At 37.6% G+C, this 72,089-nt stretch overlaps 1 protein-coding gene and 1 pseudogene across 1 annotated transcript; both read right to left on the reverse strand.

The window, feature by feature from the left end:
* Positions 1–1,782: 1,782 nt before the first annotated feature.
* Positions 1,783–16,850, reverse strand: TSBP1 (testis expressed basic protein 1; the record flags this gene model as incomplete). The annotated part of the gene is made up of 2 exons (XM_053673416.1): positions 16,832–16,850; positions 1,783–2,213 (listed from the first exon to the last, which is right to left on the reverse strand). Coding segments are annotated over exons 1-2 (450 nt in total), but the record flags the coding sequence as incomplete, so codon positions are not given.
* Positions 16,851–16,918: 68 nt separating this feature from the next.
* LOC128628598 (protein lin-28 homolog A-like) lies at positions 16,919–25,701 on the reverse strand (annotated as a pseudogene).
* Positions 25,702–72,089: the final 46,388 nt, after the last annotated feature.

Here is a 72,089-nt window from a genome sequence, read left to right on the forward strand (position 1 = left end):
TTCTTCTTGAAGTCTTGGCTATCCTCTAATCACCCTTTGTTTTTGACAACTCATTCACTATACAGTTTTTCCTTGTATCTTCTTATCCTAGATAATTTTCTTCAACCTATTTAGTTTTTGCACCTGTACTCTCTCTGCTTTTGCTAGCTCTATACTTGCTCCTTTGGGGAGTTCCTTCCTCTTATGGCTTCGTTTGTTACCTCCATTGGACTGACTCCAGATCTCTCCAAAATAAGTATTATTATTTGTCCCTTCAAGCTCAACAATTTGTTGTTCCTTCCCTGTACCACAAACTAGCTCCTAGTTTGTTATTTGTTTTCTGTCACCTAGTTTCAAAAGTTGAGTCAGCGATTTTTCCTTCCCTTATTGTATGTAGTTGGTCATTACACAGTAGTGATTCTTCGTTGAAAAAATTTATCTAATTCTTCTGTTTATTCCTTTTCCATTACTTACTGTTCCAAGCACCTCCTAACTAGATTTACTACCTATGATGTTTCTCCTTTTCAATCTATTTTGCACACTCACAAAATTAATTTTTGTAGTAATGTAACCATGTTCACTTGATTCTCCTTCACAAATACCCCAGAAAGCTTCCAGTTGCCTGATGAATATAATACAAATTCCAGGTTTGTTTTTCAAATTCTTTCAGAATCTTCTTCTAACTCTCCTTTTCAAAATTATATCCCAGAATACTTCTCATGAGCCTGCTGCACCATTCAGCTGCGCATTTTCCCTAGGGCACAGCACAGCAGTCCTTACTCCCTTTGCCTTTCTTCTGCTCTTTCTACATCATCAGCATAGTGATATCCATCCCCTTCCCCATGAAGGCAACCCCTTTACCTTCTTACTCCAAGAGGTTGCTAACTTTTATTATACTCTGTCCATCTAAATTACATTTTGACACTTAAATTTTAGTTTTTCAAAAATTGTCATATCACTATATACAGGGTCTGGCAGAAGTAACACCACTGAGTGTGGTTGGTAGGGTACATGAATGGCTTGCATGAGATGGACAGCAATTGGAACAATTCACTTAAAATGTCATACGGTGTGCTTGAGTGTGATATTGTTATGTTACATATTGTTATGCTCATGATTTTGTGATAAAATATTTTTATGTAATAAATAAGGACATTATTTGTGCTGGACCCCCGTATGTTACAAACTATCTGACTCCAGGGACTCTGACTTATAATTTTTCTGTATACTTCTATTGCTGGGACACTAGGCCCACCATGAAAAGTTATATATTACAGAGATATAATGTTTGTTAAAATTTATTATACTTCTATTTAATCAAAATGTTTTAGTTCAGAAAGTATTCAGTCATTCTGACTAAGTAATATAAGTATCAATTTATAACACAGATGAAAACTGAGGTTTGGGGCTGAGAGATCTAAAAATGGTGAAATTTCTAAAAAGTAGAAACTCTGCAGATGTATAGATTAAAAGAATTCTATAATTATAATCCATTTAAGCAGTGCCTGGTATATTACTTGTATCTGGAGGATGGGAACCATAATAAACAGTTGTCTTATGGGCTTTTATTTATCTTTACTCTTTCTCTTTTTGTTGTACTTCTTTCTTTTCCTTGCTTTGCCCCTCTTTTGAAGCTTCTGCTTTTTTACCCTTGGCTTGTGGTTCTTTCTTTCCTTTAGCTTTGACCTTTTTTCCACCACCTTTCTTCTTTTTGGCTTCCTTTTCTTTTGCATCTTCATTCTTTCCTGTATCTCCCTCTTCTTTGTCCTGGTTTTCTTTATCTTCAGGATTCTCATTTTTTACTTGAGATTCTTGTCCTTGTGGTATTCCAGCCTCACTGTCATTTCCTTGAGAGTCTTGTCCTTGTGGTATTCTGGACTCACTGTCATTTCCTTGAGGTTCTTGACCTTGTGGTATTCTGGACTCACTGTCATTTCCTTGAGGTTCTTGTCCTTGTGGTATTCTGGACTCACTCTCCTTTACTTGGGCTTCCTGTCTTTTTGGCATTTCTCTGTCACTTTCCTTTATGTTGGGCTCCATCCCCATCTTGTCTTTCTTCAACTCGATGCCTTTTGCTTCACGCATCAAAGACTTATCAGAATCTGTGAATAAGATTTCCTTCTTTAGTGCTTCCTTGTTTTCTTCTTGGCTACTCTTAGACTTTGAAGTGCCTCCACGTTTTAGAATCGGGGCTCTCAGATCTGATTTTTTTGCAAGTTCTCCATCCATGTAACCTGGAAATATAACTGAGCACACAACAAAAGTACATGATTCAGTTAAGTACTTTCCCCCAGTTATTGGTTTCTTTTTTTTGTCTTAGAATGGATAAACTTTAGTTTTTGCTGAAAATATAAAATGGTGGAACACTGCACATAAAATTATATTAAGTGTTGATAACATTCCAGATTTTTTCAATAAATTTGAAGATTAACGAAAGAAAAGGTAAAATGTAGTATAAATGAGCTGACATTTGTTTAGTATGTTATAGCTAATGAATAATGCTTAATAGTTAAAGAAGGATGTATTCTGAAAAGAAATAAAACTTATTTTTAGAAAAAATTGTGGAAAAAAGAAACATTGTTTCTTAAAATAGAAAAAGAGACCTGGCTGGCATAGATCAATGGATTGAGTGCAGGCCTGCAAACCAAAGAATTGCAGTTCAATTCCCAGTAGGGCACATGCCGAGGTTGCAGGCCAGTTCCCAGCAGGGGACACACGAGAGGCAACCACACATTGATATTCTTCTCCCTCTCTCCTTCCCTTCCCCTCTAAAGATAAATAAATAAAAATCTTTGAAAAATAGAAAAAAAGCTCAAAATATATTTTTCATATTGAATAAAAGCACATCTCATTATACAGAAGTAGTAATAGTTCTACCTGACATTTATTAAGTGCTTACCACATATCAGGTACTTGCTATTCTGAGCACTTTATGTGTATTAACTCATTTAATCCTCACAATAACCATATAGGATAAGTACTATTATCCTCCCCATTTTACAGATGAAAAACTGAGGCATAGAAAGTTTAAGTAAATGTGAATATGGTCATAATAGCAGATAGTGAAGCTTGGTTTTGAACCTGATAGTTAGACTCCAGAGTTCAGTTTTAACCACTACTACCAGACTATTTCTTGCAGTATCTGCTAAGTTACTTGATAAAAATTTCAGGTCCCTTTGATCAAATATAGGTAAATCTGCTCTGCTATGTCTTATTTCTGTGTTACCTAATAAATTTGAATTTGTTAGCTAGCGTCTCCTATCTTTATTTTAAAAAGGATTCTATTTATAATTTTAGAGAGAGGGGAAAGGAGGGAGAAAGAGAGGGAGAGAAACATCTATGTGCAAAGAAACATTGATTGGTTGATTTTTTCATGCCTCCAACTGGGGACCTGGCCTGCAACCCAGGCAACTGCCCTGACCAGGAACCGACCCTTTAATTCGCAGTGCTCAAACCACTGAGTCACACAATCCAGGGTTAGTTTCTGCTATTTTCAAATTTTTATTTTATTATTATTATTTTTTAATGATCTTATTCTTTGAAGTAAGAAAAAAAAAGACTATCTGTGCTACCAAGGAGAATTGTGTGGATTTTACTAAGGAGCTGAGTTATGTATTGCTTTAAAAGAAATGTAAGTGGAACCTAATCAACAAAACAAATAAGCAAGTGAAATAGAACCAGAGATATGGAGTAAAAAACAAACTAAAAGTGACTGGAGGGGAGGAGGATAACAAGGGAAAGAAGGGGAAGGGTCAAATCAAGGAACACGTGTAAAGGATACCTGTACAAAGACAATGAGTGGGGAGAGTGGGAGGATTGAATGTGGGAAGAGTGGGGTGGGTAGGGCAGGAGAGAGTGATGGTGGAAAAAATGGGGACAAATGTAACTGAATAACAGTTTAAAAAATTAAAAAATCTAACATTTAATATTAATATAATAGAAAGAATCCTACATTTAAAAGCTGGCTAAGAATGCCTGGGTTTAGTATTCCTGTTAATGGGGTTTATTTGGGTAAATTAGTTAATCTCCAAATGCTCCTCATATGTAGTCTGCTCTGCCTACTTTTTAGAGTTATTTATGTATTCTGGACAAATAGTTTTAGGAGGATGGGCTCTAGAGATGGACTGGTTCAAACCTTGGCTCCACACCTAACTAACTGGATGCCCTTGGGCAAACTTTACTTTCTCATCTGTAAAATGGGAGCAATAGTAGTAGCTACTTCACAGAAGTGTTATGAGGGTTAAATAATATCATATAAGTAAAGCACTTAGTACGGCATATGGAACATAGTAAGCTGTCAATAAATATTGGCTATTACTACAACCAAATGAGATAGTACAGGCAAAAACCGTCTGTAAATGTAAGAAAAATTATTCCATATCAAACAAATAATTTAGAGGAATGATTAATTTGTATTACAAAAATATTTCTTGTATAATAATTAATTACTTGACTTTTTAATATTAAAAACTTTTTGGTACATTCAGAGTTTGTTGTTTGAAATACTGTTATACACATAATTATACTTTATCAGTTGTAAAAAGTAAGACACACCTATAATAGATATGAAGATAACTATAAATCAAAATGGATGTCATAGTTCAGTGTTTTCTCTTTGGTGTTTTAAACTTTTGATACCAAAATAAAAATTACATTAGAAACCCTGCAGGCTGGGAAGGGAGTAAAAGGCAAAAAACTGTACTTGAAAAATAATTAAATAAAAAAAAAGAAAAAAAAGAAACCCTGCATTAATGCTTTTTGCAGCTTTTTGTGTATTTTCCCCACTAGTCTTGTCTAGTAAGATAAGGGTACTGACATTTTATTCTAGGCAAAGTCATTTCCATTTTTCTAATAAAAATTAGTGATAATATATCCCAACCACTTCTGTATTGAGAAAAACAACCCAGAATATCTTGATATCTGTCTGTACTAACAGTGGACTCTTATTTTGTTTGAGGTGTGGCGTGGAGTGGAGGAGTATGTTCTTCCACTGAAGCTTCTAACTTTATGAATTCTATGGAATGTACTTCTAAACAAGCTGATTTTTCTTAATATATGAATATTTTTTAGTTTCACCATCTCATGAGGTAATTTGTTTCATCTTTACTACTGTGTATACTACTGCATGATCCATTTTAACCTAACTTTACCTCCTAAATAATATAGATTTTGTCAATCAAAATGAAGTATTCTAGGATTTGATGAAACAGTTTATTTTAGTTACACATTTGCTAATTCTATAAAATTAAAAACATTTTAATTTTTTTCCTCACCACACTAAAAAAAAAAACCCTCTAGTTACTTCTAATAGTATCCTCATGTCCTTCATTGTCTTAATACTTTTGCCCTATATTTTCTACCTTTAACTTAATCAACAAAAAATTAGATTTGCTGGAATTTATTTTTCAGAAATCTAGCTATCTGATAAAGTGAGATTCACTTTTATTTCAACTTTACATTACAGAAGTGAGGCACAAATCATTATTCTACCAAATCCTAAGTTCTTCTTTTCCTTCTTCCAGATTTCTAAATGGTGCATAAACCTTGTGTTTCTCTTGGGCCTCATATACTGACTAATATATATATTTGTAAACTTTGGCTACATGTACATTTATTGTGGTAACTTATAGAACAGGTGGTATCTTATAGAACAAAATTCTAATAAAATTGAAAGGTTTAATCAAGACCTTGGTGATTGTCATAACGTATTCAGGCTGATTAAAAAGTTTAAATTGGGGATTTCTGCCAAGATGGAGGCATAGGTGGAAGCACTGTGCCTCCTCCCATAACCAAGTTTAAAAACAACAAAGTTTTAGCAACAAAAACTCAGCCAAAACCACAGAAAATTGAACTTCATGAAAGTCTGACAACAACCAACCCTTCAGCCAAACTGGCACGAACAGATCAAAACATGGCTCAAGAAGAACTTAGTGCCCCAGAGCTGATAAATCTAAGTGATGAAGAAATAGCCAAACTTTCAGATGCATAGTTCAAAACACTGGTGATCAGGATGCTCACAGAACTGGTTGATTTTAGTCACAAATTAGAGGAACATATGAAGGCTAAACTAATTGAAATGAATGGAAATGCACAGGAAACCAATAGTGATGGAAAGGAAACTGGGACTCAAATCAAGGGAGTGGACCAGAAGGAAGGAAAAAATGACCAAACAGAAAAGAATGAAGAAACAAGAATTCAAAAAAATGAGGACAGGCTTAGGAACCTCCAGGACATCTTTAAACGTTCCAACATCAGAATTATAGGGGTGCCAGAAAGGGAAGAGGAACAGCCATGAGTGGAAAACTTATCTGAACAAATAATAAAGGAGAACTTCCCCAATCTGGCAAAGGAAATAGACTTCCAGGAAATCCAGGAAGCTCAGAGAGTTCCAAAGTAGTTGGACCCAAGAAGGAACACACCAAGGCACATCATCATTATATTAGCCAAGATTAAAATGAAGGAGAGAATCCTAGAAGCAGCAAGAGATAAGGGGACAGTCACCTACAAAGGAGGTCCCATCAGACTGTCAGCAAATTTCTCAAAAGAGACCTTACAGGCAAGAAGGGGCTGGAAAGGAATATTTAAAGTCATGAAAAGCAAGGTCCTCCATCCAAGATTGCTCTATCCAGCAAAGCTGTCATTTAGAATGGAAGGGCAGCTAAAGTGCTTCTCAGATAAGATCAAATTCATGGAGTTCATCATCACTAAGCCCTTATTATAAGAAATGTTAAAGGGACTTACCTAAGAAAAAGAAGATAAAAAAGATGAACAGTGAAAGGACAGCAAACTCACAGTTATTAACAACCACACCTAAAACAAAAGCAAACTAAGAGGACAGCTAGATCAGAAGCAGAACCATAGAAATGAAGATCACATGGAAGGTTAGCAATAGGGGAGTGGGAGGAGGAGAAGGGGGGAGAAGGTACAGAAAATAAGTAGCATAGATGGTGTGTAGGAAATAGATAGGAGGGGAGGGCAAGAATAGTAGGGGAGATATAGAATCTAAAGAACTTGAGACATGTGGTCATAAACTAAAGGGGGGAATGGTGGGGGAGGGGGTGTGCAGGGTGGAGGGGAATGAAGGGGGAATAGAACAACTGTAATGGCATAATCAATAAAATATATTTTAAAATGTTGCAGAATTTTTAAAAAGTTTAAATTGAAAAGATATTTTTTAATTGGATAAGTTTTGTTAAAGCTGAAAAATATCAAGAAAAAATTATTATATTTAATAATTCTAATTATATAATATTTAACTAATGTAGAAAATAGACCATGAGCTTCATTAGGATTTTAATCATATTATATTCTTAATCTAGTGACTGTCATGGAGAGTACAATCAGATCTACACTCTACAAGATCTGTTAAGCATTAGAATGATAAATCATGATAGCTTTCAGGCCATGAATAAACATTTAAAAAGATCATATACTTATTAGCTGAATGTGGAGGTGAGAAAATAAGGGACTTGACCTAGAGATGATGAAGCCTGACGGGCTGATTTGTTTTAAAATTTTCTTTGAACAATAAATTAAACCTTCCCCTTCTTTTACTAAAAATATTAACTGGGAAGAATATGTTTGAAATATTGTTAACCAAAATATATCTTTCAAAACAAAAAATTAAAAGGTTAAACTGATTTTTTAATAATAAAAAACCCCCATATTTATTAAGAAGTAATCTCCTCCAGGAACGGACTTGGCCTGTGAGCCCTTCTCATTGCTCTTTCTCTTTATGGAAAATGTAGGGAACCTTTGAGGGAGCAGTCATATCATGACTGCTCTGAATGTATGTTGTTTCTTGTTTTGTAAATCAAAAGAAAATAATTCTCTTCCAACTTCACCTCCTCTCCCTCAATCACAAACCCACCCCCATTCTAGTGGAAATTGAAAAAAGAAGAGTGTGGCTTAAAGGTGATTAAATGTACAACATATTCCATGTTTTTGGTTCTATTTTGCTTGTTTGTTTGTTTTATCGACTTGGTTTCACTTATAGTTGAGATCATAAAGTATTTATTTGTCTTACGAGTGGGGCAGGGAAGAGCAACAGGAAAAAATGTGGGACAACTATAATTGAACAACAATTATAGAACAAATATAGAACATATTTTGTGTTTCTCAATGGTCAGAATGTTTGAGATGCTTGAAGTGTATGTCACTACATTTAAGTCCTTTTTCTTCTTATAATTATATGCAGAGTTTTAAAAACTACTATTCTATTTTTTCATATTATTATCCTGAAGAGCTGTACCATGCATTAAATAATATTCATAGAGAGAAATTTGAGTTTAGAAAACAGTTAAAAGCCAGACATCAATTTAAATGTAATGTCTTCTATTTTGAAACTTTTTGTGTACATTTAATTTACAGCTTCACTAGTAGGTATAAAATATTAGATTTATAGATAAGGTTTCAGGAGTAATCACAAAAAAGGCATTTGTGGTTCAGTATCGGTTATAATATGTTGGGGTAGAAGTTGTGTTTACTCCAGAGACAGGAAGCCCTTTGTTTACATCCTGACACTGCTGTTTACCTGCTCTTTAACCTGGGCTAAAAGATCTGAGCCAGTTTTATGATCTATGAGGTAGAGGATAATAATAGCTACCAGGCTGGGCTATTGTAAGAACAAGAGAGAATTGTTCTTGAAAATGCCTAGCACAATGCACAGTACATAGTAGGTGTTCAATACCTACTATCCCTCAAAGATAGTTATTTAAAACACAATAAATAAGACTTTGTTCTTAATTAGTTTTTTCTATAATATGATACAGTAGGCCTTTACTTATAACAAAAAAAAATCTAAATTACCAAGGAGGAACTAATGGAATTTAGAAACCAATACTTCTTTTTTCATTACATTTTGCAGTGAGGAGACTGTTTCAGAGCCCAGAAGAAGGCCAGAGATTATGGCATGCTTTTGTATGAACTCCTTCTCTTCTACAGAAGTCTTCCCCAAAACAGTTATTTAAAGCCTTGCTTGATTCTGGAGAATAGGGACTTTTAATATGACCTTAGAAGAACAAGTATCTATTTTGGGAGTAGAAACAGGCCAGAAAATAACTATCAACAATATCACAGTTTAGAATAGATAAGGAACTCACCCATAGGAGATAATGCTAAAGATAAAAAACCAAAGAAAGATCAGTCAAAGTTTTTTAACTCAAGTAGAACCCAGCCATCAATACTCTTTGTAGGTGAACGCAGAAACAGGACCACCAGGGAATAAAAAGTCCTCTATTTCAGCCTCAGTAGTGCTGATCTGGCCCAAGCTCTACATCCAGCTCCACAGAGAAACTGATCTTTAGGATGCCATTTAATTAACGTGTGGGATTGAATCCTTGAATAAATAATCTGTTTTACCAATTTCGTACTTTGCTATTGCAATGTCCTGTCTTCATTGTTTTTTCACAAATCAGTTTTTTTGACCACTTCTCCTTCAGATGTTTGAAAATGTGTATTTTTTGGTCAGTTATCAAAGTCATTATCTTGTGTGACACCTATTCTTTATACTAGTTTTAGGGGATTTTATTTTTTTTTTAGTAAAAATTATCCATTGCTAGATTATATAGCCCCAGGAAAACAGGCTGTCTTGCAGCAAAGTTACTGGAAATATATGCTACCAGTCTTCTTTGGTAGTAAAAAATGAAAATCGAATACAAGACCATTATATTTTGCTATAAAAGGAAAGTAAGTAAGAGAGAGTCAAAGTATGAGGATATCATTTAAGAAATAATTGACCAAGAAGTTAGAAGAATGTGGAATACAAAAAAGAATGGGTACAAATACTCAAGGGTCCTCAATACAGAAATAGGCAAAGTAAGGAAATGATCCCAACTTACTGATTTTTCCAGAAGTGTTAACTGAAATAGACAAAGACATACATATAATTAGGTATTGGGCTTTCCTTTCTTCTCCAACCCCCAAGACTCTGCACTGGGTGGAATATTCCTGTGTCATGAACAACTAAGTTTCATTTCCTTAAATGTGGGAAACTTCCACTTCTCTTCCCCTTTCTCTCGGCCTGTTGTAATTTAAAAAGAATTTGTGATTAGCTGCTTTGTTTAAATTTTTATTGAAATATAGTTGCAAATTTAAAGTGTATAAAATGTTAACTTGATACATTTACATGTTGTATGGACAATCCAGCATCTCTATCATGTTACATAATGATCCTGTTTTTGTGATTGGAATCATATGTTCTAGTCCCTTAGAAAGTTTGATTATAGTACAATTTTGTCTACATTTACTATACTGTGCATTAAACCTCTAGGGCTTACTTACGACTCACTGCAAGTCTGTACCCTTGAACAACATCTGTCCTATCTCATACCCCCAAGCCCTTGAAACCACCATTTTACTTTCTGTTTTTACAAGTTTGACTTTTTTAGATTCCACATGTAAGTGATACCATACAGTACTTGTCTTCCTGTCTGACTTGTTCACTTAGCATAATATTCTTAATATTATGTCCACTTATATTGTCACAGATTGCAGGTGTTCTCCTTTCTGATGGCTGAATAATATTCATTGTTTATCTATGCCACCAATGATTGAACAATTCATCAGCTAACACTGACATTTAGATTGTTTCCATATTTTGGCTATTGTGAATAATGCTGTAATAAGCAAGGGAGTGCACACATCTTTTTGATATCCTGTTTTCATTTCTTTTGGTATATATTCATAATGAAATCGCTGTAGTAGATTTTTTTGCAGTTTTATAAGTTTAGTTGGCAGTCAGCTATTAGTTCTCATTTGTGTTGCCTGTTTGTAAATTTTTGAAAGTGGTGGCAGATTCATGCGTAGGTAACCAATGTATAGAGCTTGTTTGGTGAATCTTCATCCTCATTACATTTTCTGGACAACTGCACCCAGATAAATACAGGATATTTCTTATTCCTTTGGTGGAGACTATTTATTGAACCTGGTATCAATGCACACATCAGTGGTTCCTATATCCTTCATAGGAAATTTCTTGATCTCTTTAAGTGCCCTAGTGTCACACTTCTTGAAACCCACTCCATGGATGTGCTCGTGAACGTTGGTAATGTATTCTCTGGTCATTACCTCTAGATGGCAGAATGACCCTTCTTCTTAGCACCCTTCTTGATGGCAGCCATTTTGCTGGGTCCAGGTTATAAAGATTCTGGTAGTTCTATTTTTAATTTTTAAGGAACCTCAGTATTGTTTTCCACAGTGGCTGAACCAAAAGTGTACAAGTGTTCCCTATGTCTGCATGTCCTCTCCAACACATGTTATCTCTGTGCTCTTGACAATAGACATTTTAAGTGCTGTGATGTGATCTCTCATTGTGGTTTGATTTGTCTTGTCCTGATAGTAATATTGAGCATCTTTTCATGTACCTGTTGTCCACTTGGATGTTTTTGGGAAAATTTCTCTTCAGTTCCTCTGCCCATATTTTAATTTATTTATTTTTCTTATTGAGTTGTATGAGTTATTTATGTTTTGGATATTAACCCCTTACCTGAAATTAGTTTGTAAAAAAGTTTTCTCATTCTGAAGGTTGCCTTTTCAGTTTCTTAATTGTTTCTTTTGCTGTGTAGAAGCTCAGGTTTGACATAGTCCCACTTATTTATTTTTGCTTTTGATATCATATCCAGAAAATCAATGCCAAGATCAATGTCGAAGAGCTTGTCCCCTACATTTTCTTCTAGGAGCTTTTTGGTATCTGGTCTTTGATCCATTTTGAGTTAACTTCTGTGAGTGGTTTAAGATAGATTTCAAGTTTATGTATTGAAAACTGCATGTATTTATCCAGTTTTCCCAGCACCTTTTTGTTGAGGAGACTATCCTTTTCTCATTGGGTGTTTTTGACTCCCTTCTCCACTGACCATATATGTGGAGGTTTAATTCTGGGCTCTCTACTCTCTTCCATTAGTCTGTATGTCCGATTTTATGTCAGTACAATACTACACTATGTTGATTCTTATAACTTGCAGTACAGTTTGAAATCAGGAAGTGTGATATCTTTGGCTTTGCTCTTTTTCCTCTACATTACTTTGATTATTCAGGTTCTTTGGTGATTCCATACAAATTTTAGGACTGTTTTTTTCTCTTTCTTTGAAATGCCACCATTCTATCTGGTATTTTTATGTTATTGTGTAAAATACATAAATGGCTTTGGGGAGTAGGGACACTTTAACAATGAGAATTCTTCCAATTCATGGACATGGGATGTCTTTTCATTGTGTCTTCTTTGATTTCTTTTAGCAAAGTCTTATAGTTTTCATTGTATAGATCTTTCATATACTTAGTTAAATCCATTCCGAGGTGTTTTACTGTTTTTTGTTGCTATTGTGAATGGGATAATTTTTTCTATTTTTTTCAGATATTTTGTTAAATATATAGAAATGCAAATGATTTTCTTATGTTGATTTTATATTCTGCAACTTACTGAAATTGTTGCTTAGTTCCAATAGGTTTTTTTTTCGTTTGAATCTTTGGGATTTTTTATACACAAAATCATATTATCTGCATATAGCAACAATTTTACTTCTTCCTTTCTGATATGGGTGATTTTTACTTCTTTGTCTTGCATAATTGCTCTAGCTAGGACTTTCAGTACTATTGAGTAAGAGTGGTGAGAGTGGGCAACATCGTCTTGTTCCTGACCTTAGAGGAAAAGCTTCTAATATTTTCTGTTGCGTAAAATCCTACCTGTGGGGTATGTCGTATATAACCTTTATTATGTTCAGGCATATTTTTTTGTGTAACCAAACTGTTCAGTTTTTTTTTTAAATCATTAAATGATGTTGTGTTTTGTCAAATGCTTTTTCTGCATTTATTGAGACGATCATATGATTTTTATCCTATAAAATGATGTATTACACTTATTGAACTGTGTATGTCAAACCAAACTTGCATCCCAGGGATAAATCCTACTTGGTTGTGTTGTGTAATTATTTTAATGTGTTCTTGAATGCAGTATGCTAATATTTTATTTAAAATTTTAACATCTTATTCATCAGGGATATTGGTCTAAAATCAGGGATTTTATATGAAATCCTTTTCTGCTTTGACATCTTTCCACAATTACAGTAGATTCAGCAGGATACTACAGTACGCTATGGTATCTTTCTACAACAAAATACAGTAATGGCAGAACTATCAGCACTGCGTCCTTCATAGTTATGGGGGCACAGTAGCTGAGAACGTCAGTGGATGATGCACTGTTATGGGGAGATCTGTTGCTGGAAGGCCACAGGTTGTGCAACACTCTTGTGTGGGTAGAGCAATTTTGCACAACCTGTGTGGCTCTGTAGCTGTTGCCAAATTACAGCTCTCATCATCCCAACCTGTCCAAGCATGATGGGAGTTGTAGTTTTGTAACAGCTGCAGGCCACATTGACAGGTGACCCTACAGTGGAATTTGCCTATGTTAATGTTAATGGGGACACACCAATCACATGATGGAGGCACCTAGGGGCGCTGCAGGCTTTCTTTTTCTAACGCGCGTGTACCACCTGTACCCTCTGCCACAGCAGTATAGTATGCTGCAGCGGGGACCCGGCTCCTGCTTCTCTTGTTTTTTACTGCCGAGACAGCCCCTCCTCCCAGCCCAGGGCCCACAGCATCGCCCCACTCCTGCCGCTGCCGCTGCTGGCTTCCTGCAGCTGTGAAGCTGCTCCTGCCTCCTGTGACCCCGCTCCACTGCTGCCCCCCCAGCAAGTCTGGTAAGATAGATTCGGAGTATAAGACGCACCCCCATTTCTCACCAAATTTTGGGGAAAAAGTGCATCTTATAGTCCGAAAAATATGGTAACTTGTTTTTGTCCACTTGTGGTGTAGTTACATTGTTTACTTGAGGTTTTTAAAATTTTTTTCATATGTGCATTTTTCACCATAAATTTTTCTCTCAGAGTTGTTCCCACAAGTTTTTAAAATATATTTTATTGGTTATGCTATTCCAGTTGTCCCATTTTTCTCTCTTTGTCCCCCTTCTGCCCCCCAGCATTCCCCCTGCCTTAGTTCATGTCCATGGGTTGTACATATAAGTTCTTTGAATTCTCTGTTTCTGATACCATTCTTAACCTCTCCCTGTCTATTTTATGCCTATCAATTATGCTTCTTATTCTTTGTACCTTTCCCCCCATTCTTCCCCTCCCCTTCCCCACTGAAAACCCTCCACATGATATTCATTTTTCTGATTTCTGTTCCTGTTCTAGTTGTTTGCTTAGTTTGTGTTTTCATTTTTGTAAGATTCAGTTGTTGATAGTTATGAGTTTGTTGTCATTTTACTGTTCATAGTTTTTTTGTATAAATAAGCCTTTATTCTTTTATTTCATTTTCCCAGGGAAATAAGGAAAAGGAAAAAGTCAGCATGTGTTTTACAAAATGATAGATAGCAAGTGGAAGTGCCCGGCATAGCAAAACCAACCATCAAACAGTCCCCAGTAATGGAGGTCACCAAAGCTGAAGGGGGCTCAGTCTCCTGTAGTTCAGAAATGAGAAGGAATCGAGGAAAGAACAGACAGGTACATGCTTTCCTACCCTCCCTCCCTCCATCCCAATCAATTCAAAATTTCATAAAAATGCTTTGGTTTCTAGCATTTCATAAAAATGCTTTGGTTTCAAACATGAGTTATATTTGTCTGTCTCCTATTAAACAATCTTGTGGCTACTTTGACATAAGTTTTTTGCACCTGCATAAAAGTTCCTGAGTGACTTGGATATACATTCATCTTCTCTTTCTTGGTCTCCCAATACCACATTCAAAATGAAAGGCCTCCTCATTGCTTCTCTACCCTAGGATTAGAGATTAAAGTACAGCAATCTAAGGGTTTGACATGAATCAGATATCAAAGAATGATCTGGACTCAGGGTATTGGGAAAAAGGGATGGGATATTTTTAGCCTCCGAATTTTTTCAGAAATCATATAAGAGATGGGATGACACACCACACATTGAATGTGTATGTGTGGGTATATGAGCTTTTGTGGTGGGGTACAGATAAAAAAGAAGACAGGGTAGGAGTCATTTTTAGGACAGAAGATTTGGTCCAAATTGGAAAAGAGGGGAAGAGGAAACAAAAGAAAGGATGATTCAAGACCCCCACTTTAAGAGGGGTCCCCAAGCTTATGTTTCAGATCCTTGTTGCCTGGTGCAGAACCTTTCATTAAAGACACTTTAGCTATTTTTTCTCAATGCAAAAAGAAGTTTGTAAACAATACCCCCCCCCCAAAACATGGAGAAAGACCAACACATTATGCAAACTAGGCCACCTAGCAATCACCAAATCAGCTATTGTGAAGTCTTACAAAGCCTAGACAAATACAATAACTAGAGGAGGCAGCAACTGGGGGAGACAAGAACCCAGGATCAGACACACATAACCCAATGCATCCTATTGCATTTGCCCCATTTCAACACAGTGAGGTAGGTTTTTGGTGATTTCACAGTACGTAAAGGAAACCTGCTTTTCTCCTTCAGCTACTATGACTCGTCACTGCTGCAGCAGGGCAGGACACTAGCTCTAGGTGCCACAAAGAAGTTATCACTTATGGTCTCTCTAGAGGCCAAATGGAAAAACAAAGAATTTTTAAAGGTTGAGGAATTTAGTCATTGCTTCATTTACCCATCCTAGGACAGCTCAAAATGGGTAGAGAGGTATTGTTTTTAAAACCTATCTTTATGAACTTGTTTTTTGTTTTTAACACACACACACACACACACACACACACACACACACACACACACCCCTTCCTGTGCATGATACGCCTAGCCCAGTCTAGTGAGGGATGGATCTGGTGTCTAATGAGAGTCCCGAACCTGGAAGTTAGAGGTTTGGAACAGGAATCCTTGGTCACATATATATAGACAGCCCTCACCTAATCTTGGTTTCCCCTCTGTGCCTTTCATCTAGCCCCACCTCTCCTAACCTCTGCCTCAATCACTTATTCCTGTTCAGACCACTTTGCAATCTTCCAGTAGGAGATCAACTAATGGGGCCACTCAGTTAAAATCTAGTCTTCCACAAAACATTAAAAATGGAAGGGTTTCAACAGGACACTATGGCAGAAAAACCCAGCTCTAACTGGCAAAAATGAGGTAGTTCAATAGGCTATACACTCCAAATAGTTGTTCTCCCCGATGATAAAAACAAAAAGTATTCCTGCCGTACAGACTGAGCTGCTGCCCACTTATCCCTGAGACTGCTCATGTACCTTAGAACAGAGTGTAGGAATGAGGGCCTTAGATTGAAATACACAAAAATACAAAACCAGCATATTTATATTATGAAAAAAAAGTTAAAATGCACAAGATACATCATTCGCACACAGCTAATGCAGTTGTCATCCTGAAGAAAGTGGGACCCAAAGTGCAGCTGTCCAAGGGACCAAATAAAATTGCATTGGCCCAGAAATGGAGTGGGAAGGAGCTTAGGAGCAGCAGGTCTGCAGCTGTTCCCCAACCATTTTTTTTGCCTATAGTCACAGCCCATTGCTTGGGGCAATTCTCAGCACCCTATCCCAAAGTTGGGGGATAAGGAAAAGCCCTGCTGTACCCTTGAGAGATTCCCTCTCACAGAATGTAGTCGTTTGTGGGCTGGGTTCATCAATCTGGTCTCATGGTAATCTTTTCACTTTAGCAGGGGAAATATTATCATTACATATCCTTCTTTAAAATGAAAACAACTTCCCTATCTAGGTCACTTTCAGAAGCTGGAGACTCAGATAAAGCATGCACGGGGGATTTCCCCCAAAGCTCTCACATGCATTTGGATAGAGTGTGGTTGGAGTTCCTTTGCCTCCCCCAACCAAGAAAGAAGAGGGGTTGAACCTATGGAACTCGGCCTGAGATACATGGCAGTGCCAGTTGCCCCTTACCCAACCTGTCCCCACTTTCTCCATTCTGCAGATTGATGCCTGCTCCTTGAAACTTCCTGATCACAAAAGGATGGCCTCTGACCCACTGTAGCTCAGTTCTGGGCATCAGGATGCAGGGCAGGGCCATGGATTTCTTCTTCATCCAGAAAGTAGGCTGGCTTTCCCTGTGAGCTGGGGGCCTGCTGGGCCTTCAATGGACATGAGGCCACCATATGGCTGATGTTCTGGCAGAGTTGGCACTTCTTGGGCTGGGGTGGCAGCTTGCATTCCTTGGCATGATGGTACAGATCCCCACAGTCATAGCACCTGTTTCCTTTTGATCTGCACTTCTGCATGTTCTTCCCTTTTGGCTGCCTCTCACTTCCGATACAGAACACCCCACCAGGACTGGTAACTCAAATAGATTACAGGCCCTTGGTGGAATTCTTAAAGGTGAACTCTACTGCTTCATACTCCTTCAGGCTTCAGAAGTCCTCCATGTGCATCTTACTCTGGTACTCAAAGACATCCACTGGTGGGTCAAGCGTGAACCCAGTGCAGGCAGTCATGGACAGGAAGCCGAACCCCATATGCATGTTGAACCACTTACAGATGCTGGCACTGTGCAGCAGCTACTGCTCCTCTGATACTGGGGCAGCATCTGCTGGCACCTCCTCTGATGCCTTGGAACAGCTGCCTGAAAAGTGCTGGTTTGACACAGAGCCCACGGTAGTCAGCTAAGCCAGTTGCCCCAGGTCCCAGGTTGGGCGGCTGTTGGCCTCAAAGAAGTCTGGAGGTCTGATTCTCTTCTATTTCATAGATAAGTCCCTTTAACATTTCATAAAATAAGGACTTGGTGATGATGAACTCCTTTAGCTCTCCTTACTTGCCCATCCATTTTAAATGAAAGCTTTGCTGGATAGAGTAATCTTGGATGTAGGTCCTTGCCTTTCATGACTTCAAATACTTCTTTCCAGCCCCTTCTTACCTGCAATGTTTCTTTTGAGAAATGAGCCCATAGTCTTATGGGAACTCCTCTGTAGGTAACTCTCTCCTTTTCTCTTGCTGCTTTTAAGATTCTCTCTTTATCTTTAATCTTGGGTAACTTAATGATGATGTGTCTTGGTGTGTTCCTCTTTGGGTCCAATTTCTTTGGGACTCTCTGGGTCCTGGAATTCCTGGAAGTCTATTTCTTTAATCTGATTGGGGAAATTTTCCTTCATTATTTGTTCAAGTAAGTTTTCAACTTCTTGCTCTTGTTCTTCTTCTGGTTCCCCTATGATTCAGATATTGGAATGTTTAAAATTTTCCCAGAGGTTCCTCATATTTTGAATTCTTGTTTCTTCATTCTGTTTCAGTTGGATGTGTATTTCTTACTTTTGTTCCAAATCATTGATTTGAGTCCCTGTTGCCTTCCCATCACTGTTGGTTCCCTAAATATTTTGGTTTATTTCACTTTGGGTAGCCTTCATTTGTTCCTTCATTTTGCAGCCAAGCTCAATCAGTTCTGTAGGCATCCTGATTACCAGTCTTTTGAACTCTGCATCTGAGAGGTTGCCTATCTCCTTGTCCCTCAGTTCTTTTTCCAGAGCTTTGATCTGTTCTTTCATTTGGGCCATATTTTTGTCGCTTACAACTTATGTTGTAAAGGGGTGGGGCCTTAGGTGTTCACCAGGGCAGGGCAACCCTCTTTGCTGTGTTGTGGGGAGGGGAGGGGTCTATCTGTCGGGGAGGGGTCAGGGAGAGAAGAATGCTGCTCATTTACTCTGCTCTATTTCCACTTTCCAACAAACTCTTGTGAGACTGGGAGTTTCTCCCATGGTGCCAACCCCTGATGTAGTTTATGGCTATATTTGAGTCTTACTCAGCCAGTCCTGCTAGATTTGAGTCCTGTTCAGCCAGTCCTGCTTGACTCATGCAGTCTGCCACCTTGCTGTGGGACCTCTCAGCCAGCCCACCTGCATGGTCTGCTTCCTTGCTGTGGGTCTCCTTCCTACAGTTCTGGTTGAATATTTATTTAATTTCTTCCTTGTTGGAGTTCCATGCAGTTTGATTTTTTCTGGCACTTTTGGTTGTTTATCATTTTTAGATTGGTTGTTATCCTCCTTTTGGTTGTACCAGGAAGCAAAGGGTTTCTACCTATGCCTCCATCTTGGCCGGAGCCCACAGGAGAGAATCTTAAAAGCAGCAAGAGCAAAGGAAAGAGTCATCTACAAAGGAGTTCCCATAGGACTATCAGCTGATTTCTCAAAAGAAAACTTATAGGCAAGAAGGGGCTGGGAAGAAGTATTCAAAGTCATGAAAGGCAAGGACCTACATCCAAGATTACTCTATCCAGCAAAGCTATCATTTAGAATGGAAGGGCAGATAAAGTGCTTCTGAGATAGTATCAAGTTAAAGGAGTTCATCATCACCAAGCCCTTATTATATGCTTATTTAAGAAAAAGAGGATAAAAAATATGCACAGTAAAATGACAGCAAACTCACAACTATCAACAACAGCACCTAAAAAACAAAAACAAAAAGTAAGCAAACAGAACAGGAATGGAATCATAGAAATGGAGATCATGTGGAGGGTTATTAGTGGGGAGGGGGAAGGAAAGAATGGGGGAAAAGGTACAAGGAATAAGAAGCATAAATGGCAGGCACAAAATAGACAGGGGGAGGTTAAGAATAGTATAGGAAAAAATGGAGATGCCAAAGAACTTATATGTATAACCCAAGGATATGAACTAAGGGCGGAGGGTAATGCAGGAATGAGTGTGCAGGGTGGAGAGGGGTATGGAGAAAATATATTGGGACAATTGTAATAGCATAATCAGTTTTATTTGGGTAAAGTAATCTTGGTTTTAGGTCCTTGCTTTTCATCACTTAGACTACTTCTTGCCAGCCCTTTCTTGCCTGCAAAGGTTTCTTTTGCTAAATCAGCTGACAATCTTACAGGAACGCCTTTGCAGGTAACTCTCTGCTTTTCTCATGCTGCTTTTAGGATTCTCTTCTTATTTTTAACCTTTGGCATTTTAATTATGATGTGTCTTGGAGTGGGCCTCTTTGCATCCACCTTGTTTGGGACTCTCTGTGCTTACTGGACTTGCACATCTATTTCCCTCACTAAATTAGGAAAGTTTTCTTTCATTGTTTTTTCAAATTGATTTCCAATTTCTTGCTCTTTCTCTTCTATTTCTGGCACCCCTATGATGTGAATATTGGATGCTTGAAGTTGTCCTAGAGGCTTCTTACACTATACTCATTTTTTGGATTCTTTTTTCTTCTTGTTGTTCTTATTGGTTATTATTTGTTTTTTTTTTTTTTTATGTTCCAAATCATTGATCTGATTCTTGGCTTTCATCCACTCTACTGTTGTTTCCCTGTGAATTGTTCTTTATTTCAATTAGTATATCCTTCATTTCTGACTGGATCTTTTTTATGCTGTTTATGTCCTCACTAATTTCCTTGAGCATCCTTATATACAGTGTTTTGAACTTTGCATCTAGTAGATTGCTTATTTAGAGCTATATCAAATATCTCCATTTGATATAGCTCTTTTTCGGGAGTTTTGATCTGTTCTTTCATTTAGGCCATGTTTCTTTGTCTCCTCATTTTGGCAGTCTCCCTGTGTTTGTTTCTAAGTATTGGGTAGAGTTGTTTTGACTCCTTGTCTTGGTAGTATAGCTGAATGTAGTAGGTGTCCTATAAGGTCCAGTGGCACAACCTCCCCTGTCACCCAAGCTGGGTACTCGAGGTTTGCCTTTTGTGTGGGCTGAGTACACCCTCCTTTTGTAGTTGAGTCTTGGTTTTTTTTGGAAGATTTATGAGAGGGATTTACCTAGGCCAGTCATCTGTGAGGATTGGCTATGACCACTTACCACCAACGTCTGCCCTCTGTGGAGGAGCAGTTGTGCAGAGGCAGGGTGGTGATTCTCCAACATGGTCTGTAGTTGTCCTCTGAGTGCACTGGCCCTGAGGTTTCCTCCCACAGTGAAGGCCAAGGTCAGCCCCCACTTGTGTTTTTCCTGGGGCTGCCCTCCCTGAGCTATAAAGCAATCTGAGAAGGCTGCTACTTGTGCTGAGCTTGGAGATACCCAGGCAAGCACACACTATGAAACTAGACTAGCAGCTGCTAGTGCCTGGCTGGAGCTCACTGAGGCCAGCTGTTGCTTGTTTGATGGGATTTAGAAAGTTGTGATACATGAGCCAAGACCAGGCATTCATATGAAAAAGCAGCTTGGGTGGGCCTGTAAGTTGGGTGGGGTAGAGTTTCTAGGAAATCGCCAAGGTGGCTCAAACAATATTAGCCAGGTTGATAAAGTCTCAAATATGGCACCAGCCTGCTGGCTCTGTGGCTCTGAAGGGGTGTGGCTTAGAAGAGGGGCAATGGCCTCTTCTTGCTATGATGCCAGATACTTCAGCCTCTCCTAGTATGCCACTGGTGCTCTTTAAGCTGCCACCCCAGTGCTAGAGCTCAGAAGGAGTGAGTCTAAGTAGGTGAGTCCATATGTGGGTTTTTAAAGAAGATATTCTTGGGGCTCCAGAAGTTTCTTCCACCAACTGAATATCTACTAGTTTTTGCCACCAGAAGTTGTGGGGACTTACTTTCCTGGCACTGGAAACCTGGGCTGAAGGGCTTGGTATGGGGCTGGGACTCCTTGCTCCTGAAATATCCCTCCTGAATTTTTATCCACCACATGTGGGTGAGAGAACAGCCTGGTGCCCCTGCTACCAGTCTGGATGGATGTGGTTTCTTTAACTCTGTAGTTGTCAGACTTACATTCAACTCAATTTCTGATGGTTCTGAGTGATGGTTGTTTTATATTTTAGTTGTAATTTTGATGTGGTTGTGTGAAGAGGCAAGCCATGTGTCCCTATGCCATCATCTTGGCTGGCCACAGTTTTTAATTTTAATGAAGACCAGTTTTTCAATGATTCTTTGATGAATTATGTCCTTGGTATTGTATCTAAAAAGTTATTGTCATACTCAAGTTCTTCAGATTTTCTCTCGTGTTATCTTTTAGGGGTGTTATAATCATGGGTGTCATATTTAGGTCTGTGACCTATTTTGAGTTATTTTTGTGAAGGCTATAAGGTTTGTGTCTAGATCCATTTTTTGCAAGTGGATGTTCAGTTGTTTCAACACCATTTGTCGAAAATATTATCTTTGCTCTATTGTATTGTGTTTGTTCTTTTGTCAAAGAACAGTTGACTGTATTTATGTGGGACTATTTCTGGGCTATCTATTCAGTTCCAGTGATCTACTTGTCTATTCTTTCACCAATACTACACTGTCAAGATTACTGGAGTTTTATAGGTATGTTTTGAAGTTGGGTCACATCAGTCCTCCAACTTTGTTCTTCTTCTTCAATATGTATTGGCTAGTCTGGTTCTTGTGCCATTTCATATACACTTCAGAATCAGTATCGATATCCTTAAGGTACTTTGTTGTAGTTTTGTTGAGAGTACATTGACTCTCTATATTATATTGGGAAGAAGTGATATCATGACAGTGTTGAGTCTTCCTATCCATGAACATGGAATATCTTCATTTATTTAGTTCTTTGATTTTATTAATCAGATTTTTGTTAATTATTGGTTTTTAATTAGTACGTTTAGACCAATAGTTTTTTAAAAAGTGAAAACACAAATAAATTTTGTTGTTTGCCTAAACATTATTAAAGGCAAGTCCCAATTCAATTCATTCAGGAAGAAGGTGTCTGAAAAGTCTTCCAAAATATTGCTATTAACCCTATTTGTCTGAGCAACAGTGGTGGTCCAGGTTTGAATATGATAAACTTTATCAAGGAGAGGACAAAATCAACTCTTTTATTTTCCACTCTATTTTAGTTAGTTTTTTCCTTGTTTACAGTGTGCAGTCTGTTCCTCCTTATACTCTTACTTATATCTTCTCATTTTATTCCCCCTTTTATCTTTTGAAATCATATTTTGTGTCCCTATAACTTCAGATTGAAATATAAATGTCCTACTATGTTATTTCCATGGATTTTCCTGTGATCTGACCCCAACATATATTGCCATCATTGTTTCCCTTTGCCTTTCTTCCATAACCTAATTCTCTAAACAAATGAACAATATTTTTCCCTGTCCTTGCCATGTTGATTCCTCTTTCTGTGGTCCTTTGATTTAAACCCAAACCAAAAGTAACCCACCTCTTCCTCCACTCCCCCAAATTTCAAATTATTGAACTTAAAAAAATTCTGGAAAACATGAAGGAAAAGAGATGTGAAATAATCTGACTCTCCAGGTTTAGTGTTGTCAGATGTCAAAAGTGTCAGTGCCAACAAAGGAACCTAGGTGTAACAGAGGACTAGAGGACACAAAAAATGACAATCGGAACTTACCAGGTGCTGCTGGACCGATTGCTAAATAAGAAAAGAAAACAAATTATTATTTTTCTGAATTATGTACTCAGTTCTCATTGCAAATCTACTTGAAACATCAGAAAAAAGACTTTTGGGAACCACTAAATTCTATATGAAAATGCTATTGCTTATAAATTCAATATTAACTCTACCTTAATAACCTATATATCTAGGGCATTTTGGAAGGCCTGTGTGATTAGGTATATGAGTAAAACTCACTTTTTCTAATGAAATATTTTTTTCTAAACATTCTTAATTAGGGGAAGGGTTACAACCTTTCAGGAGACTGGTTACTGGTTAAAGGTTCATTCAGTTTCATCTCTCTCTTCTCTGTTTTCAATATGTGCTCTCCTTTCAAAACTCTAACACAGTGTCAGCTTTCTGTTTTCTTTTTTTAGTGCAGGAAGTTTACTTATAATAATTATTTGAAGATTTTGTCATAAATTTTCTACATTTTTTCTTTTTGATAATCTCTGGGATTTAACCAGAAATCTAGATTTGGTTTAAAAAACATCAGGTATAAACATGTAACCTGTGTAAGACAAGGATTCCTACTTGCACATCTTTCAGGAGTATAGAATAGGGAAGAGTGGGAATCAGTTATTGACAAATGAGAAATTCTAAGTTTTCAATTTTCTGACCCTCTTTTCTAGTCCTAAGTCTTTCATGGTAGATATTTTTAGAGTCAGCAAAATGGAGTTGCCTGTAGTCCCTCATACTTTTCAACTTTTATGAGAATTAAAACTCTTCGAAGAGCTCTAATGTTTATTTAAAATTAGCTTTTATTTTTCTGCCTATTTCAATCTGTAATCTTATAATGTCTTTGTTTTATTTGTCATCTTCCACTACATCATTTTCCAGGTCCATCACTTAGTTTACTTATTCCTGCCTTATTTCAAAAGCATCTGAGCTTAAGTCTTTGAAATTTATTCCATTTAATTTTTTAAAATTCAAGATGTATAATTTATTTTTTTAAAATTGTTGTTCAAGTATGGTTGTTTCCATTTTCCTGCAACCACTTACCCCCTGCCCCATTCACCCCCACCTCCTGCCCTCAATCCTACCCCTCTTTGGCTTTGTCTATAGGTCCTTGATGACCCTTCCCCTTCTTCCCCCTATTATCTCCTTCCCCCCTTCCCTCGAGTTACTATAAGTTTGTTCTTTATTTCAATGTATCTGGCTATATTTTGCTTGCTCATTTGTTTTGTTGATTAAGTTATTTTTTAAAATTATATTTTACATAGAATATTATTTTGTATTAGTTCAGAGCTAAGTTTTTATTATTTTACAAAGTTTGTTTTTAATAACAAGTTCATATAATGTCTGTACTTTTAAGTCATTGCTTCAATAGAGTTTTTAACTTAAAATAAATCATTTTGGGAAATGCAGAAAAATATGAAAGCAAAATAAAGTTAGAAAATATTCTATTTAGGCTTTATATTAACATAAGTGATTATAGCCATTCAGAGAATTAGACCCAAACCCTGTGGTAGGCCAAAGGACACCAGAAATGCCAACCAAACAGCATGTTGGTGGGTTTGAAAAAGAACTTTAATTGACCTAACACAAAATTGAAGTTTCCAAAAATTCAGTTACTTTAAAATGGGAAAGAAAAAGAATTTCTGAGACCATTGTCCCTTTTAAGAAAAGAGTTACAATTAAATTGGATATATTAACCTCTGTTTGTTCTTGTCTGGTAATGTAAGCCTGAAGAGCAAAGCTGGAGACATCAATAATACCCACAAGTTCACATAAACTGAAGTTAACAGGAGTGGCGGGGATGGCATGTAGTAATTATGACTGTTTTAATATTAAGCATTGATATTTAAATATTAGTTTTCAGTTAGCTTCAAATATTAACTTCACACAATTATTATAGATAAGTATTATTTATGAATTATGAGCTAATATGACTATAAAGGTTGTTATTACATTATGTTGAAGATTTATTTTTGGAAGATCCAAGATGGCTACAGATTAGGTGGAAGCTACACTAATCTCCTCCCAGGGCCAAACTAAAATTACAGAATAATTATTGAAAAGACATCCTGAATAAACAACTGAAGACTAGCTAGAGAGAGGCCTTATAAACATGGACTTACAGAAAAAGCCACACTAAAACTGATAGGAAGTGTGGAGGCAGGAGAGAGCTGTCTGGGCCCGAAAAGATGGCAGATGAAGTTCCAGAGGAATATTTTAGCTGAAGATGGTGTTGCCCCTGAAAAATGTGGGGTTAAAACCCCAAACAAGGATCCCCAGCATACAGTACCAGAACCAGGAAAGGCAGCCATATAACATCCAGCTGTAAAAAGCAATGGGGTTTCTGTTCATCAGGAGAGATGGCTAGAGATGCAGCCCACTGTCTTAAAGGGTCAATGCACAAACTTTTGTTTGTAGCCTCTTACCATGGGCTCCAGCAGAGGGAGGGCAGAGGGAACTAGAGCCTCGTGAGGGGAGAGTCTGGGCTCTGGGGAAAGAGCCAAAGGGTCAGCCACCATATCTGTGCTCAGTCGTACCTCCATACTGCAGAAGCCATATTTCTTGGGAAAATCACTCCCCTTGATGTGGCATCTGTGGAGCTTAAACCCTGCCCCATCTGTGGAGCTTAAACCCTGCTGAAGGGTAAAACTGGTTCAGTGACTAAGCCTAACAGGGAGCCTGCAGAAAAGGCAGATCTCTGGGTGCTTTGAGAATCTTGCCAATCTGCTGCTGGGCTTGGTACTGGTAAAAGCTGGCTTTGGTGCTTGGCTTGGTCCTTTTAACATGCACCCAGGACCAGCAGAGGAAACTACAACCTGTGGATTGCTATTCACTTTAAACAGGTTGCCCAGGGCTGGTCACAGGTAGCCTCTGACAGAGGGCTGCAACAGAGTCTTTGGAGATCTCTCTAATACATAGAGACAAACACAAAGAGACAGCCAAAATAGGAAGACAAAGAAACAGGCTCCAAATGAACAAATAAGAGAATGCTCCAGAAGAAGAGCTGAATGAAATGGATTCAAGCAATTTATCAGAAAAAGAGTCAAAGTAATGATTATAAGGGTCCTCAACAGCATGGAGAAGGACATAGAAACCATAAAAAAAGACCACTTGTAAACAAAGACTGCAATATCTGAAATAAAGAACACATTAAAAGTAATAAATAGGTTAGATGAAGCAGAGGACTGAATAACGGATTTGGAAGACAAGGTAGGGGAAAAAACACTTGATCAGAGAAGAAAAAAGAATTAAAAAAAGAATAAAAAATAAGGAGGGTTAAAAGGACATTTGGGACAACATGAAGCATTATTGGGGCAACACGAAGCAATATCTGCATTATGGAGGTACCAGAAAGAGAAGATAGATATCAAAGGAATGAGAACCTTTCATTTGAAGAAATAATGAGTGAACATTTCCCTAACTGGTGATGGAAAAAACCACAGAAGTCCGGGAAGCCCAGATTCCCAAACAAGATGGACCCAAAGAGGCCCACACCAAGACAATCATAATTAAAATGGCAAAACTTAAAGCTAAGGAGAGAATCTTAAAAGTCCCAAGAGAAAAGCAGGTAGTTACCTACGAGGAATCTCCTATAAGACTGTTATCTGATATCTCAACAGAAACATTTCTGGCCAGAAGGAATTGGCATAAAATATTCAAAGTAATGAAAAGCAAAACCTACAACCAAGGCTACTTTACCTGGCAAGGTTATCATTTAAAATTAAAGGAGAAATAAAAAGCTTCCCAGTTGAGAAGAATTTATAGAGGTTTCTTTTTTTTTTAACCATCAAAAAACAGTACTATTACAAACATTTCTTTGTAAATGAGGGCTGCCTTTAAGAAGATGAAAAAGAAAAAAAAACTAGAGGAATATGGTTAAAGGAAAAATGGCAATAAATGTGTATCTGTTAGTAATTACTTTAAATGTAAATGGCTTAAATGCTCTAATCAAAAGACACAGTATAGCTGAAAGGATAAGAAAACAAGACCCATATATAATTGTATGATGTCTCCAAGAGACCCATCTCAAAATGAAAGAAACACACAGACTAAAAGTAAAGGGATGGAAAAAGATATTTCATGCACATGGAAAGGAAAAAAGCTGAGGAAGCAATCCTTATATCTGAGGAAATAGACTTTAAAACCAAGACTATAGTAAGAGACAAAGAAGGACACTACATAATGATAAAGAGAATAAGTCAACAAGAGGATATAATCTTAGTAAACATTTACATACCCAACATAGGAGCACCAAAATATGGAAATTAAACCTCAATGGAGAGAAAGGGAGACATTAACAATAATACAGTCATAAAAGAGGATTTTAGCACCCCATTGATATCAGTGCATAGAGCTTTCAGATAGAAAATCAATAAGGGGACTACAGTCTTAAATGACACACTAGATTAAGTGGATTTAATTGATATCTACAGAGTATTTCACTCCAAAGCAGCAGAATATATCCTTTTCAAGTGCAGGTGAACATTTTTTAGTGTACATCATGTGTTAGGACACAAAACAAGTCTCAATATGTTTAAGAGATTGTAGTCATATCAAGCATCTTCATACCATAATGGTATGAAACTAGAAATCAATCACAAGATGAAAACTAAGAAATACACAAAGATATAAAGTTAAATAATATGTTACTAAACAATAGGGTAACAATAAGACCAAGAAAGAAATAAAAATATACCTTGAAACAAATAATGTCGAAAACACAACAACCCAAATCTGTGGACATAGCTAATGCAGTAATAACAGGGAAATTCATAGCATTACAGGCGTATCTGAAGAAACAGGAAAACATTCAAGTAAATAATCTAACTTTACACTTAAAGGAACTTGAAAAGGAACAACAAACAAAGCCTGAAGTGAGTAAAAGGAAGAAAAGAATAATAATAGAGTGTGAAAAAAAAAACCCCGCAAAAGGTTAATGAATCCAAGAGGCAGTTCTCTGAAGGAAAAAAAAAAAAGCAAACAAGATTGATGAAACTTTAACCAGCCTTATGAAGAAAAAAAAAAGAAGACCCAAGTAAACAAAAATGGAAATGAAAGAGAAGTAACAAATGACACCACAGAAACATAAAATATTGTAAAAGTATTACAAACAAGTGTATGTCAACCAATTGGGCAATCTGAGTGAAATGGATAAATTCTTAGAAACATACAATCTTCCAAAGCTAAATCAGGAAAAATAATTAAATCTGAATAGACAGATTACACTTAGTGAAATTGAAACAAAAGACTCCTGGCACATAAAAGCCCTGGACTGGATGACTTTCCAGGTAAATTTTACCAAATATTCAGAGAAGATCTAATTTTTCTTTTTCTCAAACATTTCCAAAAATCAAGGTGAGGGAAGACTCCAAAGCTCATTGAATGAGATCAGTATTATCCTAATTAAAATCAGTATTATCCTTTATCAAAACCAGATAAAGACACTATAAGAAAATAAAATTATAGGCCAATATCCTTGATGAAAACTGATGCTAAAATCCTCAACAAAATGTTAGCAAACTGAATACAGCAATACATCAAAAAGATTATACACCATGATCAAGTGGGATTGATTTGTGGAATGCTAGCTTGGTACAACAATCACAACTCAATAACTGTGATACACTACATAAACAAAATAAAGGATAAAGCCCACATGATCTGTCAAATAAATGCAGAGAAAGCATTTGATAAAATCCAGCACCCATTTATGATAAAAATTCTCAGCAAAGTGGGAACAAAAGGAACATCCCTTAATGTAGTAAAGACCTTAAATGAAACCCTCAGGGAACATCATACTCAATGGGCCAAAACTACAATGTTCCCCTTAAGATTGGAAAGAAGACTGGACTGTCTGTTTTTGCCACTCTTATTCAACATAGTACTAAAAGTCCTAGCCATTGCAATCAGACAAGAAGAAATAAAAGACATCTAGATTGGAAAGGAAGATGTAAAACTGTCATTGTTTGCAGATGACATGATATGGTATATAGAGAACCATAAAGATTCCACCAAAAACTGCCAAAAGTGACAAATGTATTCAGTAAAGTACAGGATACAAGATTAATATCTAGAAATCAGTTGCATTTATATATACAATTAATGAACTATAAAAGGAGAAATAAACAATCCCATTAACAATAGCTTCAAGGAGAATAAAATACCTAGGAATAAATCTAATCAGATTGTAAAAGACAAGACTTGTGGCCAAGATGGAAGTGTAGGTAGACACACTGTGCCTCCTTGCACGACCCAAATAAGGACAACAAAAATTTAAAAACAACAATCAGAACCAACAGAATGAGACAGACTGTGCAACACAGGGTCTGAGAGTGGGGAAATAAATCCTCAAAACACCAATTGAAAACACCTGTGAAGACTTCCAGCTAAGATGGGTGTAGGTGGAAACACTGTCCCTGCTCACACAACCAAATTTAAGGACAACAAAGATCTAGAAACAAAAACACAACCAGAACAGAAAGAAAATTGGATTGTATGAAAGTCCGACAATAAACCACTCATCCAGACTGATAAGAGGGGCTGAAACCAAGACCAGTGGAGAGGGGTCACAGCAGGAAAAAGCAGTGGTTGGCAGACCCAGGCGGGCAGGTGGCACGGGGCTAGCAGACCCCAGGTGCAGGGAGGAAATGAGCAGACCTAGTGAGGTGTGCAAGGCGGTTGGCTGAATGTGGACACACATTCATGAGCAGATAAATCTGGCAAAAAGGGGCAGTGAGACAGACCGTGCAACCCACTGCCCCAGCAGTGGGAAAATAAAGCCTAAAAGCAACGATTGAAAACACTTGTGGGTGTTGAGGTGCCAGAATAAACTCCCAGCCTCACAGGAGAGTTTGTTGGAGAGACCCACAGAGTCCTAGAATGTACACAAGCCCACCCACCTGGGAACCAGCACCAGAAGGGCCCAATTGGCTTGTGTGAAGCAGCAGAGGAATCAGAAATCCAAGAGAGCTCTGAACAAATGCCATTGCTCTCTCTGACCCCACCCCCATATACAGCGTCACAACCCAGGGACTGGGTTGCCCCGCCCTGGTTAACACCTAAGGCTTCACACCTAAGGCACAACCAGACAAAAAAATTATGGCTCAAATGAAAAAATAAATCAAAGTCCCAGAGCCAATAATTTTAAGTGACCAAGAGATAGCCAACCTATCAGATACACAGTTCAAAGCACTGGTGATCATGACGCTCACAGAATTAGTTGAATTTGGTCACAAAATAGATGAAAAATGAAGGCTACACTAAGTGAAATAAAAGAAATGGTACAGGGAACCAATAGTGATAAGAAGGAAAATGGGACTCAAATCAATGGTATAGAGCAGAAGGAAGAAAGAAACAACCAAACAGAAAAGAATGAAGAAACAAGAATTCAAAAAAGTGAGGAGAGGCTTAGGAACCTCCAAGACATTTTTAAATGTTCCAACATCTGAATTATAGAGGTACCAGAAGAAGAAGAAGAGGAAGAGCAACAAGTGGAAAACTTATTTGAACAAATAGTAAAAGAGAACTTCCCCAATATGGCAAAGGAAATAGACTTCCAGGAAGTCCAGGAAGCTCAGAGAGTCCCAAAGAAGTTGGACCCAAGGAACACACCAAGGCACATCATAATTACATTAGCCAAAATTAAAATGAAGGAGAGAATTCTAGAAGCAGCAAGAGATAGGAGGCAGTTACCTACAAAGGAGTTCTCATCAGACTCTCAGCTGATTTCTCAAAAGAGACTTTGCAGGCAAGAAGGGTCTGGAAAGAAGTATTTAAAGTCATGAAAAGCAAGGTCCTCCATCCAAGATTGCTCTATCCAGCAAAGCTTTCATTTAGAATGGAAGGGCAGATAAAGCGCTTCTAAGATAAGGTCAAGTTAAAGGAGTTGATCATCACCAAGCCCTTATTATATGAAATGTTAAAGGGACTTATCTAAGAAAAAAAAGAGAAAAAAAACATGTACAGTAAAATGACAGCAAACTCACAATTATTAACAACCATATCTAAAACAAAAACAAACTAAGCAAATAACTAGAGCAGGAAGAGAATCACAGAAATGGAGATCACATGGAGGGTTAGCAACAGGGGAGTGGGAGGGTGTGGGAGGGGGAGAAGGTACAGAGAATAAGTAGCATAGATGGTAGGTAGAAAATAGACAGGGGGAGGGTAAGAATAGTATGGGAAATGTAGAAGCTAAAGAACTTATAAGTATGACACATGGACATGAACTAAAGGGGGAGAATGTGGGTGGGAAGGGGTGTGCAGGGTGGAGGGGAGTGAAGGGGGAAAATGGGACAACTGTAATATAACATAATAAATTATATTTTAAAAAATTACAAAAAAGAAAAAATGTAAAAGACATACTCTCAAAATTATAATACACTAAAGAAAGTTATTGAAGAAGATACAAATCAATTGAAGCACATATCATGTTCTTGGATAGGAAGAATTAACGTTATTAAAATGTCCATACTACCTAAAGCAATGGGCCTACAGACTCAACATAATTCTTATCAAAAGGCCAATGTCTTATTTCATAGAACTAGAACAAATATTAAAAAAATTTACATGGGAGCACAAAAGACTCTAAATAGCAACAGCAATCCTGAGAAAGAAGAAAAAAGTTGGAGGAATCATGCTTCCTGATATCAAACTATAGTATAAGGCCATAGTAATCAAAATAGCATAGTAATAAACCCGTGCCTTTATAGTCAATTAATATTTTACAAAAGGGACAAAAGCATACATTGGGGTAAAGGTAGTTTACTCAATAAATGCTTTGGGAAAATTGGACAGATATGTGCAAAAAAAAAAAAAAGAAAGAAACGAAACCACCTAGTACACCACACACAAGAATAAACTCAAAATGGATTAAAGACTTAAATGTGTGATTTGAACTATAAAAATCGTACAAGAAAACTTAGGCAGTAACATATCAGATATTTTTCATAGCCACATTTTTTTCAGATATATCTTCTTTGGCAAGGGAAACAAAACAAAAAGTAAAGAAATAGGACTATATTAAAATAAAAAGGTTTTGCACAGCAAAGAAAATCATCAGCAAATTGAAAAGACAACCCACTGAATGAGAGAACATATGTCAGTGATGCAACTGATAAGGAGTTAATCTCCAAAATTTATAAAGAACTTAAAGAATCCCCAAAATAAACAATCCAATTTAAAAACGGACAAAGGACCTGCATAGATACTTCTCCAAAGAGGATATACAGATGGCCAATTGACATATGAAAACATGTTCAACATCACTAATCACCAGAAAAATGCAAATCAAGTCAACAATGAGATTTTTGCCTCATACTTGTCAGCATGGCTATCATCAATAAATGAACAAAGAAGTGTTGATGAGGAAGTGGAGAAAGAGAAACCCTCATTCACTATTGGTGAAAATGCAGATTGGTGCAGCCACTGTGGGAAGCAGTATGGAATTACCCTAGAAGATTAGAAATGGAATTACCTTATGACCCAGTGATTTTACTTCTGGCAATATATTCTATGAAACCCAAAACACTAATTTGAAAGAATACATGCACCCCTATATTTATTACAGTGTTATGTACAATAGCCATTTGGAGGCAGCCCAATTGTCCATCAGTAGATGAGTGGATGAAATAGCTGTGGTACATTTACAACATGGAATACTACTTGGCCCTAAAAAAGAAAATTTTACCCTCATGAAATCATAGATGGACCTGGAGAACATGATGCTAAGTGAAACAAGCCAATCAGAGAAAGACACCGTATGATTTCATTCATATGTGGAATCTAATGAACAAACGGAACTATCAAGAAAAATAGAGATAGACTTATATGACAGAGAGTAGACTGACAGCTCTGGGGTTGGGGACTGGGGAAGTGGATGGGGTTGAGCAGAAAAGAAAAAGAGAAAACTTTTGGACAAGGACAACAGTGTGGTGATGGGATTAGGGGAGTGGGTGGAGGTAGAAGCAGGTATAGGGAGAGTGAGATAAAGGGTAATGGATAAAATGGAATAAAATGCTATCAGCTAAGAGTTGAGAGATAAATTGGTTGAATCAAATGAGTTGCCTCTCAAATAAATGATCCAGTATATGTTTGAAGAATATATGACATAAACATGACATAAGAAAATGTTTTAAAAAATTTTGCAACCTTTGAAAGCACGAACTATATAAAACTTAGTCCCACTGAATAAATCAGGACCACTAGTAAATAAAAATGTTATTCTTTGTTCACAGGTCATGTAGGTTCAGTAATATGGAATAAAGAGATTGAGAATATGAGATTTGCAGGGAAATGATTAGAGATATTACCAAATGGAGATTAATCCAAATAAAATTTTTAGAGATTAAATAATTTACAAAGTCGCATATCTGGTAAGTATTTGAGCTGGGATTTGAACCTATGTCTATTTGATTCCTTTTTTAACCACTGCAATATATTACTATTCATTCCATCTTTTTTTAACCAATTAACATCATGCAAATGATTTAATTCCATATTTAAATTATTCTTTAGGGCATACCTCTGGAAATGAAATGATAAATTTAAAGAATATTATATTTTATGTATCTTGCAACACACTGCAAATTGCTCTCTAAAAGGATTAGATTAATTTAAGCAGGACTAGTGATGAATGAATGTACAATTTTTAGCAATATCTTGCTAACATTGCTTATTATATTTAAATTTTTCCTCTCAGTAGGTGAAAATACTACCTCAGAGACTTAATTTTCTGTCTTAAAAACATTTTTTTCAGTCACTGGGCATAGTGTGTTTTCTAAATTCTTCGGTAACTAAGGTACTAGATAATAAGGAGGTAAAGGGGGTTGGAAAATGTAAATGTGAAGTCCTTTTCATTAGGGCAAATTTGTAAAGGACTCTGGAATTAGATGAATAACAACTTATCAAGAGGTATTGGAGTAACTGGCAGAACAACATGAAACAAAAACATATTAGCAGAGTTTTTGGTTAAAGAATATAATATCCTTTCTTACTCTTTCAAAATTGTTCACAAAGAGATCTCTGGAGGACACCAGGCCTCCCCCAGAAAGACAGCCATAGGGGGAGGAACCAGAGGGATTAGCAGTTCTTTTGTGGTAAAGGAACAGTCCCAGTCTGATGGGACTGGCTTCAGTATATTTCAATGTAGCAGAAAGGCAGAGAGAGCTAGTACATATATGCATAGGTCATCCTGCACAGTATTTTAAAACAGTTACACATTTGAATGCTAATTGCAGACATTCTCTTTTCTCTTTCCACACCTGACATATCTTCCTGATTTTCCCTCTATTCCTTGTTGGTGTCTCCACATTTGTTATATCCTGCCATATGTATCTTTCTTTTTTGCAGAATGGAAAGTTTGTGATTAAAAGATATTTGAAAAAAATTTTTAGAAAAAATTTTTTTCTTCTAAACTTAGTGTTTTAGTCAAATGTTCATTCTTTCCATGGAATAATTAATAACCCATCAGGTTGATAAGTAAAAGGGAGAGGAAATATGTTTAAGTAAAAACATTAAACAAAATTGGTCAGATTTAGAAAAAAATTTCTCCTCATTTTGGGATTTCCAATTTGTACTGGCTTTATGAAAGGAAAAGGAACTTATTGATAGGTACTGCTGCACATGCTAAAATCCAAACACAACTCATTAGTGTGGCTGATAGCAGAATTGACATTGATAATAGAATTCTCACTGATTCTGTTTCCGGACAGGAATTTCTGGAATGGAAAGGAGGAACAAGTTCCAAAGCATTTTACATGAGTTATTTTAGTCTCTCTTCTCTAGTGACATAGTCATTGTGACAGGATGGGAAAGAGGTAAATTATTTTCCTTTTATCATCCAGTTATTCTTGGAAATTGAAATATCACAGAGTTGGAAAAGTCTCATTTTCTTTAAATTTTGCTTTCATTTTCATTCTACTCCCTTCTCTCACTGCTTACTCTTTTGTGAGTTTTCCCACTTTTCTTTGTCATCTCTATCTTATGTATGTTTCATTGAAAACATATTTTTTTGTTGAGAAGTCAATTGAACCAATCATAAGAGATTTTCATCCCACTCTTAATTACTTCTGTTTATCAGTTTCATTTTTTAGATATTATTTCATAATCTGAGAGGGGGACGTGGATGAGGTGGGCAAAGATCAATGAACACGAGCAGTTCCAGCACAATCAGAGATGGGGGTAGACTTCACTTTGCCTGCCTCCCTTCTCAGGCAAATGTAATGTCTATTATGTTCTTACTATGAATACTTCTGAACATGTAAAGTCTTGTTTGTTTTTAGTAGGACATTTGAACTTAACTAGGAAAAAATCAATTATTTATTTTTTCCAGTAATCTTTGTAGTCTATGCTTTGTATAAATTCATAAATATTCTAGCCAAATTTTGTGGAAAGGGTGTAAGAAATATAAATGTCAGTCTTTCCCATGAAATGGAAACAGCCATGTTTAGGAAAATGCCCATAGTGAGTGCATAACAGACTGCATCAAATAGGAAGGGAATTTCTTAGGATTATAGGGGTCATTAAAGTGGATACAGAGAATGTGGCTTTCAATGATATCATTCAGTGAGTGAAGACAGACATCTATTCTCAAGTACTTTTAAACATGTTTTTCAGATGCAACAGCTTCGTTTCTAGAACTGGGAGAGAAAAACTACTTTTTCCCCCCTATTCTCAACTTCTGTGGATGAGAAACATGTCAGGACTTTTTAAATTCATGTATAAAGTCTGACAGGGCAGTATCTTGTTTTTGTCTTTGCTGTATTCCCAGTGTCTGGCACATGATAGGTCTTCAGTAAATGTATTTAAAAAAAATAAGATTTCAATTAATTTAACTTTGCTGACTTAATTTTATTCTTTTACCTCCTACATTTTTATTTTCTAACAGAAGCATTTATAAACTCTAATAATAAAAATATTAACAGCTACCTTATTGTTGTGGACCACTCTGCCTGGTTTCAGGAATTGTAACTCTACCTCTTGTGGCTTAAGGATGAGTGAGCGACTACTTCTGGAATGTGAGCCACAGGAGACAAAGCTTGTCTCTGGTAGCAAACGCTGCCTCAGTTTCCTCTCCCTGCTCCCCAAACTTGGTCGGAAGTCAATGATGGGGGGTGGGCAACCTAAGCCAGACTCGATCACTTGGGAGGCCTTCATGGAAGGACTCGAGGGGGCTGTAATGAAGAGGGAGCAATGGACTCTCATCCCCCCTCCTGCCAGCTTTGAGATAGCCCCAGTCCCCATGTTGTCTGGGAGAAGTGCTTCCTGGCTCTAATCCCCTTAAGCCTGAATACCTGATGGGGAGAGGTACAGCTCCTTGCCTTGCTAGAGCATGTCCTGGGGAAAAATCTGGCATCACAAAGACTTCCTGATAAACCTGTGAAATCTGTTCTGCTAAGATAGCTTTCATTCATATGTTAAGGGTTCGAGCAGGAAACCCTAAAACTCTGTTCCTGACATACTGACTCATAGTAAGCCCTCAAATTTCTTTGAAATGTTATCTACTGTTTGATCCTTGCTGCACTGTATTCCTGTGTATTACAACCCAATAGAAGGCCCTGGAGAAGGGGACTTGAGACCTTTTTCTCCTCAGAGAAACTGGCCGATGCTGGCCTTTGTCTCCCCTGAGAAACTGGCCACTGCTCACTTCTCCTCCCCAAGCATATCTCTGTCATGATTACTCTCCATCTGTGGCACTCGGGGGGACTTGCGAGGAAAGTCGCCCCCATACCTTATTTTTCCATAGGTGACAATTTACAAAAAGTGTTCAAAATCATCATTTCTAATTCCCAGTCACCTTTAGCTATCTCATTATTTGATTTTTCATCCATGTGATTTTTGCTTTCTAAAATATTCATCAGTAACTTTAGATGAAGTTATTCATATAAAAACAAGAAAGACCAAAAAAACTTGAATATAAAGATCATAGAAGTTCATGAAAAGATACAATCAGTGCATGAACCAACCCCAGAATGGATGGGTAGGTACAGAACTTACTTGGCTCTTCTTACATCACTGTGACGAACAAATCAAATCAATAAATGAACTAGAGGTTTCTGGATAAAGGACACAGGTATTTCTCAAACTCTTTATACTGGAAGTCTTAGAAACAGGACTTTGAGAGACCAAGAAACTCTGTTTAGAATCAGCTTACTATAATGGGAGCATAAATATCTTCAGATTACTGCGCTCAAACTACTCCTTCCTTTTGATTTCTCTCCATTATTTCAAACTTTCAAAAATCATTGACTGGTAAGATTTTAATGTCACTTACATTTCATTGTCTTCTTATTCCTCTTTTTCCCGTCACTTCTTTGGAATGAGTGTGTTGATTTATCATGATCATTATGATTCTTTTTTGCTAATTACTGTTTTTTAGGTTAATTTCAGAAACTTTTCTCTTTTCCCCATAAGCATAAATATCTGAGAGCTGTGTGGCCATATTTCTTATCACTTGGTAGGGACAGAGGCACTGCTTATCTTCAGACTCAGGTGAATAGACCTGAATCTGAATCCCAGCTGCTGCTGCTCGTAAGTATGGGATCATGAGCAAGTTATCGAGTCTCACTATTTCCTTCTCTTTATAATGGGAATAACAATGCTTATCCAATATAATGCACATGCAGTGCCTGGCACATTGGAAGGACTAAATAAATATTATTTACTATTTCAGTGCCACATTTAGTACCAATTAGTTTCAATTATAACTTCCAAATGGACATCGATAATTGATGTGAAGCCAGCTACTGAAATTAAGAATAGGGAAATAAGAAGCTAAAAGGAGAGGAAATGTGAAAAATTAATAAGCCATAGAGACAGAAATATAAATCTTGTCATGGTACATTCACTAAAAACAGAGCACAAAATATCCTCTAGATACCATCAGAAATCAATGATAACAATGGAATTGAGAGAAACGTGGGACTTACTCTTAGGTGTTGCAGGTCTTGCTATGTATGAAAAAGAAAAACAAATTAGTGTGGTTGTCTGATGAAACAGAAATGCATTGTCACTGATGTCATTTCCAGGATGAGCATTGCACATTAAATAGCAGCGGATAGAAGAGGGATTGAGGGAGGGCCACTTTGCCCTGGGATTGTTGTGAAATGAAGGGCCCACAGCTGGGGGTGGAGCTCACACTTACCTCTCCCATAGCAATTTCTGAATCTCCCAAGTTGGTAAGTATGTCACATCCCCATCTATTTCAGTAGAGCCACTTTCTTGTCCTCCTTTGCCATTTTTTGCTCCCAACCCTCACCAACATTTTAGATCTTTTGATTTGCCCAGGTTTCACTCCCTTTTCTGAGAGCAAGTTCTACATTCTATCTATTAATGGCATACTCAGCATGGTCTCTGTGAGACCAGGCACTTAACAAATGTTCACTGAATTAATGAAGAAATTCTCCATATTGTGGCCAACATCAGATCACTCCTCTTGTCCCTCTGTTCTCCTCATATACCTACTAGTCAGGAAGATTTTGTGCTTTACAAGTGAAATGAACATTGTACATGTGCAGACAGGCGGTGATCGCTGCCACATGGTGCATGAGGCAGAACAAAAGAGGCTGTTGGGAGAAGGGTGATTATATGGCATTTTGTGCCTAACGCTTGAAGAATTTTATCTGTGAGATTTTGAAAACTTGCTCTGGCTGGTGTCACTCAGTGGACTGAATGCTGTCCTGTGAACCAAATGGTCACAGGATTCGATTCCCACTCAGGGCACATGCCTACGTTGTGGGCCAGGTCCCCAGCAGGGGAACATGAAAAGGCAACCACGCACTGATATTTCTCCCTCCCTTTCTTTCTTTCTCTAAAAATAAATAAATAAATAATTAAAAAATAGTTTTTGAAAATCGAGGCTAGAAATAATAATTTCAAAGTTATAAAGAAGTTTCTATTTGCAAGATGTGAAATAATTAACACACTTTTAGGGCAGCTTGCTCTTTTGTGTTAGGAAATCACTGGGAAATGCCAGGTGTGAAAAAGCAAAGCAGAGATCATGTGAAAAGTAAGATATGAAAAGGTGATAATTAATATACTATGACTCTGAGTAACCAAACTGCTTCATATAAGAATGAGAAAACCTACCTAGAAGAAAACTATCGTTTTACAAGTACAAATTTGGGTTGGACTAATGTTGAGAAGTGTTCACTCAGTGTGGAAGCACTCTTGTTCAAAGACCAATGAATGACAGACCTAGGTACACCTCAGAGAAATGGAAAATCACTAGGCAGGAACACTACCATGGGAAAATGCAGCCTGGCAAAATGCCTGCCTGGGGAACTGCCTGCCGACCCTAACCAGGACAAACAGATGCCCAGCTAAGATTGGGGTCTGGGGTCAGCCTATCTGGCGTAACAGGATGAACCTTTAACTTGAACCTGGCAAGATGTATGAAGAAAAATGGTCCACGGAAATGACACCCAGCAACCAGCTCTAGTCAATCAGGCTCCGACATCCCAACCAGTTACCCTTCATGGGTTTTTGCACTTAAAAACCCTGCCCTAAGAACAACCAAGTGAGTCTTAACCTCCCTAGGTTGGCTCCACTTTCCCTCTTATTCCCCACTAATAAACCCTGCTCCTTAGCTCACTGTGTCCATCTGGTTTCTTGAGCAACTCTGACCTAACAACCACTAAGCAGCAATTTTATTGAAATATGCTGTAAGACTGAACTCATTGAAGTTGAGCAGCTCATATGGCTGCTATTTTGAAGTTCATGGAACAAATAGGGTGGAGAAGGAAGTCATTCCTTTTGGAACCCAGTCCCATGAGGCACTTTGGGATCAGTGTTTTTTTTTTTTAACATTAGAGGCAGCACCTTGACCAAGAAGAGTGTTCATTAGCCATGGAGTTCCTTCAAATAGCCTCATGCACAGTGGTTAAAAATAAAAAAAAGAAAAACAACAGAGAAAGCTTGTTCTGGTAGACTAGTGGTGAGGATGTGTGGTCACTCTCTTATAGATTCCCAGGGCTTGAAGGGACGATACATTGCAAGAGGTCTTTTGCATGTGGACACAGTGGTGATCCACAGCCAAATTTGCCATGTGGACCTGCTTCCTTAGGGTTTCACAGTATGTTTGTTTTATTTGCTTTTTTTCATTTTGAGATATTAAATATTTAAATAATAATATCTCAGGAATCAATACTCATACTGTCTGTAATGTAACACTGGTCATATTTTTCCCAATTTCTTCTATGAAAAACAAAATTATGAAGATAGCTCAAGTCCCTTTGAAGCACCAGTTCCAGGTTCCTTTTCTTTCCTTTGCTCTTTGGAGGCAAATATTATTATGATTTCAGTGTGTACCCAAGAACCTTAAAAAGTACTTTTATAAAATATGTGGATTTCTAAGCAACAAGGTGGATTTAAATTCTTTTGCTTTAATTGCATATGTCATCTTCAATATTATTTTATAACTGAGAATATGGATGTGGCAAAAGCAGGTTTACAGTTACAAGTACACAAAACACAGAATTTATTCTTGTATTATTATTTATTGTATTATTTTTTACAAACAAGTATAAACCTATTTTTGCCCCACCCTGTGTTTTGCATCTGGCTTGTTTCATTCAACACTTTGGTTTGAGAAGTTTCCTTGATTATACACAGAGACCCACAGAGTTCTTATCCATTTTAAACTGCTGCACAGTACTCTATGTTATCAGTATACACCAGATTAACTTATTTCTGATTTTTCACTATTAAAACTGTCATGACAAACATCTTTGTACATATCTTCTTTTGTTCACATGTAAGATTTTTCTCTAGTGTTTACAACTAGAAGTAGAATTCATGGGTATGGGTATATTGAGTTTAGATACAGGTATGGGTATATTGAGTTTAGGACAAATGCCTTTTCAGAAAACGAGAGCTCCTGCTTTATTACACAACCCAATAAATAATTGATCTTGTCAGGCTTTAAAGTTTTGGCCAATATAGTTTGAGAAAAGAAGTATCTCATTTTTACATGGGATTCTCGATCATCAAAGTGATTTAGCAACTTTGCTTATGCTTGTTAGACATTGTTTCCCTATTTTATGAAGTTCATTTTTACCCCATTTAATTTCTTTTTCTTATCGATTATGGGATTACATATATATTGATATATTCTTAATGCTGATAACATTGATAATTATCCATACTGCAAATATATATATATTCTCAGTCTGACTACCTCTTGTATTTTAACCTTATGTGTAGTATTTGGTATCAATAAGAAGTTTTAACTTTTTAAAGAAGTTTTAAATTTTTGTTAGTCAACATTTATGTTTGGGTGTTTTGGGGTATTTTTTAAAAGAAAGCCACCTTTCCCTATCTGAGAACATAAATTTACTCTCCTACATTTTGTTCTAATAGTGAGAGAGTTCAGGTTTAAGTATTTAATTGGACTGGATTCTAGGAAATGTATGAGGTAGAACATCTATTTTTTGGTTGTTCCATAAAGATACTCACTTGACCCAAGATTGTTTATTGAATTCTCCAATTGTTTTGAGATAATTCGATCATCTAGAAAGGATATGTCTCTGGGCAATTGATTTTGTCCCACTGATTTTTCCACCTTTGTTGAGATATTAATGACACATAACATATGTAAGTTTAAAGTGTACAATGTGATGATTTGATACATGTATATATTGTGAAATGATTACCCCAGTAAGGTTACTTAACACTTATCACCCCTAATAATTGCCTTTTTTTTAGCATGCAGTATTAACATTTAAGAATTACTCTCAACAATTTTGAAGCATATAAGGCATTAATGTTAATTTTAGTCACCATGTTGTGCATTAGATTTCTAGAATTTATTCCTCTTATAGCTGGAACTTTGTACCCTTTGACAAAATCTTCCCATTCCCCCAATCCCAAGTCTTTGGCAATCATTGTTTTACTCTCTATTTCTGAGTTAGGAAATTTTAGATGTTATGTGTAACTGAGAACATACAATATTTGTATTTGTGTTTCTCTGTCTGACTTATCTCACTTAGCATAATATCTTCAATGCCTATCCACATTGTTGCAAAAGGCAGGATTCCCTTCTTTTTCATGGCTGAGTAATATTCTGTTATATATATATAACACATTCTTTATCCACTTTTCTGTCAATGGACACTGGTTGTTTCCATGCTAAAAACATGGGAGTGCAGAGAACTCTTCAAAATAGTTATTTTATTTCCTTGTTGGATCATATGGTAGTTCTCTTTTTAATTTTTTAAGCTTTTGTCACTTTATTGTTAACCAATGAATGCTATACAAAATTAGAGCTGTAACTGTAATTTAACTGTACAACACAAAATTATGCTAATGGTGAAAGCCTGTTGTAATTTACCAAATGCTCATTAATGTATTTTTACATTGCTATACAAATACGTGTTCTCAATTGCTAATAATAAAAGTTATAATTGGTTTCATTTCTGTGAAAATCCACATTACAAATAGTTATTCCTGTTTAGAAAAATTCACATGGCTTTAAAACTGGGTTGACCAAGTAGTATTTCATTGTGTAAATGTCCCATAAGTTGTTTTATCCACTCATCTACTGATGAACACTTGGGCTGCTTCTGTATCTTGGCAATTGTAAATAATGCTGCAGTGAACATGGTGGTGCTTGTGTTCTTTTGAATTAGTGTTTTGGGTTCCCTCACATATATTCCCAGAAGTGGGATTTCTGGGTCAAAAAGCAGATCCATGTTTAAGTTTTTGACATATCTCTACACTGCTTTCCACAGTGGCTGCACCAATCTGCATTCCTATCAACAGTGCAAAAGGTTTCCCCTTTCTCCACTTCTTAGCCCATACTTGTTTATTGATGATAGCCATTCTGACATGTGTGAAATGATATTTCACTGTAGTTTTAATTTGCATTTATGTGATGATCAGTGATGTTAAGCATCTTTTCATGTCTATTGGCCATCTGTATGTCCTCTTTGGGGAAGTGTCTATTCAGGTCCTCTGCCCATTAAAAAAATTTTTTTTGGTGTTGCCCTTTGTGACAGTATGGATGAACCTGGAGAACCTCATACTGAGTGAAAAATAAGGCAGTCAGAAAAAGACAAATACTATGATTTCACTCATATGTGGAATTTAATGAACAAACTGAACTAACAAGGAAATGAGGACAAACTCAAAGGTGAAGAGCAGGCTCACAGCTAGTGGAGGAGGGGAGGTGAGGGGGTGGAGAGATTTAGCAAAAAGGAAAAAGAACTCATGGATATGGACAACAGTGATTGCTTGGGGGAGCAGGGTATAAGGGGACTAAATGGTAATGAAAAAATAAACAATTAAGAAAAAATAAAAATAGATTGAATTTATTTTGATTGTAGTCTACAAATAAATTATAAACTGCAAATATAACTGGTAAGTTTTCTCTCTCTCTTTTTTTTTTTTTACCTTTTTTACCCCTTTTATTCCTCTTCTCCCTGCACCCTACCATCCTGCAGCATTCCCTCCCCTCACTTAGTTCATGTCCATGGGTTGTATACATAAGTTCTTTGGCTTCTCCACTTCCTATACTATTCTTAACCACACCACCCCCCACCCCCCATGTATTTTCTACCTAACATTTATGCTTCTTATTCCCTGTACCTTTTTCCCCTGTTCCCCCCTCTCTCTCCCCACTGATAATCCTCCATGTGATCTTCATTTCTGTGGTTCTCTTTCTGTTCTAGTTTGCTTAGTTTTTGTTTTTTAGGTTAACTAGTTGATAGTTGTGAGTTTTTTGTCATTTTACTGTTCATATTTTTCTATTTCTTAGATAAGTTCCTTTAACATTGCATATAATAAGGGCTTGGTGATGATTAATTCCTTTAACTTGACCTTGTCTGGAAAGCACTTTGCCTTTTCATTCTAAATGATAGCTTAGCTGGATAGAGTCATCTTGAATGCAGGTTCTTGCCTTTCTTGACTTTGAATACTTCTTTCCAGACCCTTCTTCCTGCAAGGTTTCTTTTGAGAAATCAGCTGAGAGTCTTACTGGAACTCCTTTGTAGGTAACTGTCTCCTTTTCTCTTGCTGCTTTTAAGATTTTCTCCTTATCTTTAATCTTGGGTAACTTAATGATGATGTGCCTTGGTGTGTTCTCTCTTGAGTTCAATTTCTCTGGAACTCTCTGGGCTTCCTGGATTTCCTGGAAGTCTATTTCCTTTGCCAGATTGGAGAAGTTCTCCTTCATTATTTGTTCAAATAAGTTTTCAATTTCTTGTTCTTCCTCTCCTCCTTCTGGCACCCCTATGATTTGGATGTTGGAGCGTTTAAAGTTGTCCCAGAGTTTTCTCAGCTTCTCCTCATTTTTTGGAATAGTTTCTTCATCCTGTTCCAGTTGGATGTTTCTTTCTTTCTTCCTTCAGGTCCACGCCATTGATTTGAGTCCCAGTTTCCTTCCCTTCACTTTTGGTCTCCTGTATATTTTCCTTTATTTCACTTTGTATAGCTTTCACTTCTTTCTTCATTTTGTGACTGAACTTAATCATTTCTGTGAGCATCCTTATTACCAGTGCTTTGAACTCTGCATCAGATAGGGTGGCTATCTCCTTGTCGCTTCATTCTTTTTCTGGAGTTTTGATCTGCTCTTTCATTTGGATGATATTTCTTTGTCTTGGCACGCCTGTTATGTTGTGAGGGGCAGAGCCTTAGGTATTCACCAGGGCAGGGAAACCCTCTTTGCTGCATTGTGGTGCTATCTGTGGGGGAGGGGTCAGAGAGGGAACAATGCCACTTGCTGGCTCTACTCTGTCCCATTTTCCATCACTTCCCTCACTTCCCACAAGTGGATTGTGCCCTTTCTGATGCTGATTTGCAGGTTAGTGGGTTTGGGCACATTCTAGGACCCTGTGGACCTCTCCCACTGACTCTTCCTGTGAGCCTGAGAGTTTTCCTCACTGCCACACCTCCCACCAATTTTTAAATCCAAAGGTTTTGAACCTTTACTTTCCCACACTAAAATCCCGGATTCGGTGGTCTGTCTCGCTTCCCAATTGCTCTTCCCAGCTTATTGGCCCACAAATGTGGAATCAACCTGTCCAATAGCCACCTCCTTTGCTGTGCATCCTCTCTGCCCCACTTGTCCTTCTCCGCCCCTCATACCAGTCTGGATGAATGTTTCTTTAACTCTTGGTTGTCAGACTTCCATGAAGTTTGAATTTCTGGCAGTTCTGCTTTTTTTTTCTTTTTAAATTTTTTGTTGTCCTTCTTTTGGTTGTGTGAGGAATTGAAATGTTTCTACCTGTGCCTCCATCTTGTCCAGAACTCCAGGGCTGCTTTCCCCAAATCCTTGGCATATCAGTACATGAACAGATCCTTAACTGGTAATTTTTCAACAGTGATATTAAATTGATGTAGTAATGATCAAAAATGAAGAAAATTAATAGTGAAGAATCTCCACATCATTTTCCATAATGGCTGTACTAATTTTCATTCATGCCAACAGTGCACAAGAATTCCCTTCTCACCAAATCCTCAACACTTGTCTTTTGTTGATTTTTTAATGATAGTCATTCTGATAGGTGTGAGGAGGTATCTCACTGTAGTTTAATTTACATTTCTCTGATGATTAGTGATGTTGAGCACCTTTGGATGTACCTGCTGGCCATTTGTATGTCTTCTTTGGAAAAAATGTGTACTTGGTTTCACTGCTCATTTTAAAATCAGGTTGTTATTTTGGCTGAGTTGTATGAGTTCTGTATATATTTAAATTTTTATTTTTCAGTTATAGTTTATATTATGTATTAATTTGAGTTAGTTTCAGGTGTGTAGCAGAGTGGTTTTGCAATCATACACTTCAGAAAGTGCTCCACTGTATATTTGCAGTACTCACCTGGTACTATATATAGTTATTATAACATTATTGACTATATTCCCTATGCTGTAATTTACATTTCTGTGACTGTTTTGTAACTATCAATTTGTACTTAATTCTTTCACCTTTTCCACTCAACTACCTATCCCCTTCCTGTGGCAATCATCAGTCTGTTCTCTGTACACCATGAGTCTGTTTCTACTTTGTTTGTTCATTCATTTTTGTCTTTAGATTCCAAATGTAAGTAAAATAATGTGGTATTTTTCTTTCTCTGTCTGACTTATTTCATTCAATACAATATCCTTTCAGTTTATCCATGTGATCACAAATAATTAAGATGTCATTTCTTAATTGCTGAATAATATTCCACTGTATATGTGTACCACAACTTTTTTATCCACTTGTCAATTGATGGACCCTTGAGTTGCTTCCATAACCTGGCCATTATATATATATATATAAAATATATATAAAAAAAAATATATATATATATATAATGTATATACACACACACACAACATATATATTTATATTTTTTTTTAATAAATAAAAACTTTAGACTACTGGCCAAGATGGAGGCGTAGGTGGAAACATTGTGCCTCCTTGCACAACCAAGTTTAAAAACAAAGTTTTAGTAACAAAAATGCAACCAAAACATGGAAAATTGAACTGTACTGCAGTCCGACAGCAATGGACTATTCAGCCAGACTGGTTAGCGGGGCAGACAGTGGCTGGTGGAGCAGGGTCATGCAGGAGAAAGCAGCCGGACCTGACTGACCCAGGTGTGCGGGCGGCCATTGGCAGATCCCAGGTGTGGGGTGGCAACAGGCAGATCCAATGGGGGCACAAGGCAGCTGGCTGACCACGTTCACACATTCACACTCAGATAAACCAGGTGAAGGAGTGAGCAGTGAGACAGACTGCACAGGCTAGGGCCCCAGTGACGGGAATTAAAGCCTAAAAGCACCAAATAGAAAAACTCTCTGGGTTGAAGTGCTGGGAGAAGCTCCCAGGCTCACAGAGAGTTTGTTGGAGAGACCCACAGGGTCCTAGAATGTAGACAAGTCCACCCACCTGGGAACCAGTACCAGAAGGGCCCAATTTGCTTGTGTGAAGCAGCAAGAGGGAACAGAAATCCAAGAGAGCTCTGAACAAGCGTCATTGCTCCCTCTGACCCCACCCCCACATACAGTCATCACAACCCAGGGACTGGGTTGCCCTGCCTTGGTGAACACCTAAGGCTCCGCCCCTCATACATAATAGGGATGACCAGACCAAAAAATTATGGCTCAAATAGAAGAACAAATCAAAGCCCCAGAGCCAATAATTTTAAGTGACCAAGAGATAGCTAACCTATCAAATGCACAGTTGAAAAAACTGGTGATCAGGATGCTCACAGAACTGGTTGATTTTAGTCACAAATTAGAGGAACAAATGAAGGCTGAACTAATTGAAATAAAGGGGAATGCACAGGAAACCATAGTGATGGAAAGGAAACTTGGACTAAAATCAATCTAGTGCCCCAGAAGGAAGAAAGAAACATCCAATCAGAAAAGAATGAAGAAACAAGAATTCAAAAAAAATGAGGAGTGGCTTAGGAACCTCCAGGACATCTTTAAACGTTCCAACATCCGAATTATAGGGGTATCAGAAGGGGAAGAGAAAGAGCAACAAGTGGAAAACTTATTTGAACAAATAATAAAGGAGAACTTCCCCAACCTGGCAAAGGAAATAGACTTCCAGGAAGTCCAGGAAGCTCAGAGAGTCCCAAAGAAGTTGGACTCAAGAAGTAACACACCAAGGCACATCATAATTACATTACCCAAGATTAAAATGAAGGAGAGAATCCTAGAAACAGCAAGAGATAAGGGGATAGTCACCTACAAAGCAGTTCCCATCAGACTGTCAGCTCATTTCTCAAAAGAGACCTAACAAGGCAAGAAGGGACTGGAAAGAAGTATTCCAAGTCATGAAATCCAAAGACCTACAACCAAGATTGCTCTACCCAGCAAAGCTTTCATTTAGAATGGAAGGGCAGATAAAGTGCTTCCCAGATAAGGCCAAGTTCAAGGAGTTCATCATCACCAAGCCCTTTTTATATGAAATGTTAAAGGGACTTACCTAAGAAAAAGAAGATAAAAAAAGATGAACAGTGAAAGGACAGCAAACTCACAGTTAGTAACAACCACACTTAAAACAAAAGCAAACTAAGAGTACAGCTAGATCAGGAGCAGGACCATAGAAATGAAGATCTCATGGATGGTTAGCAACAGGGGAGTGGGAGGAGGGGAAGGGAAGAGAAGGTACAGAGAATAACTAGCATAGATGGTAGGTAGAAAATAAACAGGGGGCAGGGCAAGAATAGTATGAAAAATATAAAATCTAAAGAACTTGTGACACATGGACATAAACTAAAGGGGGGAGAATGGTGGGGGAGAGGATGTGCAGGGTGGAGGGAAATGAAGGGGGGAATGGAACAACTGTAATGGCATAATCAATAAAATATATTAAAAAGAAAAAGAAAAAATATACACAAACTCCTTAGCAGATAGTTTGCAAATATTTTCTTCCATTCTGTGGGTTCCTTTTTCATTTTGCTTATTGTTTTGCAATGCAGAAATTTTTTGTTTGATATAGTCCTACTTGTTTATTTTGGCCAATGTCAAGAAGCTTTTTTCCTGTGTCATCTTCTAGTTTTATAGTTTTGCTTCTTACATTTAAGTCTTTCATCCAATCTCTTAGGTTACTTTTTATGACTGATATAATATAGGGATCTAATTTCATTCTTTTTGCATGAGAATATCCAATTTGTCCACCACCATTTTTTGAAGAGACTATTCTTTCTTTATTGAGTATTCTTAGCTCTCTTGTCAAATATTAAATGATTGCATGTGCATTCCGAGCTCTTAATTCTGTTATATTGGTCTATGTCTGTTTTATGTCATTACAATTGTGTTTTGATTACTATAGCTTTGTGATTTGGTTTGACATCAGGAAGTATAATGACTCCAAATTTGTTCTTTCTTAAGATTGCTTGGGATATTTTGGGTCTTTTGTGGTTTCATAGAAATGTTAGGATTGTTTTTCTATTTCTGTGAAAAATATCATTGGAATTTTGATAAGAACTGCATTAAATCTCTAGATTGCTTTGGGTAGTATGAACTACTTGTTTTCTTTTTTATCATCTTGAACTCAATGTTTAGTTAATTTATTTTTATTTATTAGCAATTTCAATTAAAATAATTTGTGAAGACAAATATCTATGTAAATAGTATTTTGACTTTATTCTAAGTGTTTTGGTAATATAATGCTTTGTTCTTATTTACTTCTATATATTCTATAATTTATCTCACAATTTCTTTTGTAACTTGTAGATTATTTTGAGGTATAATTTTAGTTTCCCAATATGTGTGAGTATATTTTAAAGTTATCTAATTCCAGCCCTCAGTAGACCTTTTTGATCTGAGGACTTAAGTCTTTTTTTTTCTTGAACATTGCCAACTATTATCTCTTAAAATGTTACTTGGCATGTATTATTTGAACTCTTCCTTCTAGCATTGCTGTTACACTTGACCTCCTCATTCTATCCAACCATGGCTTTCCTTTTCTTTCATGTTTTCAAGCTCTTCATTCCTGTTGAGTTGTGAGAGAGTTTAACAGTTCTACCTTCCAATTCACTCATTTTAGCTATGATTAATGTAATATTCAAATATTATTTATATAACAAATAATACTTAGATATCATTATTTAATATCTAAATATCAACATTAAATGCTATATTAATATTAACCAGCAATTACTAATATTAAATATAAACATATCTATTAATCATTAATTTAAATATCAACACAATTAATTACCAATATTATTATATTAATACTGTTGGTATTATTAAAATTATTAATATTAAACATGAATCTTTCTACCATTATAAATATTATATTATATAATTATTTGTAATTTCAATTTCAGTAACTTTTTCATTTCTAATATTCAGGTTTGTTCTTTAAAAAAATATCTGCCTGTTCTTTTTTCAAACTACTTTATATATATATATATATATATATATATATATATATACACACATATATATATATATACACATACATATATCTCCTTTTGTAATAGATAGTCTTTATTTTATTCCCCATGAGGGAAAAAGAAATTGTGAGATAAATTATAGAATATATAGAAGTAAATAAGAACAAAGCATTATATTACCAAAACACTTAGAATAAAGTCAAAATACTATTTACATAGATATTTGTCTTCACAAATCCACAACCTATCAGAATTCTAGTCTTTGCTGCCCTTTTGATGTTATATTAGGTTTACCATATGCTATATATCATATCAGTTGCCTTACTGTTCTTTTTCTTTTCATCTTAACCCCCCTCATTATGTTTGTTCCCCTCTACCTATTAAGATTACTAATAACTCTCATTTTGCAAAATTCAGCGATGAAATCTGTTAAAAATATCTCTTAGCAGTTTTTGATGCAGTTTTTCGTTCATCTTGTCCATCTTGAAATGTTTTCTTCAGTTCTGTGATACCATTTTCTCCTGGGTTTCCTTCTTTCTCTCTGTTCACTTCTTCTATATATCCTTTGCTAGATATTTTTCTTCTTTCAATCCTCTAAAACTTGTGTTCCTTAGCTCTCTTTCTTTATTTACATATGCCTTTTAGATCTAATTTAGTCTGGTGGTTTTAAATGCTATCTATATGTTACTGTCAAATTTATGTTCCACCTGTTCTCTCCCTAGATCTTCAACTCAAATATTACATTGCTTTTTGATATACAGTGTATGGTTAGATGAGGATGTTTAGTGGGACTTAGTCTATTGGTCCAACATTGACAAGTAGGATAGAAAACTGAGGGAAAAGAGGTTATAATTTCTCATTTTTTTCTTCTCACTGAGCTGAGATGAGACAAACCCTCAGGAAGGAATGTACCACTCCAGAGCACAATGGAAAGGGGTTCCTAGAGCTGTGCGGCCCAGAGGTGATGCTATAAGGCTAAATAAGTTCTGCTACCCCAAATATCACTTCTTCCCAGCCTACATAAGCAAATAGCTGTAAGGGTAGGGAGTTAAGGGCAAACTTGAGTTGTAAGTAGCTAAGGAACAGTGTTGTAGGAGAGGGGGGAATAGTTATTTTCCCTCTGAAATCAAGTGAAAAGGACTTGAAGAAATTTGCTTACAAAGATTAGGAGTGTCTGTGAGAAATCACATGTGACAACTCAACCTCTGGTTGAATGTCTGCTAAGTGGATTTGCTGATTGGTTTTGTGCTTATTTAAGCATAAAGAAAAAAATTGAGAGAGGGATTATTGCAAATTGAGGAGGATGCAAGGGATCAGCAGGAATTGTGTCCATTTTTCTAGTGGCAAGGATGCTTGAGCTTCTTGAGGATCAAATGGGAATTATAGAAGACATCCAGCCTTGAGCTTTTGCACTGGTACTGTACTTGTCAGTGGCCTCAGCAGTAACTGGTGAGGGCACCTCAGCAGTAACAGGGCATCAGGTATAAGGAGCTGAGGGGCTCTGGATTAGGCCAGACACATTCAATGCTCTGAGATCAGGGATCATGCGGTGGAGCCCTCAGCATTGGGTAAGCTCTTGCATATTCCTTCAAAAAACTCAAATATGTTCTACAAGACATTTGGGTGCCTGCTCTTGATGACATGGGAGCAGTCAGTCTCATGTCCTAAAGAAAAGGGCCTACAACTAACAGAGGAGAGAAATTGCACCCTCAATTAAGTAAAATCTATCTTCTGAGCCACAGCTCAGTGGGAACAATAGCCACAAGGAGGGTGGGCAGGATGGAGAAGCAGATTGTACTTTTTCATTCTGAGTCTGTGGGCCTAAGATTGGCTGCTTGGAGAAGAGAGCATTTTAAAGGAGTTGTTTATTTTTAATAATTTAAAGTGACTAGAAAATTGTGGGTTGTACACAAGATATTATGGAATGGGAAAAGATATGTATCAGAAAATATACTTTTAGCCTACTAATGAAGACTATTTGATAAACAAGTCATGGATGTCCAAGTCATCTCAAACTTAACATATGCTAAACTGAACTCTAGATTGCCTCTTCTAAATCTGCTCTTTTTCCCTTCTTATCTAAATCAGTAAGTAACCCCATTCTTCCAGTTGTTTAGACCCCAGACCCAGAAGAACTCATGGGTCTTTTCCCTGTAAACCCACATGCAATCCAAGAGCCGGCCCTGTTAAAGTAAGTAGATCTGAAGAGGTCTCCCCACCCCCACTCTGACCATTCTACTTCTACTTCTACTACTTACCTGTAACTGGTATTTTGCAACTCCAGTCCTCCTAACTGGTCTTTCTGCCTCTTCTTTTGAGTCCTCTGCCCTTGTCACTCCTACCCCAGTTAATCTTCCATGTAGTAGCCAGAGTGATCTTCTAAGATGGTAAACCAGACTTTATAACTCTGTTGAAACCTTGCAATGTGCTTTCACCACACACCTTGCATTTTCACCAAGAACTTCAAGGCCCACATAACTTGGCATCTGCCCCTCTTACTTCATCTTATATGGACTCTGGATCCTCCTCTTGCCTGGAGCTCTTTTTGTCCCTTCTCTGTACAACCTTTCTCTGGTCTAGTCTGTTACTTGGCTTACATTTCTTCATAGCATTTACCAACCTGACATCCAGTGTATATTTGTTTGCTATTATTTGCCTGGTTTTATCTCAAAATGTCAGCTCCTTGAGTTCAGGGGCTTTGTCTTTTTCCTGCTATATTCTTTTTTTCACCACCCCCTTTTTAATTTTAATTTTATTTTTTCCCTTTTTCCTGCTATATTCTTGGTGCCCAAGATAATGCCTGGCCTGGAACAATATATGTATATTTGTTAAATGCATTAATATGTTTGATGATTTTCAGTTTCTTACTTTAATGGTCTTCAGATTGCTACAGCCTTATTTATTGTGGTTGGAATCCTCCAGTTCACTGGGGCTTGTGAAGTGTCACTCATATGGTGCTGGATTTCCTCATATCTTTCATAATTTTTTGGAAGTCTCTTATTCCTTGGGAGTTGTCTTTGTGGATGTTTTGTCCTGTGAATCTGGGTTGTGGATACCTTTTTGTGGGGAGTTTCATGATTGCTACTGCCCTAGCTATCAGGGTTCACTCTCAACAAACCAGAGCTTTTCCTTTTTGACTTGGGGTTCCCACACTGTGTAGATAGCTTCCAGTAAGACTTTGCATGTTGTCAGAATTAGGTCTGGACCTGTGCAAGTGGTCTTTGTTTCCATGGCTGGATCAGATGGATGACATATTTTGGTTCCCCTCCTTAGACAAGTAGTGTATTTTCCACTCCTAGCTTCACTCAGGGAGACCCAGTTCCAGCTCTTACTGTGCTAGGTCTTTAGGCTTTGGCTACTTTTTCACAGATGTTGAAACTCTTACTTTGTTTTTGAGGTGCAGCTTCTACTTCCACTCTCCTCTTGGTCACTCATCTTGCAAAGGGCTTAATTTTAACTTCTCCTTACAATGTATTTCTATTTGGCTTATGTTCCTTGGAAATCATTCTAATCCCTCCATTTTATGCTTAAGCTTGTCTGTATATGTATGTATGTACGTATGTTTATATGTATTTATTCCTCACTTAAGGTTATATTTATTGATTTGAGAGAGAGAGAGAGAGAGAAACATTAATGTGAGAGAGAATCACTAATCAGTTGCCTCTCATACATGTCCTGGTGGGGGAACAAAACTACACCCTAGGTATGTGCCCTGTCTAGGGATTGAACCGACAGCCTTTTGGCATATGAGATGATGCTCCAACCAACTGAGCCACCTGACCAGGGCTTGGCTGTGTATTTTTAATAAAAAATTAGCAGCCAAGACCAAGGCAGCCAAAAAGTGGTAGCATATTTTCTACTTCCTTTGGCATACTATTTTTCCTTCTTGCAATCCCTTGGGTCTTGGATTTTTACATTTATTTTTCTGCCCATCCTTTCTGATGCCTCTACTGAAAAGGACATTATTTATTTAATTTAGATTCTGGATTATAATTTCTATCTGCAGGACCAATAATTCCACTACTGACCTCAGGTGGGCCTTGGTCCCTGTTCCCAGTTATAGGGAATGTGCCTAAACATGGACATCTTAGGCTTCCGACCCCACCCTTGGGTCTGCACCATTGGTTCTGTAAACTAAATCTTTTCATCTATGCAGTGAGAATGTTTAGCTGATCAGCTTCCTTGCTCAGGATTCAGAAAGAATGCATATTGGGAACTTCAGAGAACATTAGATCATATTGGGTTAAGAGTTCCAATTCTCTCTTTTTCAATAGCAACTCCTGTATCCTAACATTATTGAAATTATAAAAAAATTATTATTCTAAAGTACATTCAGCATGTGTTTAGATGGAAGTGTGGGATGACTGTATGTAAGTATGTTGGTAATCTGTCAGAGTGACCCAGATGTCCATCATGTTTCAAAAATTGAGATCTTTTAGAACTTAACATCTGGATTAAGTGAGATGCCTCAGCAACTCTGGATCTGCATTCCTGCATGGAGAGATTGGCCGGAACTCAGCAGCAGCTGCTCTCTTTATACTGTAAGTGACCTTCCCATTCTCCATGGTTCCTTAGGGAATGTATCTCACCTCACGCATTTAGGTTACCTGTCTGTGGTCTCTCGATATCTGAAATTTTAACCTGATAGAAACTTAGTGTTGTAATAATGTGATTTAATTTCATATTAAATATTGGGGAAATATTGGGATTGCATAAAAATCATTTGTAACATACATATAAATGAGAACCAGGTTTAAATGGTGGAAAATTAGTACACAATGTGCAAGTGACTTTGTGAATTCTGTATTAAATATCACCATTGTCAGTGCTTGATCTAGTTTAAATATCAAATCACTATTGGTGTCTGTTACCAGTGTAATTGAATTAAAAACTGAAATAATGGTAAATTCTATAGTTATGAATAAAAAATTGTCTTGCAGTTCTAATCTAGAGGCTTTTGGGTAAGGTGGACTTGGACAAATATAAGAAACATAAGTCTTACTCTCTCATGCACTTAGAAATAGAAACATCAAGGCTCAGAAAAAGTCCCACATATGACAAGAAGCAAAATAAAGAACTTGCTTGAGGTTCTTTGTGAAATTGCTAAAAACAAGCAGAAGAAATTCATGTAATTTTTCTTAAATAGAAAAAACATACAAGTATCTAATATAGTCTGCTGGAAGACTTGGGTGGGTATAAGAAGATATCTTCTTAAAGTATGTAATACAAACTTAGATATAAGATTAAGCAGTGATGGATGTGATATAAAATTAACAGGGTTTCCTTAAAGTACTCTTTATTTATTGGATCTGAACAACTTTGGGTATAGCTTCAGTTTGGATCTTTCTGTTTCCTTTGAATAGAACTATAATCTTTGAGGGAATACTCAAAAGTCTCTCTCCATTTAAACATCATTTTGGACTTTTTGTTTCTCTCTCTCAAAAATTCTGCCTACCTGTATTATTTTACAATATTCTTCAGCTTTTTTAAATTGACAAATGTTAGCTTAGTCCTTCTTTCAGTCAGTATTTTCTTAAATTTATAGTGTAGGGGAAGCTGGGTAATAAGGAAGCAAGAGAGCAATGGGAAACTCAAATCTTTGAACAGAACCAAGTTCCAAGACTTTCAAGGCCAAAGAGAATCAAAGTAGAGAGGCAGATGTAATACTTACTTAGGGGTACCAGAGGTAGACCTGAAAAATCAAATTTGGATGTTATTAGATACTTGTTTGAAAGAAACAGATCCTTTTGGGTAGGATTATTTGTGTAGGGGAGAAGCTTGGTAGTGACACAGATTTGTTCAAATTATGGTCTATGATGTTATTCTTGGGCAGGTATGTGGTCTCAGTTTCTTAGCCTTTACAAAGAAGTCAACGGAGTTACTCTAAAAAGATTAAATGGATAGCTGTCAGGAGGGTGGAGCTAAGGGTCAGGAGAGGGACTGAGCAAAAAAGTGAAAAAAAGGAGAAAAAGACTCATGGAAATGGACAATAGTGTGGTTATTGCTGGAGAGACAGGGTTGGAGGGAGGTAGAGGAGGGTAGAAGTGGGATAAATGGTCATGGTTTGAGACTTGACTTGGGCTGGTGAACACACAATATAGTGTACAGATGATGTGTTACAGAGTTGTACACATGAAATCATTACACCTGTATAATTTTGTTAACCAGTGTCACCCCAACAAATCAAATAAAAAGGAAAAAAGATTAAATGGGATAATATAATTTAAGCACCTGTATAATTCTTACCACAAAGGACATGTGAAGTAACGATATATTTGAATTTAAGTAAATGTAAGTTTACTTTATAGGAAAAGAAAGCTGATGAGCAGGAGGCAAAGGAAACTGAGAGCTGTGGGCATCAGGTTGCTGCACAAGAGTTAGAAATGAGCAGGCAGGGCAGGTCCCTCCACGTTTTTGAGAACAACAGTAAGAACAGAAAACAATCTTACCTCTGGACTTTGTAGGTGGAGCAGCTGAAAGACAAACAAAGCATCTTCATAATCCTCTTCTCTCCCACTAATGTTTTCTTCTATTTAGAGAGTTCCTTCTCAGTAGGTCATAATGATGGGGAAAATGTTCCCTTTGGTTTTATTTGCTTTTAATGTATATCATCAGGTTTTGAAATTTCAAAAAAATAATTAATAATTTCATGGAATTTTGAAACTGGGAAGATAAGTGCTTAAGGAAGTGTGCATCTCATGCCCAGAAATCCCAGTGTTGGCCTGGAAAAGCCAGGTTACAGGACCCCACGGTGGAGGAGATGTAGAAAGACTTACTGATGGCATGTGGAGCTGGTCCAGTTGAAAACAGAACAGAAAAAAATTATTGTCTCCTTTTCCTTTCTTCCCGGTTCAATTTGTGAAGTCCCTTGTAACAGGCCATTTTTAACTGCTGAGAAACTTTCCCCTCTGCTCTTGATTTTTTTCCCATAAAATTATTAAGAAGCTGACAGAATTATTGGTAATTTGAAAGCAACATATCAAAAATTATGTCCCTAAAATCCCTATGTACTTGGAAATTCCTTAGATATCTTGGAATCCAAATGTGGAAGAACAAATCAGGTGGGGCAGGAGGTCCAAATGAAAAACTGTTTTAGAAACTTCTCCTTTCTCTCCTATCATTTTTTTTCTTTTCTGTAGAAGTCTTTTGTTGATGGTCTTTATGGCTAAGCTCATTTTTCTCCTCTCTCATATTTATGTAAATGAATAGTGCTAGATTTTCAAATATATCATTAATAACCCAGAGAGATTTTGATACATGAGACAGCAAGAGGCCAATATGGACCTCACTCCATTCATATCCCAGTGTGGCCAGAGAGAAACTCTTGGCCTCACTGGAGACCAACTAAGCCCCAAGGCAGAGAAATGAATACACACACTTACTGATTGCACGAGGAGTTGATCCCACTGAAAAATAAGCAGAGAGATTTCTTATTCCCCCCTTCTTGTTTAGTGTGCTATTCATTTTTTCTATAAGTAAGTTTATTAGTGATATAACTGTTTGAAAAGTTTTACTGATTAGAGGCATTTGACCTTTTAAAAAAACTTATAATCAGCTGGTGAAATGCTAGTTAATGGGGGGAGCAAAAGGCAAAGAAAATGGGAGTTTCAAGTTTCTGATTAGAACTCTAGCTTCAATAGGCGTTGCTGGACTTTGAAAAGTGCACAGCAGAGACATAAATGAACAATTTACTAATTGCTTGTATGGCTCACCCTCCTGTAAAAGAGAAATATCATCAATAGCTTTTACTTTCATTCATTTTCCTTCTGTATGAAAAGTCACTAAGTGACAACCTTTAGAACCTTAGAGAAAAGTTTTTCTCTGCTGTTAATATTTTAAAAAATATGTTTTATTTATTATGTCATCACAATTGTCCCATTTACCCCCCTTCACTCCCATCCACCCTGCACACCCCCTCCAACCCACATCCCCCTGCTTAGGTTAATGTCCATGTCTCATACTTATAAGTTCTTTAGCTTCTACATTTCCCATACTATTCTTACCTTCCCCCTGTCTATTTTCTACCTACCATCTATGCTACTTATTCTCTGTACCTTCTCCCCCTCCCTCTCCCTCCCACTCCCCTATTGCTAACCCTCTATGTTATCTCCATTTCTGTGGTTGTGTTCTAGTTGTTTGCTTAGTTTGTTTTTGTTTTTGTTTTAGGTGTGGTGGTGAATTATTGTGAGTTTGCTGTCATTTTACTGTACATGCTTTTTATCTTCTTTTTCTTAGATGAGTCCCTTTAACATTACATATAGTAAGGGCTTGGTGATGATGAACTCCTTTAACTTGACCTTATCTGAGAAGCACTTTATCTGTCCTTCCATTCTAAATGAAAGCTTTGCTGGATAGAGCAATCTTGGATGTAGATCCTTGCTTTTCATGACTTGGAATACTCCTTTCCAGCCCCTTCTTGCCTATAATGTCTCCTTGATAAATCAGCTGACAGTCTGTTGGAAACTCCTTTGTAGGTAACTGCCTCCTATCTCTTGCTGCTTCTAGAATTCTCTCCTTCATTTTAATCTTGGCTAATGTAATGATGATGTGCCTTGGTGTGTTCCTCCTTGGGTCCAACTTCTTTGGGACTCTCTGAGCTTCCTGGATTTCCTGGAAGTCTATTTTCTTTGCCAGTTTGGGGAAGTTCTCCTTTGTTATTTGTTCAAATAACTTTTCCATTTGTTGTTCTTCCTTCTCCCCTTCTGGTACCTCAATAATTCAGATGTTGGAATGTTTAAAGATGTCCTGGAGGTTCCTAAGCCTCTCCTCATTTTTTTTTGAATTCTTGTTTCTTCATTCTTTTCTGATTGGATGTTTCTTTCTTCCTTCTGGTGCACTAGATTGATTTTAGTCCCAGTTTCCTTCCCATGACTATTGGTTCCCTGTACATTGTCCTTTATTTCATTTAGCATAGCCTTCATTTTTTTCATCTAATTTGTGACCAAATTCAACCAATTCTATGAACGTCCTGATCACTAGTGTTTTGAAATGTGTATCTGATAGGTTGGCTATCTCTTTGTCACTTGGTTGTATTTTCTCTGGAGCTTTGATATGTTCTTTCATTTGGGCCATTTTTTTGGTCTTGATGCACCTGTTATGTAGTGAGGAGTGGAGCCTTAGGTGTTCACCAGGGCAAGGTAACCCACTCACTGGGTTGTGACACTATATGTGGGGAGGGGGCCCCAAGAGGGAACAATGGCACTTATTCCACTCTCTGTTGGCTTTCAGTCACTACCTCCACTTCCCCCAAGCAAACTGGGCTTTTCCGGTGTTGATTCCCATGTAGGTTGGCTTGTGTACATTCTAGGACCCTGTGGGTCTCCAATGAACTCTCCTGTGAGGCTGGGAGTCTCTCCCGGCACCTCAACCCCCACAGGTATTTTCAGTTGGTGTTTTGAGGCTTTATTTCTCAGGGCTGGGACTCTGGGTTGTATGGACTGTCTTGCTCCCCAGTTTCACCTGGTTTATCTATGCACTAATGTGAGACTGCCCAGTCCACCGGTCACCTTTTGAGCCATGCCCCTCCACAGTCCACCGCCTCACAGGGTCTGCCAGCTTCTGCTTTGTGCGCCTGGGGTCTGCCAACCACCGCTTTGCCACAACCCCTCTCTGCCTGGTGGCCCAACTCTGCTTCTCCTACTGGTCTGGATGAATGTGTCTACTTTAACTCCTTGGTTGTCAGACTTCTACACAATTCAATTTTCTGTCAGCACTGGTTGTTTTTTGTTTCTAAATTGTTGTTGTTTTTATTTTGGTTGTGTGAGGAGGCACAGTGTGCCTACCTGTGCCTCCATCTTGGCCGGAAGTCTGATGTTAAATTTTTATGTGAGTCAGTAAATATTCTAGAAACCTCTTAGTAACCTACTGGAATTCTGAGTAACGGAAAAATAAGGTGTCAAGGAAATAGGATCTTTTAACTGTTATAGTCCCAATGTAGATAGCTACATTTTGGTTCATGAAGACCTGTCAGATGCTGATGGAGATAGACAAGTTCAGTCATGAAGAGAGAGAGTCAAACTTACAAGAGGATCCTGTAGCTGAAAAACAAAGAGAGAAATCAATATGGAAAAGCTTGTGAAAGAGGAACCAATTCTCTTGAGACTCTGAGAGGAAATGTTAGGGACGGCCCTGGAGAAAGCAGCAAACCCCTGTAGGTGCTGTAGTACCCTGGGCTGGGAAAGCAGTTGCCACCTGCTTAGTCTGAGAGGATACAGGACATCGAGGTGCTCTTTCTCTTCACTGTGTGCAATGACTGGTAAATTAAAAAAATCCTACAGGGGATTGGTAATTTAAACTCTGTTGTCTTCACTTTTCTTCCTATTTCTGCTATCCCATGTGAGATTTCTTTCATCAGTACAAATATCCTCCCTCCCTTCTTGACAAGCCACATTAAATGTTGGGTAGTTACCTCTGATAAACACACACACACACACATATATATAATTTGGCTAATTAAGTGGGGTTTATATTTCCCCCAACTCATTCATTCCTTGGTGGGGGTCAGCTAGAGTGTGGACAAAGGGACATGAATTTCTATAACCTTAAGACACAAACAAAGAATGCCAGACCCTGTAGAAAGCTGAATGGAGCTATCATATAAGAATAGGCAGGGAACTTACTGGTCGTTTCTGAAGTTTCAGCTGATAAGAAAATAAAAGGAAAAAAGAAGGGAGAAATCAGTGTGTGTAGAACCAAGAGATGTGAATTCTCCCAGAATGGTTTAGAAAGGGGAACTGCAAAGAGGATGCAGTGAGCTCTGAAACCTGCCATTAGCTCTGCCGCATCTGCGCTTAGGCACCCACCCTTATGTTTGGCACCCTTGGGCTCGTTCCTTCTAGTCTGGGTCAGGAGCATGGCCACGAGGCCTATCCCATCACTCTAATGACCTCTTGTCATTCTCATTTTCACTCATCTTACTTTCCTGCTTAACCTTTTAATTGATTTGAAAGTGTTCTTCCCATCTTTCTCTTTACGAGCACAATTTGGAACATTTATTTTATTAATTAAGAAAAATTAATCAATGCATTTTGTATTTTCTTAAATTTGCCTGTAATTTATGGGGAAGTTAGAAAGAAGTAAATGTAGCAGCATGTTTTCATGTATACATTTCATATTTTGAAAGGGCGTACACACAGGGAAGGAGGAGTTAAGCTGTGATGAAAAATAGGAAAAGGGAATCCACATACACATACAGGTTCTTCAGCACATGATGGTTATCAGGGGTCTTTGGGCCAGATGAGACCCTGTTGTAGACCACTCTGCCTGGTTCTAGGAATTGTATCTCGACCCCTTGTGGCTAAGGGCTAGTGACTACCTCTGGAATGTGAGCCGAAGGAGACAAAGCTTGTCTCCGGTAGCAAACGCTGCCTCAGTTTCCTCCCCCTGCCCCCAAAGCTTGGTCAGAAGTCAATGATGGGTAAGACCTCTCACAGTGGCAGGCAACCTAAGCCAGACTCAATCACTTGGGAGACCTTCATGGAAGGACTTGGGGGCTGCAACAGAGAGGGAGCAATGGACTCTTGCCCCCCCCCCCCCAGCTTTGAGATAGCCCCAGTCCTCATGTTCTCTGGGAGAAATGCTTCCTGGCTCTAATCCCCTTAAGCCTGAATACCTAATGGAGAGAGATGCAGCTCCTTGCCTTGCTAGAGCATGTCCTGGGGAAAAATCTGGCATCACAAAGACTTCCTGATAAACCTGTGAAATCTGTTCTGCTAAGAGAGCTTTCATTCATATGTTAAAGGTTTGAGCAGGAAACCCTAAAACTCTATTCCTGACAGACTCTGACTCATACTAAGCCCTCAGATTTCTTTGGTATATTATCTACTGTCTGATCCTTGCTGCCCCATATTCCTGTGTATTGCAACCCAATAAAAGCCCCTAGAGGAGTAGGCTCAATGCCTTTTTCCCCTGAAAAACTGGCCACTGGTCATGGCCTTTTTCCTCTGAGAAAATGGCCACTTCTCCTCCCCAAGCAGATCACATCATGTCTCAGTTATGATTACTCTCATCCGTGGCACATGGGGGGACTTATGGGGAAAGTCGCCCCCACAAGACCCTACCTTTAGCCACAGTGAAACCCTCTGAGGTGAGTTGGCTTACGTATTTTTTCCCTATAAGAAATATGTGACCCTTCAAGGCTGTTGGTCTTGGCGGTATTCATGAGTATCAAAAAAGGCAGGCCTGATTTAGGGGAATAGTTGATAAATGATGGCTCTTGTTCATTTACAACAAGCAGGGCATTTAGGGCCAGCATTTAGGGCAGGCATATCAGCTTTAGTGGTCATAGGGTGATTGTGTTGGAGACTGCCTACCCTCTTCACATGTTGAGTTTATTTGTCTAGATATCTTGTAGAACTGTAAACTCCTTGGCACCAGAGGTTAGCCACATCTTCCTCCTATTCATGACTTTATGCCCAGTGCTTAGCATAGTTTCTGAGCTTCGCTAGTGAAGAAATGTTTCAGTGCCTCTGACTTGCCTTCTGATAATTTTTCTCCTGTTTGGCTTAAACTTTGGAGCTGATGCTTACTGTCCAGACTCAGAATTTCCAACCAACTGCACCTGGGGTTGGTTTTGACACTAGGTCGACACTATCTTTGCCCTGTTAGTCACAGTGTAAGCTTCTCACTCTTTTCCATTCATTTTTTTTGTAGTTGCCTGATGCTTCTGCCAAATCCTGTAACTGCAGGCCACCTGCTGTCATATCCTGTTCCCTGAAGCTGTGTGTGTGTGTGTGTATGTGTGTGTGTGTGTATGTGTGTGTGTACAGGCCTTCAGGAATTTTGGATAGACTAGGTCCTGAGTAGTATTGCCTGATAGACTCCCCCCAGGGAACTGGGAAAAAAATTAATTAATTAATTAATTAATCAATCCCTCCATTTTATTTTTATTTATTTATTTATATTTTTATTGTTGTTCAAGTATAGTTTTCTGTTTTTTACCCCACCCTTGCCCACCATCCCAGCCTTCCCCACCTCCTTCCCCTGATTGTGTACATAGAAAATCCTATGGACTCCACTAAAAAACTGCTCAACCTAATAAATTAATTTGGCAGAATGGTGGGATACAAAGTCAATATCCAGAAATCAAAGGCATTTTTGTATACCAACAATAAAATATCAGAGACAGAAATCAGGAAAAAATCCCATTTGATGTAGCAACAAGAAAAATAAAATACCTAAGAATAAACCTAACCAAGGAGGTAAAAGATCTGTACTCAGAAAACTACACAACACTGAAGAAAGAAATAAAGGAAGATACAAACGAATGGAAACATATAACATGTTCATGGACTGGAAGAATTAACATAATCAAAATTTCCATACTACCCAAAGCAATTTATAGATTCCATGCAATACTTATTAAAGTACCAATGATATATTTCATAGATATAGAACAAACACTTCAAAAACTTATGTGGAACCATAAACTACCCTGAATAGCTGCAGCAATTTTGAGAAAGAAGAACAAAGGGAATTTCAGGGGGAAATGGGAAGGATTTGCAGGAACTAGTATAAAGGACACGTGGACAACAACTAAGGGGGGTGGAAATGGGAGGGAGGTGGGGAGCACTGGGGGGGGTCTGGGATGGGAGTAAAAGACAGAAAACTGTACTTGAACAACAATTAAATAAATTTAAAAAAAGAACAAAGTAGTAGGGATCACAATACCCAATATCAAATTGTAGTACAAGGTCACTGTAATCAAAATAGCCTAGTACTGGCATAAGAACAGACACATGGGCCAATGGAACAGAATAGAGAGCCCAGAAATAAACCCAAGTCTCTATAGTCAATTGATATTCAATAAAGGGGGCAGCAGCATAAAATGAAGCAAAAATAGCCTCTTCAACAAATGGTGTTGGAGAGCTGGACAGCTACATGCAAAAAAAAGAAACTTGATCATCAACTTACACCAAACACCATAATGAACTCAAGGTGGATAAAAGTCTGAAATATAAGTTGAGACACCATTAAAGTCCTTGAGGAGAATATAGGCAGGAAAATCTCAGATATTTCATGCAGCAATATTTTCACTGATATGTCCCCTAGAGCAAGGGACTTAAAGGGAAGAATAAGCAAATGGGATCTCATCAAAATAAAAAGCTTCTGTATGGCTAATGAAAACAGCATTAAAATTAAAAGAGAACCAACCATATAGGAAAACATATTTGCCAATGATACCTCAGACAAGGGTTTGATCTCCAAAATATATAAAGAACTCACATGACTCCACTCTATGAAAACAAGCAACCCAATTAAAAAATTGTCAAAAGACTTGAACAGACACTTCTCCAAAGAGGACATACAGAGGATCCAGAGACATATGAAAAGATGCTCAGTATTGCAAGCCATCAGAGAGATGCAAATTAAAACCACAATGAGATACCACTTCAAACCGATGAGAATGGCCAACACAAACAAATCAACAAATAGTAAGTGTTGGAGAGGATGCGGAGAAAAGGGAACCCTAGTGCACTGTTGGTGGGAATGCAGACTGGTGCAACCATCATGGAAAGCAGTATGGAATTCCCTAGAAAACTAAAAATGGAACTGCCTTTTGACTCAGCAATTCCACTGCTAGGATTATATCCTAAGAACCCTGAAACACCAATCCAAAAGAACCTATGCACACCAATGTTCATTGCAGCACAATTTACAATAGCCAAGTGCTAGTAGTAACCTAAGTGCCCATCAGTAAATGAATGGATCAAAGAACTATGGTACATTTACCCAATGGAATACTACATAGCAGAAAGAAATAAGGAGCTCCTAGCCTTTGCGACAGCATGGATAGAACTGGAGAGCATTATGCTAAGTGAAATAAAGCCAGGCGGTGAGGGACTATTTATACCATATGATCTCACCTTTAACTGGAACATAATCAACAAAATGAATAAGCAAGCAAAATATAACCAAAGACATTGAGATTGAGAACAGGCTGACAGGGACCAGAGGGGAAAGGGGAGGGGATAATGGGGGAGAAGGGTGAAGGGTTTACAGAAACAGTGGAAAGAATATTTAAATTTGAATGTCTTTTCCTTGTCCTACATTTACTTTTAAAATTTGCTTTTCTTTTCTCATTTTCTCTATATTGTCTTCATTTTCTTTCAGTAGGCCCTTTATAAACTACAAATCTCTTCAAAAGTGGAAAGCTATGTTAGAGAGTTCTTCTATATTGTTATATGAGCCATTGTGACCATTACTAGGGGATTTTTCTTGCTCTTTTTCCTAAAAAAAAAAAACCCTGAAGAATTCTTGGCAGGTGAAATCTGGGGAGCTTGAAAACATGTTTAATACCAGTGTTTTTATGGCAGGACAGGAAACAGACCCTGTAGACACCGAAGAAGATCAATGCACACCAGAGGGAAAAGATAAATAAGAGACTTACCACTGGATCCAGCATATTGTACTAAAAATAGAAACAAACATTGTGGTTGTTGAATATGTAAAACACATGCACCATTGATGTTTCGATAGGAGAGCAGGAACAATGGTTTCCCGGGAATTCCTAAATTCCAAATTCCAGGATTAAATATTTTAAATTCTGCTATACTATAGCCTTTCCATAAGAATTCGATCTTTCTTCAGGAGACTTATAACTGTAGTTGGAAGGATAACCACTTCATTCTTGCCTTTCATTATAGGTCTTTGAGGTGAAATCTTAATTATATTTCTTTCCCTCTTTCACATCACTATTTTTTCTTTTTATCACTTTGTTCTACCATGAACCATCTTTCTTTTGTCTTCTTGCTCATTTCTTACATCTTCCCTCAGATTCTGTCTATTGTACCCTTGCTTTGGATTGTTCTTGTAACGATTACTGACAGAGCACTATAATATCTATTAGAAAAATGTCATGCTACCCATTATGGATTTGACTGATATATATAAGTTGACACATATACAGGTGACTTACCAATAGGTCCTGGGGTTTGCACTAAAAAGAAATTAAAATTGGCATATTTAGTATGGGTGTTTGGATGAAGAATACATTTTTCATCAGTTTTATTCTAGGGTGGGGCTGTGGTAGGTAAACTAGGAGAGAGGAAGTGGTATCTCTAATGAGGTCATTAGGGAGAAGTAATCCAGCTGTGCTAAGTATAAGCAAAAAGGACATTTAGCATATTCTGCAATATTTTAGTCTGTGGAGAGGGTTTTGTTTAGAATCCTGTCAATTTAGAAGGCAAGAGGGAAAATTGAAACTTTATATTTTCCTTTTCCTTCAATAAAGAAGATATTACTTTTTCAAGGAATTGCCCTTGTACTAAAATCTTTGTGACAAACTGATATGTTCCAGGATCGGCATGCAAGTAGGAGGTAAGGAGCCAGTTTTCTCACAGCATCCAGGTTATTGGGGGATGACTGACTGAGTGTGGCTTTGCTTAGCTTTAGTGTCTGTGGGCAGAGTCAATAAAATCTCAGTTTTTAATGAGAATTTTACCTCCAGTTGATTTTCTAGCACTGATCCTCTGGTGACCTGATGAAGATTGTAAGCCTGCTATGTTAACTTGGCAACGTTGCTTTTACATAAGAATGATCCTTGATTGGTAAATTGCATGTGAACTGAGAGAACTATAAATACCTGTTAGAAAGTCACAGCTTGACTTCCCTGAGTGTAGTGACCATGAATTTGGGCATGTTTCTGAGATCTCTGTAGGTTATGTATATGGTGTTCTCACAGGAAATTTGCCTCCTGGGGCTTCTAAGCCAGGATAGCTCTGGTACTGAGCCAATGGAGGCCAAAGAGAATAGTTCCTGGCTGGCTCTGTGGACACCTGTAGAGTCCACTGGGAAGACTATTGCCACCCAAGAAGAGGGATGGCTGATCCTGTCCTGCTGGAAAGCTGTTTCATGCTTTGGATCCTACTGAATAGTCTGGTGCTAAGTGAGGGCTATGATAATTTTCATGGTTAGGTGAATCTAAGGAGACCACCCCTCCTCTGAGAAGGCATTGCAGCATCTTCATTCTCCACAGCTCCTCACTGCATGGCACTTATAATGGGAGATATCCCAGTTCTGGCCCACAAGCTGCCCCCCACAAATCTAGAAGGTAACTTACCAGTTCTAGATATCCTGGGCTATGAACTGTAGTCAAGTTAGAAATTTAGGTATTTTGCAAAAGTAATTTAATATTTGCCTTGATTGTGATCCTGGAGTAGAACATCCGGGAATTCTGCCCTTTGGTGTGAGCCACAAAATCTTTGGGCAGATAATCATTTCAAATTTTATTCTTCAGTTTTCCTGTATTTTCTTCACCTTTTCCACTTTTAATTTGTGATTCTTTGTACCTGACCTTTCCTCTTTTTTTAAAGCTTTATTTATGTTCATTTACTCTTCTTTCTTCTCCCATCTGCCAATTTACTTAATCTTTTTTTCCAATTTTTTCTATTTTTTTAAAATTTTCTTTTGGTTTTTTACTTTTTAACTTGTATCTTCATTCTCTTTGATTTTTTGCATTGCACTTTCTCTCACTTCTGCTCCCCACAGGCCATTTTGTTGCCTGAATTCTAACATTGGTTCATTTTTATTCTTTGCTAATAAACCATTATAAAACCCCAAATGGTAGTGGAAAGAACTCATAACTCAACTAAGAGTCAGCAAAACATAGTTCTAGCTTCATTATTAACTAACCATCCTGCTCCCTTGTTGCTTTGAGAAATGACTCCTGAGCCTCGGTTTCCTCATTTCTAAAGGTGAGTATGTCACTCTGTTACCCACCGTCATTGGAATGTTTGTAGATCCAATAAAACAATGCATGTGAGAGTTAGAAAAATGATAAGACGTGAGAGGTACAAATACAGGACATATTCATTCTGTTAGGTGAGATGGGGGACCTCAAAGCATGCTTCTTTAGTTTCATAATTTAAACAATTCTTAATTTCTGTTAGGAATACTGTAATAAGTGTGTGAAGCTATAACTGCTTGCTGTTAATTTATAAACATGTAATATTATGGGCAATCTCATCTTGGAACCTAACCATTACTTATAATGTTTCCATGGAAAAGCACATTAGGGCAAGTTGTTTGGAGTTGGAGAGAACTTTCCAGAACAATTAGAAATGAAAAGTAACCTAAAGGTTGCATTATTTTGTAAAATGAAGATAGTCTAACAATAAAAAATTACTTGTACAGAAAGCAAGCAGTATATGTGACATGCTCTAAATCTTGATTACATATTGGTTCTAAAGAGCTAGCTTATATACTGAAGTGGGAACAGCTCAGAAAGAGCCATCCCTGCAGAGTATTTTTTTTCACTTTGTATTTCAGGTTCAGATTTAATTTTTTTTAAAAAAAATGTGGAACCTTGGAGGGGAATGAAGGGGGGAAATAGAACAACATAATCAATAAAATATATTAAAAAATAAAGATGAAATATCTAAATGCAAAAATAAAATAAAATAAAATGTGGAACCTGGGTGAGTCCAAGCTCTAGGAATTCTGGGTGGGATAATGAGGCAGTGGAACCACTTGATTCTGGAGTCTGTGGGCACTAATCATTGAAATAAAAATAGGTTGGCGTTCTAAGCATTATAAAGGATCAAAAGGCATTCATAATTGAGACCTGGATGACTTACCAATGGTTTTTTGAGAGAGCTCTAAAATAAATAAAGAAGAGAGAAAAGAAGTAACAGCAATTAGTAAGTGCTTTAATGCTCTGGGGGTCGGCTGCATTTAGATGGGGTGCTGGTTCTTACGGGGATGCTAAGGCAATCTCACATATGTAAAGGCTTCTTCAGCTGATGGGTCCACTGAGAGGATAAGTAGCAAAGGTACTAGGTACAGGTTACCCCTTCAGTCCATTTAAGCCTTGTAGGGGATTTTAAAAATCTCCCATTTACACTTAATTTTCTTCCTTTCTCCCATTATTTTGTTTGTCTCTCACTCGCTATGTTTTTAAAAGTCCTTGTGTGATTTTGATAAGCCACTGGAAAACTACTTTATACTTTGTATTTAGTAGTATAATGTACATTCACAGGAGCATTATTGACTTACTGAAATGATCTGTAGAAAATGCTGAAAGGCCAAGAAAATGTGGACCCCAAAGCTTGGAAATCCCAACATGAAATCAGAGAATATTCCCTAACATACTGCTGGAAATTAAATGTCCCACTGTAGAGGATCGGAAAACTTACTGATAGGTCCTGTAGGTCCGGCTGAGGAACCAGAGGGAAGGAAAAGAGAGAGATCAGTATGCTTCATCACTGAAGGAAATACCCATTTTCTGCAGCTCACTCTGGAGGGAATGTCAGAGGGAAACCTGAGGAAGATCAAGGGTTGCATGCACTGCAGTCCCCGGACTGCATTTGGCACAACAGGAACAGAGGCTTCTCCTTGTTTTCAGTGGCAGTAAACCTTTAAGAATATTGGGATTCACTCCATACTAATAATGCCTCTTCTTTTCTTATGTTTTTTTCTCTTTTTTTTTATCATTCCATTAGAGACTTGCTTGAAAAGTCTCTTGTTGAGAGAGCATTATGAATACAAAGAGGGCCCTTTTCTCTTTTCTTAGGTTAGCCCATGGACTTTGTAGTCTCTCTACTCGATGCAGAGATCCTTTGGAAACCGCGTAATAGGAGTGCTAAGGGAGTTGAGGCACATGGTACCCAGGAAACAGGGTAGGTCAGTCCTTATGACCTTGTAGGGCAAGAATCAAAGGAACCAGAGAGGGGAGAAAGTTTGATACTTACGAATAGGTGCTGAAAATTGCACTGAAATACAAAGAGGAGAAGAATCAGTGTGGTTTGGTATTAACAGCATTGTCATGCAACCAACATTGTTTTTAAAGAATCTGTGAAGCAACTCAAACAGAGAGAGAACTACCACTGCAGGCTGACGGCAATTGTAGAGTGAATCCCATGACCCTCCCAGAGGGTCAAGTCACTAAGCATTCATAGTAGGTGAGAAGTCGGTGGCATACTGAAGGTTGTCTGCTCTTCTCGTTTACCTCTGGCCCTCCTCTCTTTCCCCTCTCTGCCCCTCAGCTGTCTCAAAGAGTTGAGATGGGTAGAGAGCATGTCAGTTCCTATTCATTGCCACGCTTCCTTTGTCTTTATTATGCTTCATTATTTTGCCTTCTCCTAGCATGTCTCATTCTTTTAGCTCTTCCCACAGTTTAGGAAAAGCTCACAAATAGCTGTTTTGATTATTTTTTTAATCATAATTCTAAAAATTTCTGCTAGTTATTTTAAATAAAAATTATTTGGTTTTCCTTTATCTTTAGGTCAGTGACAATTCAGGGCTTTTTGTTTTTCCTGGTGACTTGGGCATCAGGACATGTTAGAATATTCCAATGCAGCCAAGAAGCATGAGTGGGAAAGCCTACAGGTATAAAAATGGAAACATCTAGAGTGAGGAGAGGGTCCCATATTCCACAGAAGATCCAGCATGTCAGAATTAGGAAACAATAAAGGAACTCACTTATGGGTCCAATAGCTCCAGCTAAAATTGACAAAAAACAAGACAACTAATTAGAATGGTTATTTGGCATAGAAGAACACAGTATAAATTGCAATTATTTTTGGGAATACAGAAATTTAGACAATAGGAGCAAAATTTCCACTCCATTTGAGGGGCACATAAAGTTTATTCTTTAATCTTCATCTTGGGGGACCCAGTGACTACTATGATCTGACAGTGGAGCTGCCGAATGCAGGGGGAGGGCTCCTTCCCCAGACTTACTTTAAGCCGCAAGAATGTAAAGGCAGCATCTCAGAGCATTTATGCATTTCCACGTAGCATTGTTTTACTTTTCTAAGTCAACTGCCTCTCACCCATTCCTCACTTTTTATTCCCTCCAAGTAGTTCTGCCACAGATATTTGTTGTAATGTCATTTAAAATGCAGTCTGGACACTGCTTCCAGACCTACTCACTGTTCACAGCAGGACATGTACATTCCACACAACCACCAGTTACAGCCTGGGGACCCTGAGCCAGTGAGCGGGGACTTACTGCCCTCTTCCTCTGAGTGTGGCTGGGATTTCCAACAGGAAGCCTTGCCACCTTTCTCTCCAACACTGATTCTTAACACTCTTACTTTTGCTATAGGATCTCAAGACTTTGAGAAAAATAAAAGTGATAGTACTTCCTCACAGAGGCACCCAGCTTGTTAAGATAACAATAGGGAATAAGAAGGAGAAAGGAATTAACTATTTGTGCAGGAGAAAGTAAAAACATCCAGGAATGAGTGTCTCATGCGTTCTAACTGTGTAGTAGGGCAGAGCATGTGAGAATGAAACACAGAAGAACTTACTTATGGCTCCTGGGATACTGGCTGCAATAGAACACAAACAAGTAAGTTTGGCGGGAGCAGACCGAAGGGTATACACACATTTCAGGGAGTTTCAGATCAAGCACTTACTACACACTAGATCTGCATGGAGGGCAGTAAAATATAAGTCTGCATTTCCCCCTTTTTTCCTTAGGAAACCAATGGGATCATACTCCCTGCGATTTGTTTTTTGTTGTTGTTCTCAATTTTTACTGTATTTTTGCTATCAAATCCTTCTAAACCTTTCAGTTTATTTCTGATAAACCACTCCATGAAGCCCCAGGATTTCCCTTTTACCTTTTAAGTCATTTGTTAATTATTATTTTTATTAGAGAGCTTCCATTTTGTTAAATAAGAAAATGATCAGTTACTTGGGGATCCTAGAATCAGCCTCAAGTTCCTCACACTGGTAAGTAAAAGGAGAAGAGCAAAATTGCGAGTTTTGTTCTCCTTTCCTCCATTTTTGTGCGCCTCTTTAACCTCCCTCCTCAGCACCTTAATAGTAGGCACTTTGTAGAAGATTTAAAAAAACTAGGTTTAGAAATAGGGGAAACTTACAAAATGGTCTTGGAGTTGCTTTTGAACTTTTTATATGACCTATAATGGAAATTGACAAGAACTGTAATAAATAAATGTTTGCTGCTTAAACCAAAAACAAAAGAAAAAATAGACAACATCAGTTTGATTTAAATTTTCAGAGGACATGGAGTGTAGGCAATCCCATTCTTTTCTTTCCAGGTGTGGTCTTCAAACTGTCTTGAGGTTAAACACCTGAGTCTCAGTTTTGTCACTCTGTAGCTCTAATTCTGGGTAAATTTCTAAACCTGT

Source organism: Artibeus jamaicensis, unplaced genomic scaffold (genome assembly GCF_021234435.1).
Source record: "Artibeus jamaicensis isolate MK-2021 breed Jamaican fruit bat unplaced genomic scaffold, CSHL_Jam_final contig_856, whole genome shotgun sequence".
NCBI lineage: Eukaryota > Metazoa > Chordata > Mammalia > Chiroptera > Phyllostomidae > Artibeus > Artibeus jamaicensis.